The sequence below is a fragment of the Catharus ustulatus genome, chromosome 27 (assembly GCF_009819885.2).
Source record: "Catharus ustulatus isolate bCatUst1 chromosome 27, bCatUst1.pri.v2, whole genome shotgun sequence".
Taxonomy (NCBI): domain Eukaryota; kingdom Metazoa; phylum Chordata; class Aves; order Passeriformes; family Turdidae; genus Catharus; species Catharus ustulatus.
Window position 1 is genome coordinate 2,810,732 of NC_046247.1, and position 71,844 is coordinate 2,882,575.

The following is a 71,844-nucleotide window of genomic DNA, read 5'->3' on the forward strand; positions in this document are numbered from 1 at the left end:
AGAACACTGCCCCAGCTGGTTTATAAACCATGGCCATGAACAGGAGATATCCCATGAGATAAAGAACACTGCCCCAGCTGGTTTATAAACCATGGCCATGAACAGAAGATATCCCATGAGATAAAGAACACTGCCCCAGCTGGTTTATAAACCATGGCCATGAACAGGAGATATCCCATGAGATAAAGAACACTGCCCCAGCTGGTTTATAAACCATGGCCATGAACAGGAGATATCCCATGGAGATAAAGAACACTGCCCCAGCTGGTTTCAATGGATGCCCATTAGCAGAATATCTCCCAGGGAGATCAGGATCACTGCCCCACCCTCAGCAGATGGTGATAGAACAGAAACCTTTGATCACACTCTGTATTGTAACCCAAGACAGTGATAAAAAAAGGATTTTTAGTGGCACAAAACTCTGAGCCAGCAAAACACCAACTTTTCATATCACACAGCCCTAAGTGGGCTGGATATTGTGGGTTCCATTGAGTTCAAGTTGAACTGCACCAGGTTTCACTCCTGAGGAGCTGGTGAAAAACTCAGGAGTATTTCAGGGGTGTTGGATGGGAGGGAAATACTGCACTAAGCAAAGAATCTGTATTTGTGCCCAAATGTACATAATAAATCAATGTACATGTATAAATCAATGCTCTGGGAAGGTTTAGCAGGAAAACTGGAAGGGAGGTGGGCTCAGCAGTGGGTTGTTACTGACTGGCTGGCTGCTGCCCTTCCCTCCTACAGCTCAGGACTAATTTTAGCAGTATTATTTAGAATTAAGGATGTCTAGCCCAGGATGCTTTCCTGGGAAACCCAGTTTTCTGTGAGCTTAAGCCTGAGGAGAATACTGAGATGTGAGAGTTCTGTCTCCTGGGTGGCACCTGATGGAGAACTCGTCCCTCAGAAGGGATGTAGCTGCAGAAAACTCCACTTCCCACAGCTCCACCAGGAAAAGAAGGGAAATGTGAGAGTAGGGCTGTCCATAGGGAGGAAACAACAACAAATGAAAAATGTATTTAATGAAGCCTCCAACACTCTCTTCTCTTTGCTTTGAGGGAGTGAAAGAACTCACCAGGAATGTGCAGGGTGAGGTGGATGCTCTCAGCCAGCAAATGCAGGGTAGGTTTGTCAGTTTGAAAATTAATCTCATACCCAACTCCATTTTCTAAAATAACCCTTTGGCTCAACTGAGAGATTCCCACTTCTTGCAGGCTGCATTTTTGCCCCAAATTTTTCCAGTCTCAGCAATGCAAACCCCTTCAGACACTGAGCTGGGCTCTGGGTGTGACACAAAGGAAAATGTGATGCTGAGTTGGCTTCACTCTGTCTACTTTACCACTGAAATGGTTTTCTAATTGCTGGTAATTGTTTTTTTTAAGGTTGTGTTTGACATTCATCAGGAATTCTCCATTTTCACGTGGAGGAGCCAGAGGTAATTCAGTGTAAAACTTTCCTTGTGAGTGACTGCTCAGTATGGAGAAGGAATCTGGATCTGCTTCAATATGTATTTTTAATTGGGTTGAGGGGAAACAGAATCAGCCCTTCATTCTCTTGGCTATGGGAGGCATTAATTCTTTTTTTTTCTTTCCCTTTTTTTTTTTTTGCCAAAATATGTCAGGAATAAAGTGCAAAAGAAAAAGAAAACATACTCAGAAAGCTTCTATCCATCATGCACTGTGTTCTCCTGCAAACACACCAGAGCACTTCAGTTATAACAAACTGTAAAAGCTAAAAGATGTGGTGTGGAAGTGGATTTGGGAGCAAGCCTCAGCTGAAATCCAATCCCACTCCTTATTTTTTACCTCTCTTTTCACTAGTTCAATTAAACTCTTAGAAATGTTTATGCAAAATTTCTTTCCCCTCCTTACTCCCTGATGCAAATTGTGCAGGTTCTCCTTGCTTTGGGGGTGGATTTTTAGATTAAAGGTGTATTTTTAATTGTACCTGGGAATCTGATCCTGACAGTGAGAAACCAAACCAGCAGTGCCACATCACTGCTCCAAACCCATTTATTTCATAAAAAATCTCAGCTGCATTCCCAGGCCAAAACTGGGGAATCTTGGTGTTGATGTGCTGTTAATGTTGATATCAAGGAGAAATAAAATATTTTTCCACAGTTACTCTGACAATTCTAAAGATCCTGATAAAAATCAAGGTCCATGATAAAAACTGTCATAGAATTTCTCTTCAGGTCTGAATCTTGGTGAAAAAACTCTCAAAAGTCCAACAGCATTGAGAGCAGAATCTGTCCTGGAAATGAAGCAGTGCCCTGATCATGGGTGGACAAAATATCAAAGAAATCTGATGAGTCAGAAATAGGTAAATTAATTTTATCCCACAAAGGGGTAAATTAATGCCAAAAAAAGCACAAGGAGAATTTGAAGAATTCATGTCCTTGTAGTGAAATTAAATAAATGCACCAACATGTTTTATTTTTTCTCTGTTTTATACCAGTTTTTCAAAATCCCTGAAGGTGTTCTGTGAGACTCAGCATCACTGGGACAGTTGGGATGAATGACACCCAGAGAGGAGCTGGGACAGTGAAAAAGTGCTCAAAAGCAAAAATTCACTGCCCTGGGATGGTGATGAGGATGATGATGAGGAGGATGATGATGATGATGAGGAGGATGATTGTGGATGACACAATTCCTCCAAAGCCATCTTCTCCTGGCCCCTGGAACTTGCTATAATAGATAAGGTATCCTAGATACCAAGGTTGAGCCAAATTCCTTAAGAATTTGGTCACTCTCTAACACTTTGGAAGATAATTGGTTAGAAATTAGTTTGTGTAATTGGTCAGTTCACCTTTAGAGCTTTTGACTTAGATTGGATGCTGTTCTTTGTATAAACTTTTATTGGCTGTAGTTTGAATCCCCCCTGAACCTATAAATGTGACTGTCTCAAATTTGTCTCTGACAGAATCCTGCTTGACGACCCTTGGCATGAAATAAAGATTCTTGTGGAACACAAGGAAGGGCTCAGGTCTTTCTCTGCTGGCTGATGTGAGCTCCTGAGAGATGGATTATAAAATATCCTGATCCATATCAGCACTCTCAGGTCCTGCTAAAACAACTACCAGGGACAAAAGGAAAGCTTACAGATGATGATGATGATGATGATGATGATGATTCTGTGTCATCTCAGCTGGATTTAAATTATAAAACCAACCAAAACTGGACATTTTTAAAAAAAATTCTTCTTTTATCTGACAGCAGCTCTGGTCATTCTGACACTTCAAGCTATTCCTTAGGATTGCACCAGGTTTTGTGGTCATCTGTAAATTCAAGAGGGAATTTTTTAGAGCAAGGTCTGTGTCTGTTAAAAGCCAAATCCCAGTCCTTTGCTGAAGCTCCCAGACTCTATTGCAGCACAGAATTATTCAGGATAAATGCACATTTTAATCCAGGAGGAGAACAGACCTGTGGAAGAAGCCAACTGAGGTTTGATTTTGTTGGTTTTGTTTGTTTTTTTTTTCATTTAAAGTTTTCTCCAGAGTTTCCCTGGATGAAATTTCCCAGGGTTTTTCACTAGAGGCAGCCACAGCCAAGGCTTTGCAGGTTCCTGGTGCATCAGCTGCTTTTGAAATCTGTCTTTTCCTTCCCTGTGTCTCAGTTCTCCCTTCATAAATCAGGAAATAATAACTCAGCACTTGTCTTTCCCATTTACATTCTTGGGTGGACGAGGATTGTTCTCCTGGTGTTTGTTTATAAGGAATTCAGCAAAATGGGCTGGATTTCATCTGGGACCTGATGTTTTACTGTAAGCAAACTGAAGGAGCAGAGTGAGGACCTGGGGCCCAAATGAAATTGTTCAAAGGTTTGTTTTTTTTTTAAGAACTTAAACTTTTTTATATTAGAAATCTAATCCCTCCATTCACTTTGCACCTTGCTCCTACTAAGATCAAAAATATTGGGAAGAATCTCTACCTGATCCTCTAAACTAAACTAAACTAAACTAAAATGTTTGTTGGAAGGGAGAAGACAAATCTGTGTGAAGAATTTGGAGAAAAAAAACCAAGCAACCAGACTTGCAGCTCACATATCCCAAAGTACACATCCCCCCCAATAATTTATTTATCTTTAGCAAGATTTCATATACATTCAGTATTTTGTTCAGGGCAATGACCAGCATGGACTGTTCAAACATGATACAGCTGAAAAACAGAACATAGAGAATTCAATGACACATTCAGAAAAGGCAGTGCCTGTTTCAGGAGAAATCTTTTAAAACCAGCCAAACTTGTACAACATGCAGGCAAAAAGAAAAAAACAAACCAAAAACTTTTTTGCAAACAAAGACTGGCAAAGCAGAAAAAAAAAAAAAATTAAAAAAAAGCCCAAACCAGCTTCTTGTATACAATTCCCACATTTGTACTGTCAGGAAGAATTGAATATTCAGTGAAATTCAGGGAGGTTTTCTATTATTGGCTGAATGGACTCGATTTGAAAGTGGAAATCTGAAATTCTGGGCAGGTTTGAGTTTTCCTGCTTCAGAAAATGGTTTATTAGGGCTGATAAAAGAAATTTGGATTAATGTGAGAAAATTTAATCCATGTAAAATCATGTTTATTTTCACTATTAACACGTGGAGGTTTTTGACTCTGAAAAAGATCTTGGTGTCACCCTGATGCTGAAGGAGAGGCTGTGCCTGGTGCTGGGTTTTGAGCTCAGAGCTGGGACAGAAATGTGAATTACTGGAGCTCTGAGCCCCTGTGGGACTGACACATGTGCTGTTTGCTGTCCAGAGCTCTCCTCCTCAGCAATTCATTCCCTTTAGCTCACATTTGCTATTTTCTCCTTCTCTGTCTCCATGAGAATCATGCAGCGTGCTCAGCAGAGGAGGAATGACATTTCACTGCAACCCCTGAGACAAATGCTCCATCTCCTCTCAGGAAATCAGAGATTCCATCCCATCTCCCAGGCTGGGGGGGAGATCTCTATTTTAATTCTCTATTTTAATTCTCTATTTTAATTCTCTATTTTAATTCTCTATTTTAATTCACCACGAGCTACTTCTGTAGCATCTTGAGATTTTTGTAACACAAAATACCTTCACAAATATTTGAGTGTGTGAGGAGTGCAGGCAGAGAGCAGGTGCAGCTCTCTCACAACCTGTTGGATTTTTTCCTTCTGACAAAGAGCACTGGTGCAGATCCCAAATTTGCCTGGAGCTAAGTGCAACACTTTGAAGACCAACTGGTTTTTCTCTGTGTCGGAAGAGATCATCCAGGAATAATTGGTGTCAACAGCCTGTCCTCCTGAATTTCAACATTGTCTTATCCAAAGCACACCAAGACAGGAAAGAGGATCAAGGTATGTCTGGGTAGGATGTGCAGTTAATTATCCATCTGAAGCCCTGCTGGATGAATCACTGAGCTGCTCTGTGCCTCAGGAGTTTTATTTTAAAATGAAGTTCCCAATAAAACCCCCTGAGACAGGAGCAGCAGTGGCTCAAGGCTCACCTAGAACTGGGCACTTCCACTTCAGCAAACAATCAGACCTTTTTAACTAACTTCAATCACTACAAGGTGCTGCAGCCTGTCACTGTTACCTTTCAAAAAATTGAGAAAGTCAGGCAGGGAAATTTTGTAAAATTTTGTGAAATCCATTTGCTTACTCCAAGTAGAGAAGCAAGAAATATTCCTGGCTGAATCTTCCTTCTTTTCAGTGCTATGGATTTTCAGGACATTAAGGCCTGGCAAAGGAGAATATTCTTTTACACAATGTACAATTTATCCTTGGAGTTGGCACAAAGAAAGAATATAAAAATGTGAAGACATTTATTTGGATAGTGGGCAGAACTTAAATATTTGGGATTTGAATAATCTTGCAAAGTACACAAAGCCTCAAAACCATCAGATAGTAGATCTGAGCTGTCTGTGGAAACTGGACTACTGAACTTTCCCTGCCCTGGGATGAAGAGGGGTCAGGGATCTGCTTCACCTCAGGCTGTGCAAATTAAGAATCATCTCTGTGATGCTCCAGCTCTCAATTCTGCAGCAGAGACTACTCCCAACAGGGAAATCTTGGTGTCACTCCAGCAGAAGCCCCTGATGTGAGGGGATGTTGGAGGTTTTGGGCAGGACACATCCCATGCCAGGTGTGCTCTGGGTGTGGCTCTGAGGGAGCTCCTGGCACTGCCCTGCTCCCATTCCCACCCTCTGACCTCTGCTCCGTGCTCCTGCCAGCTTTCACACCACAGAATCCTGAGGCTGGGGAGGTTTTACAAGTGTTGATTGATGTCCAGCCTCTGGGAAAACCTCTTGTGCTGTTTGTGCTTTTAGACAGACAGATCCATTCAGCCTCTGTGGCTGCAGCTCTTTCACCAGTGCCAAGTTCACTTTAAATAACAGAAAAAAATGGGCTGCTTAAAACTGAACTCTTGTTTTTTTCCTGTTTCCTAGAGCTCCTTCTATGGTTTTTGAGACTTTTCAGTCCAAATATCCACCGAGATGACAAGTGCCAATGACCCCTGTTGCAACCAGGGCAGTTTTGCTGCAGAAATTCTCTGGGGGAGCCAAACAAATGCTGTGTTTGTTTTTGCTGGCAAACCTGGCAGCAGCAGAGGTGTGGCTGGGACCAGGCTCACCTGATGCTGAGGGCTGGCACTTTTCAGAGTCACTGCACACAGAGAGCTCCTTCATCCTAAAAAAAAGGATGAAGATGAGACCAAGACTTCATTATTCCATCTCTCTGCTATTAGAACTGTGCTACATCCACATCCATCCTGACACTGCCAGCAGCAGGTTGACTTATTTATCTTTGCCTCACAGGGTCAGATTATATTGCTGCATCAGGATTGCTCTGGAGTTCAATTAATCCAGTTGTGGCAGCTTCCATGTGCAGCTCCACAACAACTCCTTGCCTGACACCATGAAACCTCAATAAATCTGAAATTACTGCAGCAGCCCTGTGTAAACGTCCCAGCTCCAAAGGAGAGTTGGCAAAAAGGACCTTGCTGGTTATAAAACAGGGATTGGTTGCAGAATAAGACAGGGTTGGGCACCAAGGGTGTGCAGTAAAGACTTTAAATCTTGCTAGTCTTGCTCAATTTAAGGGGTGTTTTTTTTCAAAATGTTTCAGAGTTCAGGTTTTGTTGAAATACACGTCCCACGTATCTGAACCCTGTGAGACTGGAAACCTCAGCCACGAGTGCCACGTGACTTTCTTATGACATTTCCAGCTTTTCTCCTTCTGCTCTTGGCTTGAAGCACCATGAGAATATTTTCTTACATGGTATTTCCACACTTTTAACTTCAAATTCTAGGCTTGAAGAACCTTAGGAGCGAGATGGATTTCTTACTCAAGTTAAAACTGGGATCATGCTACAGATTTGTGCTCTGTGAGTGCACAAATAAAATACACAGGAGACAAATCCTCTTGGCATTGGGGACTTAATGCTAAGTGAGAGATAAATAAACAATGTTTCTCACCAACATCACTAAGGTGGTGTTTAAGGTCCTCTCTTGTGATAAGGACCCTTATCTCTGCCCTTTCTCTTTTCAGGGCAGTGGATCCTCAGCACAGCTGACACAGACAAGGGTAGGGGCTCGTGTGTTGTTTCAAGGAGCTGAATTCTTACTTGGCAGGCTCAGGAGGAGTTATGTCAAGAGCTGCCTATTTCTAATATTGTACAGAGAATTCCTCCCACTGTTTCTTCCAGATGCTGGGCCATTTCATTAATTTTTTTATTTGGATTAGCTGTATTAAAATATGACATGCTTCCAAAGGCTTTGCTCCCCTATTCCCAAGGGATGGCCCTTTCTCATGGGGATGGATGTCCTTAAGCCTTTTAACATGCTTAACTCCCCCTGCTCAGAACAAGGGGAAAGTTCCTGACTCCAGAGTACCCAGGATCTCACAGAAAGCTTTGAGCACTTGGTATTGAAGGAGTCAGGAAAAGGAATGTAGCAAAACACTGGGCAGGGAGACAGGAAAAATCTGCAGCTTTTCCAGTGACTGTGGCACTGGTCTGGCTATGGAGCACCTGAGCAAGGAATCACTGAGCCTTTCAGCAGGGTCCTGATGGACTCAGAAGATAAAAACCAAAAGGATGAATGCAAGTGAGCTCTTTGAACCCTGTTTGATGAGGACTTACCCAGTTTTGAGTTTTATTAGACCCGTATCAAGGCACAGGGATGGTCTGAACAAACCAGGGGCACATGCAAATTTTCGTTTGGTTTGGTGTGGAGGTTAGGGAGGCTGATTGTACAAAAAGGAAAAGTTCTCCTTGGTCTCTGAAGCTCGGTGGAGTGCAGTCAGTTGGATCAAGTTTTCCTTGGCAATGGAGCTGAAATCCACAGCTGAGGTTTGCTTTTATGGGGAGGGGTGGAATCACAAAGTGGCTCTGAAGGTGGAGCTGTCAGTGTCGAGGCTGAAATCAGCACAGGGTCTTTGTGGCTCTCTCTTTCTCCTCCACTGCCCCTGAATGAGAGCAGTGGAAACTCTAGCAGAGGAGAATGGAGGGATGAATGCCCTTTAAATACCCTGCACGGTGCTGGACCCTCAGAACCCACTGCACTGTCTTTGAGGGGCTCCATTCGTGCTCCTAGCACTCAGACACCCCTCCTGGGCAGATCTGGCCCACCTTGATCCTTCCAACCACAGCTCCTCCTGCTCCCCATGGAACACCGACATCGCGCGACGCCCCGGCGGTGCCAGCCGCCTACACGTCCTCCCCGCCCTCGCTCAGGGACATGGAGTGGATTTTGATGGCTGGCACTTTGCAGTTCTCGTGCACGAGGCTCCCTGCAGCGCCTGCACAGCAGCATTCCTGCAGGAACCCCTTGCTCTTGGCTTTGGCAGCCGTGCAGTCTTTGGGAGCGGCGCTTTTGGTGGGCGCGGCGGAGAAGATCTTCCACTCGCACACCCCGTCCGACTTGGAAATCTTGTAGAAGGTTTCTCCCGACCCCACGGGGATCCTGACCACCCCTTTGGCACTCCCCACGCTCTGGCCAGCAGGATGGTTGAGGTTGAAGCTGGGGGTTTGCTTCTTTGCTGGCTGCTTCCTCAGGAGGCACTGAGCTTTCAGGACGTTCTGGAACGCTTTCTTGAACTCTTGACTTGAGCATGGATAGATGATGGGGTTGATGCAGCTGTTTAAATATCCCAGCCAGAATGTTATTTTAAAAAGTGTGTCCGGGGGTTTGATTGCAGGAAAGAAAGAACCTAAAATGGAAAATACGCAGAGTGTTAGGGCAGAGGCAGTGAGGAATTGCAGGTAACCAAAGAAACTAAAACACTGGAAAAAATAAATAGGATTCTGTTCCGTCTTGAAAAAATTATAACTGGAAACACAATTCCTGCAGGAACAAGTGTTTCAGGATCTATGGTGTCATAGAACTACATGGATGTTCCATCAGAAATCAATTCAAGAGAGCTGGTTTTTAATTACAAGCATTATGTTCCCACTTAGAGCTAGAGAGGCAGCCAGAGGCTGAGTCCACGATAGATGAAAATTCCTTCCTCAGGGACTCTTAATTCAAGATTAATTCTCCAAATGACAGCAATATCTTGGAGGTCATCACCAGGGGCTTCAGATGGCAAGAAAATCACACCATTTCAGAACCATGTCATCATTTTAGAGAAAGGAGAAATTAGAGCTGACTGTTACAGCTCAAAGTCTTTGCTGAAGTATTGGGTACTGATATTCCCTAAAACCTTCAGAAAGTCCAACTGTCCACATTCTGCCTCATGGAATGCAGCTAAAATTGAGAGAAGTTAAAGGAAAAGTTCCTTCCCTTATTAAGGAGCACTGGAGAGGGTCTCAAAGGCAGCCATGAGATGTGTACATATTTCTATTTCTATTTCTATTTCTATTTCTATTTCTATTTCTATTTCTATTTCTATTTCTATTTCTATTTCTATTTCTATTTCTATTTCTATTTCTATTTCTATTTCTATTTCTATTTCTATTTCTATTATATTTATACTTATATTTTTTCTTCTATTATATTATTTATATCTATATCTATCTATCTATATCTATATCATCTATATCTTTATCTATATTTATTTATACCTATTCTGATATATACGTGCAATGTTGCCTTCCAAAGATGATTCAAAGAGCAAGAACTTCAATGGTTCCTTAGTAAGGAAAGTACTCTGACATTTCTTTTTCTATAGAATTATGAGTTATCTGCTGATGTAAAATCTTGGGAATGCTTTTCCTGATGCCAAACCTTTGGTTTCATTTTTTAAAAAAATTCCCAGAAACAAAATTGACTTGTTCTGGAAATTATACTCAAATTTATAATAAACAGGACTTTAATGCTTGGATTCCTGCTTCCCATGGAAAAACCATCAGCACATGGAAGGAAATACTGTGGAAGGAAATGCTGTGGAAGGAAATAATGTGGAAGGAAATGCTATGGGAGGAAATAATGTGGAAGGAAATGTTGTGGAAGGAAATGCTGTCAGAGGAAATGCTGTGGGAGGTTTGGGCATTGATGCATCCTCTGCAGTTGAGCCATGCCTGGGAGCAGCTTTAAGCTTCACAGGGACTGATTTGTTCCCTGGAGCTCTCCTGGCTGAGGAAAAGCTGATCATGGCTTCTGAGGGTGTTCTGAATGAAACCTGGGAGTGTCAACTGCTCGAACCTTTCTGCTCAGTCCCTGTCAAACAGAGAGCAGCGCTTCAGCAAACGCTTTTGTGTGGCCAAAGCAATTCTGGGGTGGCTTTGTCTGTGTGGGAATGCATCCAAATCCTGCCAGGCCAGAGGCACTGCTGCAGGGTGGTGAATGACTGCTCACCCTGTTGGGAACTGGGACTGATCTGGTGGTGGTGGCAGAGCCCATGGCCCTGGGACTCCCTGCCAGGAGGGGACAGGACGTGGGGCAGGGTGAGAAGCCTGGCAGGGCTCTCTGAGCTGGGACCAGGGGGTTTGTGTGTGCTACAGCAGCAGAGCTGACACCCAGGATCATCACAGGATCATCACAGCATCATCACAGGATCATCACAGGATCATCACAGGATCATCACAGGATCCTCACAGGATCATCACAGGATCATCACAGGACCATCACAGGATGGTTTGGGTTGGAAAGGACCTTAAATCCCACCCAGTGCCACCCCTGCCATGGCAGGGACACCTCCCACTGTCCCAGATTATCCCATCCTGGCCTTGGACATTGCCAGGGATCCAGGGGCAGCCACAGCAAATCTGGGAATTCCATCCCAGCCCCTCCTCACCCTCCCAGCCAGGAATTCCTTCCCAATATCCCACCCATCTCTGCCCTCTGTCCCTCTGCAGCCATTCCCCTTTGCCCTGTCCCTCCAAGCCTTGTCCCAAGCCCCTCTCCATCTCTCTTGGATCCCCTTTAGGGGCACTAAGCCCTTCCCAAAGCAGTGCAGAACATGCCACAGGAGCTCTGTCTGGAGCAGCTGAACCCCTGACTGCACCCTTGGCTATGACCTGGACACCAAACACAGGTCTCATTGCCTCTCTGGCAGCTTCTGGTTGCCCCAAGCTGGCCCAGGTAGAACAGTTTCATTATTACTTTCAATATTTAACCAGATTTTAAGACCAAAAATGTCTCAAACGCTGTTTTGCAGAGAAGCACAAGCAAGCACGCGTATCCACAACCTAAAATTTTTCTCAGCAAATTAATGCTTCTCTCCTTTAGTGAAAAACAACTAAATAACATTCTCAAAGAACTTTCTGGCTGAAGTCATTGGCACATGAAAAATAATGAAAGGCTTCTAAATGCCCAAATCATGCTCCATTTTTTTTTTTGGTTTGTTTCCTCATTTAAATGCAGTGTATCTGCTGTTTGCCCATTTTGTGGTGAGACAAAAGGTGAACCAAATCCTGGTTTAGGGAATCAGCTGTGTGAGGCCAAGTGTAAAAATGAGTAAACAATAACAATTCCTGTTTGCTGCAACTCCTCGCTCTCCCCAGATGGAATGCAAGGGCTGTGCCAAAGTCCGATAAAAATAGAAAACAGCCAGTGTCAGAGTCTGTCCCTTGCTCTTTTTTTGGGGTGGGATCTGCATGTTAATTTATTAATGTAGCCTTTTTTGGTTCATCAGTGGAGAGACTCGTTGTTGCCTTGGAATAACACACAGTGAAAGAAAAGGAAGGAGCTTGAACAGCTCAGAGACTTTGCTATCTGGCTGTCAGGGAATCATGGAATGGTTTGGGTTGGAAGGGAAATGAAAAATCATCTAATTCCAACCCTCTGTCGTGGGCAGGGGCACCTTCCACTGTCCCAGAGTGCTCCAAGCTGGCCCTGGACACTTCCAGGGATGGAGCAGCCACAGCTTCTCTGGGAAATCCATCCCAGCCTCTCACCACCCTTACAGGGAGGAATTTTTCCCAATGTCTAATCCAAGTGTGCCCTCCTTCACCTCAAAGCCATTCCCCCCGTGGTATCAGTGACAAACATTCCCTCTGCAGCCTCCCTGCAGGGTGTGCTTGACACTCAGGGGCCACAGAAATCTCTGTCCTATTGCAGTCACACAGTTACTTCTACAGCTCAGAAATATTCCCTAATCTTTCCTGTTGGCTGCCTGAGTATCTAGGAAAAGGGAAAAAAATATCTTATTTTCCAAATCCTCAAAGAATGGTGTTCCTCTCCACAGAATCCTAAGAACATGTCCCTTCTTCCAAACCTTTAATATTTAATTGTGGATGATACAAATCCCCTAAAGCCATCTTCCCCTGGCTCCTGGCATGCAGTTTAATAGATAAAGTCTTCTAGATACCAAGGCTGAGCCAAACTCCTTAAGAATTTGGTCACTCTCCTAACACCTGGGAAGATAATTGGTTAGAAATTAGTTTGTGTAATTGGTCAGTTCACCTTTAGAACTTTTGACTTAGATTGGATGCTGTTCTTTGTATAAACTTTTATTGGCTGTAGTTTTAATCCCCCTTGAACCTATAAATGTGACTGTCTCAAATTTGTCTCTGGGGATCCCTTCTCGACCACCCTTGGCATGAAATAAAATTCTTGTGGAATGCCTCATTAAGGACCTCAGGTCTTTCTCTGCTGGCTAAATGTAAATTCTGAGAAGTCACTGATTAATATCAGCACTCTCAGGTCCACCAGAGACAAAATAAAGCTTTCCTTCAGTGGTGGTGTTGAGCCCTCACAATGGACAGCTCAGGTCCAAGGAACTCAAAGGAGAAATAAAACAAAGATTTTGTGTTGGTTTTTTTTTGAAACAATGACCATAATTCATTATGAGATTCAACAAGAGTGGTGAATTATCTCTTTTTTAGAGCAGGGAGAGCAGGTGAAGCATTTCCCTGCAATCCTTGACCATTTGGTGGCTGCCACTTTGTGCCAGTTCACCTTTGGACACTTGGCCACACAATCAGCCAGGGCTGAGAAAACACAATTATTGCACCTAATTCTCAGAGGAAATTTTTCCAATCCTCTCATTCCAGACCAGTTGGAATCACAGGCACCATCCAGGCGTCCTCCAGCAGAGCTGGAGGCTGAACAGCACCTAAGATATTAAGTTTTCACCCTTGAAATTAATTCTCTGTGCTATTCATTGGCCTCAATATCTTCCTTTGCACACTATCAGGAATTAAGTGGTAAATAGTGACAAAGCTGATTAAAGTTTAAAGGCTTCACCTTACTCTGTCTCCCTGCAGTCTGTGCTGGAGGAACAGCAAAGAAACCTCAAGAGGTTTTCTTTTAATACCTTCTGAATCATGGATTGAGTAAATGATGCTGAAATTCCTGCTTTGTTTTCAAAAGGTTGAGCACACTCAAGTGCCAGCAGCACAATACAATTGCTTCTTGTAAAATTAAATAAAATAAAATGTACCACGAGCCTCCCGAGATCTTGTGCCATTAAGTATTTCATCGCTCATCCCTGGAAATGTCAGGATTGCATTTTCTCCCCTCATCATTTATTTCCCTGTTTGTCAGTTGGAAGTTGCTTCAGCTCTGAGAGATAAGTTTGCCACGTCCCTCCTGGTGAGTAAGTGCCAATTCACTCTCGAAGGTGTAATTTGACTTTGTCATTTGTCACAAGAGCTGCCTGATTATGGGTTGTTTAAAAACCAGCATCGTTTCACTGATGGACAGCAGAGAGGCTTTTGGAACCTGCCAGACTGAAAAAACTTGTGTTGTTTACTCTGCATCATTGCTGCCAGCACCATGGGAATCAGATCCTGTGCGTTTGTGTGACCCATGAACCCTTTGTGGTGTTGAAAACCATCTCAGCTACAAACCCCTCTTTGCTACAAATCCATCTCAGCCATAAATCCATCTCTACTACAAATCCATCTCAGCTATAAATCCATCTCTACTACAAACCCATGTCTGCTACTGAATCTGCAGCTCAGTTTAGTTTTGCTGGGGTTTTTCCTGTTTTTATTTTTGTGTAACTGAGATGCAGTGACAGGCAGAGCACAGGTCAGGTAGGGGTGATGCTGTTTCAGTGCATGGGGCAGATCAGGGTTGTGTCCATACAGAGCCCCAGATTGGTTTGGGTTGGAAAAGACCTTAAATTTTTATCCAGCGCCACCCCCTTCACTATCCCAGGCTGCTCCAAGCCCCATCCAACCTGGCCTTGGGCACTTCCAGGGATCTGGGGCAGCCACAGCCCCTCCTCACCCTCCCCAATATCTCATCCATCCCTGCCCTCTGGCAGTGGGAAATCAGATTTTACATTTGTTCTGGAATTCCCTTGTCCCTCTCCTGCTCTTGGAGCCCCTTCAGGCTGGGAACAGGAAGGGTGCTCTGGTTACAAAGCTCAAAACTCAGCTCTTGGGATCTGCTCAGTCTAGAGGGCAGCAGCTCTTCCATAAAGACCCAGAGGAGCACTGACATCCCAAAGGGAATTAACTGTGTCCCAGGGCCTCCCCACATCTCTCATAGCTCTACAAACATTGATAAATATGCTCAAAGATTGATAAATATGCTACATTTTGTGTTCCCAAGCCCAGTGTTCACTGCAAACTTTATTCCCCAAGACAAGTGTTCTGCATCTCAGGTCGTGACACAATCCACCCTCTGGAAAGTGTATTTATAAATGTAAGTATATATATACTTGTATTTATAAGTGTGCAGACATTCAACAGATGCCCCCTGTACACACATGACCTCTCCCATATGCTCTCACTGCTCCCTTATGGGAATTATTTTTTGTGGAATGAAAAATGGCACCAAGGAACCCTTGGACAGTAGGAAACGCTCCTGGACTCGGCACAACCCAATTAACACAACCAGAGCAGAAAAAGAGGTGATGTGGGGAAGTCCTGCACTTCCCAGCTGTGGCCTGGAATATTGTGGCCATTCCAGAGGGAAAATGAGAGGGACTTTGTGCTTGGCTATCCCTGATCCCTAACAACAGACACAGGAGGAGGAGTGAGTTTGTTTTCCCTTGCAGACCCCTGAATTCAGCTCTGTGCAGCACCAGGAGGGTGGCTGGGCACAGGTGAGAGGTGAGAAGGTCAGGCAGCAGGAATGGCTCAGTCTGGGAACACTGCTCTGATGATTTGGATTATTTCAGACCTAATTTATGCTCTGTTTCATATTGTACCCACTTAGGATGGATGATATTTCTGGCAAATGTCTCAGCAAGCAACTATTTCCAGATTCGCTGCGGGCAGCTGCAGATTTAGAAAGTTGATAAAAAACCATGGGAAGGTAAACTGAGGTTTTGTTACCCTTGTAAACCCAAGTAATAGCATTGTTTCACAAATCAATGCAATTGTCACTCCAGTTCCAGTTCCCAAGCTGTTACTGCAGTGGAATGGGTCCCATTAATAACATTTTGGAGATATTTGATATTTATCCTGAAGCCTTCCCTCTTGAAGTCATTCACTTACAAAAAAATAATAATTTTCCTTTAAAAATTAAAAAAAAAAACCAACCAGAGAATAGTTTGAGAAGCTGGGTCTGTCTCAGACTGTCTCATGAGTTTGTGGTCTGTCATGATTTTGGAATCCTTGGAGTTAGAAACAAGGAATTATCTCCTTCAGCAAGAGCCAAGTGTCTCTCCCGTTATCCAAACTGCAGACAAATCCTGACATTTGCTCAGTGGGGTGGGAGAATCACTCAGCACAGCCTTTCCATCACTGCCCAGCCCTCAGCTGTGCTGTGGCATTTGAGAGAGAGTGAAAAATGACAATTCTGCTTCCTTTACTGTGGGGATTTGAAAGGGGCTGCATGAGGAGGGAAATTCTGAGACAAGGATGAGGTTCCTGTGACAGGATGATCCACCTTCCCTGTCTTGTTTTTGGTATAAATGGTTTCTAACGTGGATTCCTCCCCTCCTTTGCTGTGTTTGGAGTCACTGGGACACATTTCAGGATTTGAGAAATGTTGGCCCAGGGATGTCCGTGGGATCTCTGTCATTAGCTGAGTTATCAACTCAGACCAGCAATGCCTTTCCAGTCTGGGACTGTGAAAAATGCCCCTTGTGATCAGCAAAAAAACTAAAAAAAACCCTTGACATGGAAATGTCTTGGCTGTTTATCTTCATGGCTGAAGTTTTCCCCATTCAGTGATTTAACTCACACACACACACTTGTGCTCCATGACTCAAACATCCCTCCTCTCCCCGAGCTGGGCTCCAGACAAAGAGTTTTTTTTTTTTTTTTCTGGGGTTTCCCCCCCACCTTTTATATCTTTTTTCCTCTCTTTCTCACTGAGAGAACACTGAAATATTAATGTGGGAGTCTGTGTTGGTGTGTGTTGTACTCTGAGCCTTGTGACCCTCTGAGAGGTCATGTGTCAACAGAAGATATGGAAAAAATTATTTTTCTGGTCTATGTCTAATGAAAGTAGAGTGGTTCTCCTTGAATCCAGCTAAAAAATTACCACAAAATAGCAAATAGAAACCAGCTGCAGACAGGATTAGAGGATTCCCTTGACAGTGTTTTTGTCAGTTCACAAAACCAATTTATTCCTCAACCACAAACACCAACACCCTCCAGCAGATCCCTTTTTTGCTTCCTTAATCACAAGGATGATTGACAAATGCTCAAACCCTTCCACTCCCTTGCACAGTTTTGGATTTTTTCCCCTGTGGCCTCCTAGCTCGGACTTTCCCTTTTTATTTCTTTCAGCTTTGGAAAGCAACACCTGCAGCCACAGAAAACAGACCACAAGCAAAGCTCTGGGAACTTTTTCTCTTCTGAGGGTTTAAGATAAATCAGCAGTCTCAGGACAGGACCATTTTTGGAACACCCCCAACCCTTTTTTCCATCAGTTCTGGGCATGTTTCACCTAAAACAACCTCCACACACTGTCTTCTATGTTCCTGATATGGAACCTTTTGAAGATTTCTCAGAACAACACATAAATGTCTTCAGGTCACAGGACAAGGTCTGTTCTGTCACTTGTAACATGAAAACTTCTAATCACTGGGGGCTTTCATTGATTTCTGGGCTCTTCCAGCTCTGAATCTTTCTGTATCTGTCTGTCTATCTATCTGTATCTATATCTATCTATCTATCTATCTATCTATCTATCTATCTATCTATCTATCTGCATCTATCTAATCTATCTATCTATATTCTATCTATAATCTATATCTATATCTGTAATATATCTATATCTATATCTATATCTATATCTATATCTATATCTATATCTATCTATATTTTTCTCTATATCTATCTATATCTATCTATAATCTGTCTATATATTTATCTGTCATCTATCATCTGTCTATATCTATATCTATCTATCATCTATATATCTATATCTATCTATCTATATCTACCTTATCTATCTGTCTATCTATCTATCTATCTATCTACCTATCTATCATCTATCTATATCTATATCTACATCTACATCTTTATCTATATCTGTATCTCTGTAACATTTTATCTGTATTATACCAATATCATGTCTATTTATATTTAATACCTAGTTTTTTATCTGTATTATATCTCTGTATCTATATCTATCTATATCTCTGTAACATTTTTATCTGTATTATACCAATATCTATATAATGTCTATTTATATTTTATACCTAGTTTTATATCTATATCTATCTATCTATATCTATATCTATATCTATATCTATATCTATATCTATATCTATATCTATATCTATATCTATATATCTCTATCTCTATCTATCTATCTATCTATCTATCTATCTATCTATCTATCTATCTATCTATCTATCTATCTATCATCTCCTATATCCCTTTCCAGGAATTGCAAGAGGAGAACAAAAAGCCAGACCTGCAGGTTGAGGTTGGGAATGCCAGAGCCCAACATTTGATTGCCCAGATGAAGCCACATCTGAGCCTCCCCCCACAAACCCCACAAACCCCACAAACCCCACAAGCCCCTTGGAGCTGCAGAAAAGTTCAGGCTCTTCTCCTGAGCCCTCTCTGAGAGATGCAGACAGGCTCCAAGCTGCTCTTTCCTGGCTCTGTTGTGTTTTGTGTTTGCCTGGTGGTCACTGAGCTGTCAGTGGAAGCTGTCATTCCTGCCAGCTCTGCTTGGTTCTGCTCACAGGAATGAAAACCTGACTTCTTCCAGGGGAAACCAAAGTTCTGACAGCCTTGTGTGCTGCAGAACTTTTGTGAGCAGTGAGTTCACACTCCAGCATGCAGAGGAAAAGCAAATAATAACCTCACTTATTTTCCTGTTTTTCTGCACAAACATCAAGCCAAGTAAGAAGAAGGTGTGGGATTATTGGGCTGAAGGATTTTGCACAGAACCTTTGGAAAAAAACTTAATCCAAGACAGTTAGAATAAAACCAATTTCTTACACAGACTGCAACTGGTACTTTACACCCCATTTCAATTAATTTTATTCCTTATGGCAGGCATACTCCAGGTGTTTCTCCAATTATTTTCAGCAGCATCAGCCAACATGGATATTGTGCCTTTCTCCACATCCTCCTATGCCTCTTGCCCTTCCCATACCTCAGAGGTTTCTACTCAGCTTTTGCCCAGTGTTCCTTGCTTGGATGCAGTTCTTGGCTGGTAGAGTGGATGTTAATGGATGTGAGGAATGGCTGAGGGAGCTGGGGGTGTTTATCCTGGAGAAAAGGAGACTCAGGAGTGACCTTGTCACCTCTACAGCTCCTGAGAGGTGTTTGTGCTCAGCTGGGGTTGGTCTCTGTCAGGCAGCACTGACAGAACCAGAGGATACACCTTAATCTGCACCAAGGGAAAATTAGGTTGGACATTAGGAAGAAGTTTTTTACTGAAAGAGTGATAAAATACTGGAATGTTCTGCATGGGGAGGTGGTGGAGTCACCATCCCTGGGTGTGTTTAATAAAGCCTGGATGTGGTACTGGGTGCCATGGGTCAGTTCAGGTGTTAGGGCTGGGCTGGACTCGATGATCCCAAAGGTCTCTTCCAACCCAGTGATTCTGTGAACTCTGTGAATTCTGTGTGGAAATCTTGAAGGTGTTGCAGACCACAGTGAAGAGAACCTAGGTTTGGGGAAGTGCTGCATGGAATGAGAGCACAGCTGCCTGAAGAGCTTTGTGTAGCAGTTTAACAGTGTCTGTCTCGTGGGAGATCTGCATTGGGAGTGCTCTGGCTGATGGAACCATGGAATTATTGGCATTTAGGTTGGGAAAGATCTCTTGGATCGTTGAGTCCAACCATCCAAGTCCCCCTATAAATGATGTCCCTGCATGGCCCCTCCACCTCTGTCAAATCCCTCCAGAACTGATTGATGGGGAGATGTTCAGCTCTGTCCCATGGCCCCAAAGCTGCAGAGCTGCTCAAAGCTCTGGTTGCCCAGCCATGCCTGTTGTGAGCTCCACCAGGGTTTCAAAAGGAGGATTTTACACCTCTGGAAATTCAGATCCCTACTACAAGGTCCTGTCAGGATCATTTCCCTGCATGACAGCCTGGAAGTGGTTGTTGTTTTTTGGAAAGTGCTCTGCATCGAGATGTGAGTCATTGGCTTTTTTGAGGATGTTTTTACTGCCACTTGTCTGTTTAATCAGGTTCTTTGTCCTTAAACAAAAGCAGCAAATATGTTTTGAAAGCCCTATAATATATGCTTTAAAAATAACCCAGTAACCCCCCAAAACAGAGGGAAAAAACCTCCAGAGTTTCCTTACAAGGGATCAAAGATCCAAAGCCATTCTGGTGCCCAGAAGATTTCTTAAACCCAAAGCAAATTAATCAACAACAGCTCTGTGTGGCAACCACATTTGCAGATGAAAAGTGTGTTGAATGCATTCTCCCAAACCCTTTTTGAGTTTGTTTCAGTGCTCTTGGCAAGCAGCATTCCAACGTGCTGACATCCCAGCCAGCACCAGCCAGGCCCTCGGGGGCTCCTCCTTAGGAAACAGCTCCAACCCAGCACTTCCCACTATTGACCAAGAGGAAAAAATTCTGAATTTTTGGGTTTTTCACCTTAGCAACATTTTTTTGTGTGTATTGATAAATCTCGGTAAAACCAGAAGGGGTTAATTGAAAAAGAACTGTTATTTATAAGTTTAAAAAAACAGAATTAAAAAAAAAAAATCGTTCTTTTCATGTTGAGGTAAGGTTGTTTTTCCTTTTCTTAACTGCCCATATTGTTGTCTCACTAACTAAAGCTTCCATAAAAATCTTTATTTTTCTTGTACAGCTTAAGCCCTTTCCATAAGAAGAGCCCTGAAATTGAGCAAGTCACAGATTTTCATTTCCATGTTTGAAAAACCCAATATTTAATGGCAGAACCCAGCTCAGTGTGATGAGCCATGTCCCTCACCCTCAGCTATAGGTATGAAATTAGTATTCTGCTTTTACCTCCTGCAACTGCATCAAAGGTAACTGAGCAAAGTTTAATTAAAATTCTAATTACTTCTTTATATTTCAGCAAAGCAGAACAAATCCCCAGCTTTGCTCCTCTTTGGAATGACAACTGGAAAATAAATATTCATCTCCAGCATGGTGGCTGAGCCAGTGTTTGGCCAGTGGGCTCAACGGGTTCCCAGAAAAGATGCAAACCAGAGCAGTATAAAATTAGTTGGAAGGACCCTCCTGAGTGGTGATATGAAAAATGGGATTAAAAGATTAAATTTGTTCGTAGTTATGGTATCTCACAGCATGGATTCCTGACAGGAAGATGATAATTTTTTCCTTAGAGTGGGAATCATCAGTGCTGAGCACAAATCTGTGAATGTATTTATATCCTGACCTTTTATAGGTTTAAGTCACCTGGCTGCAAACATAAACACACAAACCCCTGAAGATCCTGTTCCTATAGCACAGATGGTCACAAATACCTGCTCTAGCTCACAAAGAGGATTTTCTATTGGAAAAAGTGTAAGATTGCTTCCCTGGTTTTCAAAATCGTGTTTCTCATCACTAGACACATTTGGTCTCAATTGAGACCGGCGTTTTTTTCACGCTCCCTGCTTTGCAGTGGCGAGTGTTTTGTTTTTTTGACAGCTTTGCAGGAAGAAATTGCTCCCTCCGAGCTTTCCTGCATTACCACACCCACCCCACTCAACCCTCCCTGCCCAGACAGCGAAGACCCACAGGGCTTGGCTCTACTCACCAAGAGGCATGACCACAAAAAACGGGAGCCAGCACAGAACGAAGCATCCTACAACTATCCCCAGGGTCTTGGCAGCTTTCTTTTCCCTGGAGAACTTGAGCAGGCGCACGGAGAAGTGGTGCTTGCTCTTGGGGTTGGGCGCGGAGCCGCCGGCACCGGGCGCGTTCTTGCGGTGGATGCGGAGCGTCACCTCCTCAGAATGGGATTTCTCTGTCTTCAGCCCGGAGCTCAGCCCTTTGTTTTCCCTCTTGGCCACCACGTAGACGCGGCAGTACATCACCAGGATGATGATCAGGGGCAGGTAGAAGGAGCCCAGCGCCGAGAACAAGACGTAGCCGGGCTCCTCGGTGATCTGGCAGATGGTCTCGTCCTCCGGGGCCGGCTCCTTCCAGCCAAAAAGGGGCCCGATGGAGATGACCAGGGACAGTGCCCAGACACACAGCAGGGCCAGCAGCCCCCTCCTCTCTGTCACTATGCTGGGGTACCTCAGCGGATAGCTCACCCCGATGTACCGGTCGATGGAGATGATGCAGAGGCTCATGATGGAAGCAGTGCAGCAAAGCACGTCAACAGCTGCCCAGATGTTGCAGAAGATCCTCCCAAACACCCAGTAGCCCAAAATCTCCATGGTAGCTGAGAAGGGCAGGACGGTAGAAGTCAGGAGAAGATCAGCTACGGCCAGGTTGATGATGTAATAGTGGGTGACACTCTGGAGGTGTCTGTGGCAGGCTACGGACAGGATCACCAGGATGTTACCCAAAACCCCAAAAACAATCAGCCCCCCCAGAATAATACCCAGTAAGATGGCCTTGGAAATGTTCACGGGCTCCACAAAGTGGGTGCAGTTGGAGCACTCGGAGGAGTTTCCAGGGAGGAAAGCCATGGCTGGGAATGTCCATGTGAGGCTGCTGGACTTCACTTCCAGGCAGGAACAAAATCACTTCTTGGAAGGTCTGATTGGCAACATTTGCCTGGCCTTGCTGGGGAAATAAGTTTTGAAGAATGTCTTAGAACTGCAGCACCAGCAGCAATGAGAAAGATCCAGAAACATATTAGAAAACCTACCTTGGCTCCCAAGCTCTCACCAGAACAGCACAGTTGATACTCACCAGCTCCCAGTCAAATTTAACTCCTTCTGCGTGTTCCTTGGGGTGCACAAGTGGGAAACACAAACCTGAGGCTGTTTACCCCACTTTCCAGGGTTATGCAATGAGAAATACTGGAGTTGCAGGTTAAAGTCATTTCTGTCTTTTGGGGAAGGTTCTGTATTTAAGGAAAGCAAATATTCCAAAAGGTCTCCAATTTAGCTTCTCCTGAGAGGAAATCACTGATGCTCTTAATTGCCTGGTGTTAGTCCTGATTCTGCCTTAAAATTGGCTTAGAAACCTGCCAGGGTGGAGGCTGCTGCTGTGTCTGCTCAGCAGTTTTGTGTGAGGAACCCATCACTCCCCATCCTCAGGTCCAGGCTGTCAGTCAGAGCTTTCCACATGTGGAGCCCTCATCAGTCGAGGTCCTGGGCTGCGAGTTAAAGCTCATTCACATCAGCTCCTGGCTTGCTCTGAGGGGAAGAGTGGAGTTTGCTCTCTGCAGATCCTCACCCCCTGCAGAAGACAAAAACACGAACAATGCGATTCCCAGAAGCCACGCTTGCTGCTAGGGCTCCCATATAAGAATAGAGCAGGCTATTTTAGGGTGCTTTCCTCAGGCTGGCTCCAGCCAGTGGAACCAACCTTTTCCAGCTCAGCATTGTTTAACAGCAACTGAGAGATCCAGGTGGGTTTTCCTGCCTGAATTTTCCTTCTTTATGGGGATAGGCATCAATCCTAATTACCAGCTCACCTGCAGAGACCAGTTCTAGGAGAGACAGAAACCTGCAGGACACAATTCAGGACTACACAAACCCTGCAGCAGATTTAGAAGCCCAGGACTTAATCTCAGGTTTCTTTATTAAGTGAGACCTTTCCCCAGTGAATTTTTAGTCCAGCTGAGCTGCCCATTTTTGAAAATCTATAGGGAAAAGCAAGTCCAAAGCCAAGCAGAAGACGTTGCAAGGAGCAAGCCTCCTAGTGAGTGACACAACATTTCAGAGTGTCTGGAAGCCAAGCTCAGCCTTTGCTGACTAAATATGGAGAAAAGGTATCTCGGATGGAAAAGTGAGGATTAGCCTGGGAACTGAGACCTGGGGGGCACGGAGAGGAGAGCTGCAAGTGGGAGCTGCAAAACCTTCCCCAGCACCTCCATGTGGATATAGAATTCCCATCCCAAATATTAATCAGGGGTGAAAAGCCACCGCTAGGACCCCCAGATGAGGAAGGATTCTTTCAGTGATTCTTTGGGATGAGTCTCTCAGCACTTTAAGCAGCAACAACTGTCCTGTTTCCAAACCTCCACGCTGAACTTTTCCTGCAGGCAAAAGCATTTCAAAGCCTGAAACCCGAAATTCCCATTTCAGAGGCAGGGAGGAGGGGGGAATGGGGACATGGATAGGTATCACACTGTGGGAATTTTACTAAAATGAAACTGGATCTTTTATTTTCATTCCCACCAGACGGAACAAGCTGAGGAATAATCCCAAGGAAGAAAAGGACAGATTATCTAAGCACATGCATGAAAAGTGAGTGTCACATCGAGCATCTATGAGCTTTATAATTGTGGTCGTTACAGGGTACAAAATGAGATCATTATAGGGCTGAGAGAAAATTAAGGAATTATTAATTTTACTTTTAAGCACATGAAGAAAAACTTCCCAGCAAATCAAGGAGATGCAGCAAGAAAGGACAGGCAGAGATTTCCATGCTCAAACCCAAATAATGCCCAGCCTGTGGAGAGAGCTGATGCTGGCAAGGACAGACCCCAAGCTCCTGTGCCTGCCCCACACTCACCTCCTCAGTCTCCAGAAGGCAGCACAGCCCCTCTGAGCATCTGGGAAGGAGATCCTGAGCACAGCAGCCTCCTGTGCCACGCAGGGATGGGACTCAGAGCCTGGAATCCTGCCTTTATTTCCCCAGAGGTATTTCAGCACGGGCAGTGGGGCTGATTCCCTGCATCCCGGGGCTGTGGGGGGCTCCCTGGGGGGATCCTGCCCCGTTCAGGCTCAGATCCACACGGGGAAGGAGCAGCAGGAACTTTGCTGCTGTGCTGATGGAGCAGGAGCAGGAGCTTGCCATTACCGTAATGCACTGCCACTCCCGTATTGCTCAGAGAGAAAGAGCACTCTCAACTCTGCCTCTAAATTTTTTTTTTTTTTTTCATTCTAACTCCGCGTTCCTGCAGAGACCAGAGAGTGGAAGGTAGATAATAAGCTCGTTTTTATAAGATAACACGGAATTTTTGGGATCTGAAAAGAGAATTTCCTGCAGGATTATTAAATAGAACAAGGAGATGAAGGCAGGGCACGCTGCCTGGGAATTCTGCATGGTGGGACAAAGCCCAGCTTCGAGATGGGGTTTAAGGAGGAAATTCCTCCAGAATGTGCTGTTGAAGGGAGGCTGATTTTTCACCTGGCTCTTAATTGCAGTTTAAAAAAAAATTTAAAAAAAATTAAAAAAAAGAAAAAAAGAAAGTGTCCAAAGTCTCTAATGAAGAACAGAAACAAAAGTGATGTCCTGAAGTGAAGGGTACACAGAGTGGGATTTCAGAGCCAAGGCCAGCAAACTCTATTGCCACAAAGAAATGGATAAACCATGTGTCTGCTCTTCACCTCCTCCTCCTGAATAGTAACTTTGAGAGGGAAATTTGGGGTTTTGGGTTCAAGAGTTTCACAGACAGAGACGAATGTGAGTGATGCTCAGATTCCCCCAGGAGGGGACTGGAAGCAGATCTGGGCTTGTCAGCACCCTGATCAATGCTCCAACAAATTCAGAGCTCCTACTGGCTTTTGGGATAGCCATTGCTACTGGAGGAAAAATTATAAAAGCAGCTCCCAGGAAATGTGCAATTTGTGCAGGGTGGGTCAAGAGTTTGGGACAGTGGAGAGAACCTTGTGGCAGCCCCAGCTACACCATCATTTGCTGTCTGTTTGAGAGTAAAAAAAACCTATGAGAAAAAATGGCAAAGTGAGGGGGCAAAAAAAATTAAAAAAAAAATACTAAAACCCAAAAGCATTCAAACCAATTTTGAGGAACTTGCAAACTGAAAATTGAGGTGATTTTTAAATGCTCAGCTGCTGTTTCTGCAGTTTTCTTGGCACGTGCAGTCCCTGTTCTGTTGCACATCTACAGAATGCATTACACTGGGTTTTGGAGGCTGTTTTGAGTCTCATCCTCCCCTGAGTAACAGGGGATGGTGGGAGAGAGCAAACCCTGCACGGATGAAGGGAATTTTGAGTTACTAAAGGCTGTGATTCAGCAGGTTTATTTTAGATGCCCGTCTTCAGATGAGTCAACTCTGTTTCCATCGATTGGGAAATGTGTTTAAATGACTGGGGGGAGGGAGAGGAGCTGAACCCTACTCTGGGTTTTGTTTCTACTGCTCCATACACCTCACCATACTGGTGGCTTGTTCCAGGCTCTTAAATGCACCATAGAAATAAATACATTTATATTCATGGTTTTAGTAATTAATATACTCAATATATCAGCTCATCTGTGAGTAATAACCTGGTTAGGGGACATCTCTCCAGAGTGGAGGGAAGCAGGAGGAAGTGACAGCAGATTTTGCCCTAAAATCCTGAAAGAAAAATGAATTTATTTTGAATTTATGGTTGAATTTATGGCAGTGAAGAGCCTGTACATGTGGAGAGCACCAAGAGCCTGAGGTCACTGGGCACAGTGAGATGTCCCCAGGCAGGGAGGGACAGGGCAGGAGCAGTGTCAGGGCTGGAATTGTCTGTGTCCAGTTCAAAAGTTTGGGATTAATCAAAATTTGGGAGAAAGCAGCGAGAGGGATGCAATCTAGAAAACAAAATGAGGAGTTGTTTAACCTCAAACTTTGCACTTCTAGAGACAGATGAAAGCCTGTCCATGGGGGTTCTGAGTATTCACCACTGGAATTCTGTATGGATCCATCAGAGGGTTTTACTCCACTTTTATCCTCTGCTGAGAAAGGATGAATTGTCCCCTCGTGGTCATTGAATGGTTTGGGTTGGAAGGGACATTTAAAATCATCAAATTCCAACCCAAAGTACAATGATTTTCTAGACTGAGAAAAATCTGAGTCGTGTAAGGAAGGAACAAGTCCTGGATGAGCTCCCTTTCCATCTTTGACTTTTTCTGATCCATTTCTGGGTGTATCTTTGACATGTAGGAAATAATGTTTTTATCTCTTTTCTCCTGTTCATTTGGATTTGAATCCTTCTGAGTGAGGTTTGTACCTGACTCTGCCCAGGTCACATCACACACCAGATCCTGTGCTCTCTGTGCTGTTAATTATTCTCATTAGCATGAGAGGATCCCTAGGGAGAGCTCCAGGCAATCCACAGCTGCTCGGCTCTTTCTGAGCTAAAAAGTGGCAAAATCAGAGCCTTAAATCCTGACTTTTGGGCAGCAATTGTGTTTTCATTACAAATATCTCATCAAAAGGCGCTGATCCAATTGTTTGTGTGTCTGATGGCATTTGATGGAGTGCCTTTGGTAATCTGCTCACTCGGTGCCAGACCATGCAGGCAGCTGCACCACGACTGGAGGAACTTCTCTGAAGTGCTCCAGGCTTTGAAATCATTGTTTACTCGCCTAGAAAGAAGTGAAAAAGGTTGTTTTGATGAATCATCCCTCAGATTTTAGCGAGGGTTCGACTCCTGCTCGATAAGAAAGACCCACCCAAAGGCAAGAGATGTTAAATGTTGTCTATTAAACTCAAAGCTGGACTCATTCCACTGTCTTTTAGGACTAGGACAGCCTGAAGCTTTTAGCACAGCTTAGTTGAAGATAAACTGGAAAATTCTGAGTGTTTAGAAAGGAAAAAACCCAACCCAGCTTAGGGACTCAGAGTGAGCATTCAAAATGTGGATTTTAAAAAGTGTTGGGCATAAAAAAACGCTGGAATTTTCCAACCAGGTAGATCTGTCTGTGATCTCATACTTAGTTATAAGATGTCCAAGTATCAGAAATTTGTCCATCTTGGGATTCATAGCGACTTTTCACCATGTTCCTAAATCACTTAAGCACAGGCTGGCTAAACAAGATCCATGCTTTTGCACAAACCAAGGCAGCCTCATTAAAACTCATTAAAACTTCTTAATTCTCCACAGATGAAGATTTGGGCCACTGGATTTTGTGTCTAGCTGGTCTAAAAGGTCTAAAAGCTGCCTAATTACTGAGAGGAGCTTTAAATGTTTATTTCTATGTAACTCAAAATGGATTCCCTGGTTTGATTTATTACCTGGATGATCTGATAAAATCTGACCACACATGGAGGACAGGGCTCTTTTGTAGCCTCAGAAAGACTGGTTCAACCTGGTGCTGAAATAAATCTCCCCAGAGATGAGTGCTTGCCTCAGTTTTCATCCCTCCTATGTCTTGCTGCATCCTTTCCCATCCTGGCACTGCTGCTTCCCTCAGGTGAGAGTTCACACTTTGCTGAGCTTTAGCTCAACATTCATCTTTAATATGTAAAATTGTTGGGGAAAACTGAAGATGTGTCTAAACCATGCTTTTCTTGGACTCATTTAAATCCTTCCCTCTCTCTTTTATCTGCTGCCTGCCCATCTGTGAGATCCTGGGACACCTCCTTCATCCCACTGACTGGATTTAATCACCAAAGCATCTCCATCTTCCAACTTTTGTAAGACAAAACTCCCCTCAAGGCCAGAGCTCTGACCATGTGTCCTGTGTGGCACATCCAGCTCTTTGTGCAGTGGAGATCACAATCCATACAACAGAAATAAACCCAGAGTTCTGCTTTATCTTTCCTGGATCTGAGCTGGATTTAGGTCTGGTCCTGTGCCTCAGCACTCACCACTGGCCTGTAAGATTTCCCTGCCAGCCAGGGCACACAGTGAAGTAAATCTCTTAGGGAAACATGGCTCTGAAAAATCCCAGGGATGAAATTCTGTCTTTATTCTTATTCCAGAGGGGCTGGAAGCTGCTGTGAATGTGTTGTCCCCTGTTTTGGCTGATTGTCCAGCCTCAGACCTCTCTTGCCACATGACTTTGTGAATAATTCTGTCATCTCTGCTGAGCCTTCACCTCCCTGCTGTGCCCCAACTGCAGTTTGTGTTTAAATAATCCTCCAAGCAGCTCAGCCCATGGTGATGCTATGTTTGATAGGTGGAGCCTCTCATCTCCAAGGAGCTTGGGGACAGTAAATGCAGAGCTTGTGTCACCCACTGCCATCCCCGGGCAGCAACAACAACAAAAAAAAATTGTTTAGGGAAAGTGCTTTTAGTGATGTATCAGTCTTTCCATAGGCACATATTTCCCCATCACTTGCTTATCACCACATCTTGTCTGAGATCCCTCTGGAAGGAGAGGGGCCCGAGCTGATGACAGCAGGAGTCAGCAGCTTGGAAAGGAATGTGCAGCAGAGTCCTCTGGGCTGTGTGTGCCAGGGAGCACATCCAGAGCCCCCCAAAGGCAGAGTCAGCAGCTGGAGCTCCAGAAATGTGTCTGAGCTCACTGGGCCCCTTCTCTCATGGATAGCCACTGCCATGCCAGGACAAACCAGGCTAATTTAGGAGCCTGTCACACAGCGGGCAGCACAGGATGTTCCAGATGAAGAGACATTTGTAGAACAAGCCCACAAATCTACACAAGAGCAGAGAATTGACATCACACCTGCACATGACCTCTGGAGCTGCTGCTTTAACCTTTCCCTGGCCAACCTGCTGCCCTGGCAGCCTCCTGTCCCAGGTTATAATGTAAAGATGTGCCCAAAAGTCTGGATCTGTTAAACCAGCTGTGGCAGTGATCCTGATCTCTGTGGGATATCTCCTGTTCATGGCCAGCTGTTAAACCAGCTGGGGCAGTGTTCTTTATCTTCCCACAGCCCATCCTCCCTCCAGGAGATCTCTCCTGTTCATGGCCACTGAGTCCCAGGGCATGGCTGATAAAATTCCATCATCCCATGGGGAGATGCTCCAGCCAGGGGAGGAGCCAAGCATTTCCTACCCTGATCAAATCTGAGATTTGGAACATCAGAGCAGCCTTTCCCACTGGATCCCAGAGGAAAACCAGACCTTTCTACAGGATCACCACTTCAACAAGAGCACTTCATCCAGACTGCTACCACCACCCTGACTAGAGGGGTGTCAGCTTGTATTCTGACTCTGTCAGTGGTTTTTCTTTTGTACCATTGAATGTATTTTAATTTTCTCTTTTTTTCCTATTAAATTGTATTGCTGACTTGGAGTCTCTCACTGGTTTTGCTTTCAAAACCATTACACCTCCTGCTCAGCTGATGGGTTTGGCCAGACAGAGGATGAGCCATATCATTCCTGTCTCCTGCTGCAGCCTTTGCTGCTTCCCCCATCTGCTCTGTCCTGTCTTAAGCACAGCCCCTTTAAGCCCAGCCCTGAACAGAACAGAGCACTCTTTGTCCCTAATTAAGATATTAAGGTATTGCCATAACACCCACAAAGAGCTGGGCTTTATTCTTTCTCTCCTGATGGGTCTTTCCCCCAAGAACCTCAAATCATGAAAGGAGTTAAGAGCTTCCATGCACCTTGTTCTGCAACCAAAACCATTATCCATTTCTTCTTTAATTTGCACTAATTGCTCTGAATTAAGGCTGTCTGTAGAAATGTACTCAGTTTGTATATTTGATGGGATGCCAGCAGACATAGGTGCTTGGGAGACACCAGACAGATTTTTATTCCCTTAAAGGAGCAAGCTGGAGCTTTCTTCCGAGGGACGTGAGCATTTTAATGATATGTTTTCTTCTGTCTCTCTCTTTTTTTTAAGGTTTTTTTTTTCCCTGGCTGTCTGATGGTTATTACTAAAATACACACACCAATAATTCCTTCCTCTGAGCCAGGCTCTCATGGCTGCAGAATGCAATTACCACAAATTAGTGTCTCATGGAAAAAACAAAGAGACAACAAAAAGCTCAAAAAACCCAAACAAACCCTAAACAAACCCTCCCAACTGCTTGGCATTTAAAACTCTACTTAAAACACCCAACAGGCAAGGGTGGTAATGAGATCTGCAAAGCAAAATGGTTTTACATGGGAAAAACTTTAAGTGAACACCACAGGGAAGGGATTTGCCTGCTTTGCCCTGTTGAGGTTCTGATTTCCTGGCCATGGAGACTCAGCCTCAGGAGTTGCCTCCTGGGTTCTGTTCCCAGCTCCCCAGCTGACATTTATGTCACCTGAGTTTTAAGATAATCAGAATTTATTGTCAATGAAAACACCATTTCTTAGCATTGCATGGTTGTTATGGTTCAATAAATGCCTCCTTATTTCAGAGCTGTAAGACTCAACAATTCCTCTGATACCTTTTACCCTCTCCCCATGGCCTGTGGTATTTTTCACAGCCCTTATATATGCATACAGATAAATAGATATATAGAGATATATAGATGCATAGGTATATAGATACATGGATAAATAGATATATAGTTATATAGATATATAGATTTTTTTATTTATTCAAGTGTTCTCTGAATTTTAGTGCAGTGAGGAACTGGCTTGGGCATGTGGCAAAAGGATTTATAGAGATGTTCTGTGGTCCTTTGTGAGCTGACACAAGGTTGTTGATGTTCACACAGGACTGGGATTTGATTTAGGTGCTCTTGATCACTCTTGGAAAGATGACCAGAATACCTAGAGTCTTTATAGCTGTTGGGTTGGAGCCTTTTCCCTGTTTGTGCTGCTCACTAGAGAAGGTCACTTCAAAGGTAGATGAGCTCTAATCATATCCCTGTGACAGAAATCCTCCTTCCCTGGAGCTTCAAAACCCACACATGTGGAAATTCGGATTTCTCAGGCTCTTCTCTACCTTGGAACTGGTCACTCTTGCCTAATATTTGAGCCTGGTTTGCTCAGGATTAATATTATTATTGCTGCTACTACTACTACTACTACTACTGCTACTATTGTTACAGAGTTCCCAGGATCCAGGGACACACATTTTCTCAACCTTATCTCCAAAAACTGGGGCTCAAACACTGACTTATTTTAGCAAAGAGCTACAGGGGAGAAAAGAGATTCAGCTAAATAAATGAATGAATGAGTCAATGAATGAATGAATAATTTAATAAGTCTGTTCATTAATTCACTTAATCAGATAAAGAACCAGTGATATCTCACCATGTGCTTTGCTGCATCTGAATTTCCTTACAAAACCAATACTCAGAATAATAAGAAAGGCCATGCTGATTTCCCAGTGTGAGCACTGACCAAGTAGTGCTCACAAAAACTCATGTTAAATAATTTGATTTCAAATGAAAAGAGCTGCATAACTGCATTTTCCTCCTTTTGTTCAGCATGATAGGGGAGACTGTCTCAGTGAAGCGAGTTTTAAATGTTTTGGTGATGGAGGAACCAGAAATTAATTGTTGTTCAGTGCATTTTTCCTTCCCACTGAGCATGCCAGGATAGAAAAGTCATAAGTCATCAAAGCTGGCCAGAAGTGCAGCAATCCTCTCAGAAATTGGGTGTCTGCAGTGATGCATGGTCTGCAAGAAAAATTATTTAAAAAATCAAATAATGGAACACCAGGCATCAAATACAATTTTATTTTGCAATTCCAAGCCTGCATGAAGGGTGATGTAAGACACCAGAGATGAGCAAGAGAAGCAGGAAGCCCTTAAGAAAGGAATCAGTCTTTGAACTGGGATTGTGGGCAGCATCCTTATGCCCATGCAGGGAAATTCAGCTAAAAGCTCTCACTGGAGCAAAATTCACACCTCAGGGCATCAGTGGCAGAGAAACCTCCCTGTTTCCATTAGTGCAGAGTCATCTCTCACAGGGGGGAATTACCCACCACTTCCAGCAGCTTCTTTTGTCCTGAAGGAATGCTCTGAATTACTGGAAGCTTTGTGTTGGCAGCTGGCCAATGCTATGGAGCAGAGAAGAAGCAGGAATTCTCTCTTTGGAGACCTCAGATTGGCTTGTGTGCCCTTTCTGATAAAAATATTCTTATCAAAATCATTGAGGGTTGAAAAAACCTCTGGGAGTCCAAGCTGTGCCCAATCCCCAGCCCAGAGCTCCCAGTGCCACCTCCAGGAATTCCTTGGACACCTCCAGGGATGGGGATCCAAACCTCCCTTCCAAGAGCCTTTTCCTGCTCAGGGAGGGTAAATCCCCTTTGGTGCAACCACTGAACCTCCAGATCTCATCCTCACCCCACATCAGAGCAAAAGGAAAACCTTTCTCCAAAAGAGAAGCACATCAATCCTGCAACTTTGGGATGGCACCAATGTTCCCAGCCAGGCCCTGCTCCTCTCCTCTGCTCTGGGTGCAGAAATACAGACCCAAAAAGCTTCTGCTTGACAAAAACTCTTCAAACAAGCACATCACTGCCTAGGAATTCACTTCCCAAATTTCATTGAGCTGAAAGCGTTCTGAGAGCCAGAATTCACTCCCTGCTTCCATTCCTCTTTGTAGCATCACTGCCACACAGTGCACTGCCTGAACCCAGGACTAATTCTAAGCAGATGGACCTGATTTCAGCTTGCTTTTTTTTTTTTTTTTTTTAAATAAATTTAATTTTATTTTTATTCTGGCAAGAAAGCCAGCCACACTGGGAAACATTCTCCTTTCACTTCTATACAAGGTAAACCAAAGCATTTCTGCTGGGGCATTTCTTTTTTGGCCCATGTCAACTAAATGGATGCTTTCAACCAGCAGCACAGCCTTCACTTTAGGTCAGTGTTTAACTGGTTCCCAAGCTTTTCTGCTGTCTCTCATTGAGCAAACAGTGGATTCCTATTTCCATGCTGCAAAGAGGTTTCCTGGCACTCACTGCTTTCTGTAGGATTAAGCTCTTAAGGGCAGACAAGTCTGGGAAGTTCCTACTACCCTGGGCTGAGAGGTCAAAGCACAGGCAGCAGCCTGGGTCCAAACATTTGTGTTGGAAAGGAGGTTCTCTAGGGAAATTGCCAGGTTGGGCACATTAAAACAATAACAGTGATGCCAGCAGAATCAATAGAATGCAAAGTGGAGAAGAACAAGGTTATTTCCAACTGCAGAGACGTTAACGCGGCTGAAATAAAAAGGAAACTTTTTAGCACAATGAAAGGAAATGTTTTAGCTTATACTGCTTATTTTCTTCTGTAATTGAGTCCATAAAACTCTTTGAAATTGGGTTTTTTTTTGGCCACCTAGCTCTGGGGTTTGTGATGTGCAAGTTCCAGACCCTGAGGAAGAGCAAACACCTGCACTGAGGGCAGGAGTGGGGACAGCTGCCACCAGAGTATTGCATCCTTGATTTTCATCTTTTCTTTTCCCTCCTTGAGGTGTCTGTATTGAGCACTCCTCTGCTGTGCCATGGTTTGAATTACTTTAAGTTTCTGAGTGTGGTGTAAGCACAGAAATCAACCTCTTTAGCCCAGAAAATGTATCCTGCTTTTTGAGCTGTAACTTTCCATTTGTGCCCCAGCACCAGGATAGGAGTGAGCATCATCCCAAACCTGCTGGGCTTTCACTGCTCACTTGTTTATACTAAAATAAAAATAAAAATAAAAATAAAAATAAAAATAAAAATAAAAATATAAATTCACTTGCTTATACTTAAATATAACTATAACTATAACTATAAATATAAATACTATAACTATAACTATAACTATAACTATAACTATAACTATAACTATAACTATAACTATAACTATAACTATAAATATAAATATAAATATAAATATAAATATAAATATAAATATAAATTCAGTGCAAGAATTGCAGTTTCTGGAATGAAATCTTGGAAGCCTCTGATTTATAACCAGATGTCCAATTTTGGGGGTTAAAGATCCAGGGACCTGATGCTGAAATGCACAGTTGCCTTAATTTTGGCTTGTATTTGGAAACTGTAAAAATCCCACCCATCACTCATCTCTCTTGTGCCTTGCAGGAAAATAACAAATGTCATAAAATGCTGGAGACTGCTCCAGCTTTGGAGTATCAGAGACTCCTCAATATTAAACTAAGCAGCCCCTGTGAAATAAAATTTGCCAGGGGAATGAGGGGAACCTGAGACACAGAGATTAAATATCTTCCATGAGCAAAGCACTGACCCCAGACATCCCAAATAACCTCCTGCTCTGCTCTCTTGGCTTTTCCCTTCTTGGTGGTGCCACAGGTCTGAGCCAGCTGTAAAACTTTGGGTTCTCATCAGGACTCAGAGCTGGTCTGTGCAGAATAATGACCCTGTCACAGCCCAACGTGGAGCCTTTAAATTCAGTGCTGGTGGCCTCTGGCAGGGCACAAGGGACACTTGCTGCTGGAATTACTCCTTGGATATATTCCTGTATTTATTTTCTCCCCATATGCTACAGCATATTTCACAAATGTGACATTTATTTGAGATGGAGGTAACAAACAGTTATGGGAAGAAAAGGATGAATCATAAAATGAAGGGTGGAGTGGTTTGGGTAGGAAATTACCTTCAGGATGAACTGTTCCAACCCCCTGCAATGGCAGGGACAACTTTCACTGTCCCAGGGTGCTCAAACCTGGCCTTGGGCACTGCCAGGGATCCAGGGGCAGCCACAGCTCCTCTGGGAATTCCATCCCAATATCCCATCCATCCCTGCCCTCTGGCAGTGGGAATTCATTCCCCCTTGTTCTGTAATTCCCCAGCCCCTCTCCAGCTCTCCTGGAGCCCCTTTAAACCCTGGAAGGGGCAGTTTCTGTGAGTGCTCACTCAGGCTGAGGATTTGCTGGATTATTCCGTGTAATGTGGTATATTGGGAAAGTCTTTGCTTTTAACGAAGTTGCTGCCTTGCATTTAGCTCCGTTCCAAGTCTTTAAAAGCAGCTGCTTATTTGTGGTCAGCTTAATTTTCACTGTAACTTCATTAGAAAAAAGAAAAAAAAGCACAGAATGAGAAATAATTCAAACCCTTCTAATGTGTTAAAGGAGGGTGTGTGGGGGCGGGTGGAATATCAGTGCAAGCTCTTCCAGGTTTCAGATTAACTTTATTATTGCAAAATGGGAAGCCTGTCTTTAACAAATTCATTAGAGGTTTGGTGATCCCTGAATTTCCTGGTGTGACTGCAGTGCTTGGCTGTGGGGAACAAAGAGCTCTGACCCCTCAGGTGTTCCCCATGCCTGTAAACCATCCAAAACCATGAAAAGCAGCAGCAGCAGCATAAGAAAATCAGGGTTTTTTTGGTCCAAAATACAATTCCAATGGCTGCATCATCAAAAGCAGGACAGCTGCTGTTTTGTTCATAAAAACCCCAGATGGAGAACATCTCCCAGCTCTGCTTGCAGCATTATTCCCTTTGGTTCAATCTTGATTTTGCTGATGTTTGTAAAGCACTGTGAGATGCAGGAGTTCAACAACTCCCATCTGAAATTTGGACATTTCTCTTTATTTTCAGCTAGGAATATTCCCAACATTCTGGGAATGCAGCCTGCACACTAAGGCAGATCTGAGAACAAATCCCCTTCTCAGGAAGGCTGCCTCCTTTCCTGGAGCTCCAGGAGATTGCATTTCATCTGCAGGAGTTCTGGAAACACATTTGGATATTACAGTAAATATCTCTGTGGGTAGAAAACAATCCAAGCAAAATTCTTCCCTCTCTGCAGTCAGGCAGGGACTGGATGCATTCATTTACCTGGAATTGCTCTGGTTTTGTAATGCAGGAAACAGGTAAAAGATATCAATGAGGCACATAGGAGATGCACCCATTTTCATGGATTTATTGCCAGTTAAATGTGGGAAGCCAGGACATCCCTCTGGGTGCCCTGGATGGTTCCAGACCCAGGCAGGGGCTCAGGAGCCTGGGCACAGAGCCCAAACCCCTGTGCCTTGGATTTCAACCCCTGGGAAAAATTACCATCCTTACAAGAAGAATTACAAGTCACAAAAAATAAGCAGAGTGTAGGTTAGATTATTATAAGGTGAAAAAGTAGGTTTTTAAGATTGTTTATAATAAGGGTCTGGGGTCAGGATGGAGGAACCTGGGCGTGTTCTGTCCTTCTTTCTCCTTCTTCCTGCATCCATCTTCTGGGTGATGTTGGCACTTTTGGATTGGTTTAGAGCAGAACCAGACTGTGCAATAGAAGTGATAGGTATTGGAAGATAACTGTAAATAATGTTGATGTAGTTTATAGTATAAAAAGATAATGCCAGCCCAGGGTGGGCAGTGTGCCTGGGGCTGAGCTGGGAACGGATCTGGGCTGGGCAGGGAAAGAACTTTGAGATGAGATAAAATAAACACCTCTGGAAACTACAGAAGAGTCTCCTGACTCTCTCTGGTGCTGGGGCTGGGACACAGAGACTCTAAAACACACACAGGTGCTCAGCTCAGGCTCCAGAGACACCACTGGCCACAGTTAAAGATGATCCCAGGGCCTGGTGTGGACAGGAATTCTGGTTTTTCTGGTTGGCAGCCAGGCACAGCAGTGAGTTTGGATCAGCCTGGCTTACAGGGAGGCAGACTTTTCTGATTATCCCAACTTTTCATTCTGCATTCACAGATATTTCCTGACACCGACTCATCAGGCTGGGAAGATGTCCAGGACTCCAAACATCAGGGTCAGGAAAGCAGATGCTGAAGATGCTTGTCAAGACCTCCTGCCTGAGCTGGATTTGGCCAGGAACTCCCAAAATAAAGCAGCAAGATCTGATGAAACCAGGATCATCTCTCCTGGCTCGCACCTTGTGCAGTCAATTGGCAAAGTGAGAGGGGATGGGCAAAGCAAAACGTGGTCACTGCAGTTATGGATCTTTAGACCTGACTTAAAATTAGACCTAGACCAAAATTAAGTGAGAGATCCATCCCTGACCTGAGTTTCTCTCACCCCAAGGACTCGGAGCAGGAGTGGCTCAGTTTTTATGAAAGTGGAACAGTAGGAAGGGATAACAGGGCTCAGGGGGCAGCAGGCACTGTTCAGTTGGCAGCTTGAGGAGTTTTGACAAGCCTGTGGTTTAACCCCGGATGAATTCACATTTTCTGAGTAATCTTCACGAGCAAAGCTCCCAAATCCAGCCTGCCACAAGCACCAGTGAGTGCTCAGCTCTGCCTCCAGCCAGAGCCCCCAGGCTGCCCCAAGGCAAGGAGCAGAGCTTTGTTTTGGGAGAAAATCTGGAAATACAGCCTTGAAAATCCTGGGGGGAGAGGATCAAGCTCCATTGCAACAAAAAGAACAATTTGCAGAAAATAAGTACGGATATTTTTTATTTTTTTGCTGATTCTTCTTGTTCAAATCCACGGGTTTAAGAGCTGCTGTGAAGGGAAAGTGAGCTGTGAAAAAAAATGCTTTTTGCCTGCAGCAAATTTATCCAGAGGGTACATTATATCCAGGGCTTCTTCCTTCAGATAATTTGTTGGCAAAGCAAATGCAGCTTCAGCAACGTTGGACTTTTGTTCTCAGTAAAATAACTTGGCTGGTGGATCAGCCTTTGACTGTAAGCGTTCCTGTCATCCCACAAAATATTTGAAATAAAAGGATGCTGGACTGTGCTTTTAGAGTTGGGTCCAAGAACCAGCTCCAAACCTGAGCTCCCAAGGGAACGCCTGGCTTGGTCACAGCTCAAATCTTTAAATCTTTCTGGAGCTCACTTGGTTTTTCCCTGGTTGCCCCATGTCCTGCTGCCAGCCAGGGAATTGTATTTCTGTGAATGTGCTTTTGGTTGGAGACCCCAGTCCAGGGGAGTTTTTAATGCAATGTCCTGGTTTGGAGGACAGGTGTCTGCTAAGAAAGGCAGGAGCCTCTTTGAAACCCAGAATGGAAACCCCTTCCCTCCAAATTATTACAATTTTGAAATCACAGGGCTCTCAGGCAAAGATATGGGAATAGGAATAACAGTTCTTTACTAGGGAAATTAAAATAGAAATACAGAATTCCAAAGAACAACCCCAAGCCCTGGCAGAGTCAGAATCCAAGCTGACAGCCGTCAGTCAGGCAGGGTGTTGGCAGCAGTCCCATCCCATGGTGGCTGCATCCTCCTGCAGTGACAGATGTGGCTCAGCTGGAGCAGTGCTCCTGGACAAGGTGCAGTTTCCCTCCGGAGCTCCAGTGGTGATGTGGAGCAATCCCGTTTCCCTCTGGAGTCCAGTGGAGAAAGGGTTCCCTTAGTGTCCCAAACCCTCTGTTTTTATCTTGGTAAGAAATGTTGGGCTCTTCCCCTGGCTGGAGCAACTCCCAATGGGATGCAGTAATTTTATCAGTGCCACAGTGGGACTCAATGGCCATGAGCAGAAAATGACTGGCTGGAGGAAGGATGGGTTGTGAAAAGATAAAGAACACTGCCCCAGCTGGTTTATAAACCATGGCCATGAGCAGGAGATATCCCATGAGATAAAGAACACTGCCCCAGCTGGTTTATAAACCATGGCCATGAACAGGAGATATCCCATGAGATAAAGAACACTGCCCCAGCTGGTTTATAAACCATGGCCATGAACAGGAGATATCCCATGAGAACACTGCCCCAGCTGGTTTCAATGGATGCCCATTAGCAGAATATCTCCCACAGAGATCAGGATCACTGTCCCACCCTTAACAGATGGTGATAGAACAGATACCTTTGATCACATCCTGAATTGGAACCCAAGACATGCAACAAAACCCATTTCCACAATTCCGTTTGCTCAGGGAAAGGAAAATCATCTTGAGCTCCCTGTTAGGGAAATGACCAGTCAGTAACATGGACAAAGCCTGGAAAAGTTGAAACCACGCAGTGTTAACATGAGTTGACATTTCATGTCAATTTTGAAGTATTTTAAAGAGGAAGATAGGGAAGAATTATCTATTTAGATGAAGAAATTATTAAAATACCTGGAAAAAAAGAGAGAAAGTGTTTAATTGTATGTGTATGTATGCAAATGTGCACGTGAGACCAGAAATCAGGTGAAACTGTTTGTTCTTGAATTCCTGCTCTTGGTTTGTTCCCAATTCCTGGGAATCCTGCTCTTGGAACCTCCCTGATGCACCTGGACATGGTCTGGGCTTGGAGGGGCACAGGAGAGAGCAAGGACAGCACCCACTGGAGTTCTGTGTCACTGATTTCTGGCAGGCTTTGAAATGTGCCTGATCCACCACACCCAGGAAAAAGAACTGACAACAATTGAAAACAAAACCCAGTCATTTTGTGTTTTGCTTAATAAAAGGATTTCTAGAATGGGCAGCCTGGAGAGGGGCAGGATTAGGAACTAGCTCTAAATTTGTATTATTTTGTCAGGAGTTTATTTAATATTTAAATTTATTATTATGTCCAAATCAAGTTGCACTCAGATCCTCTACAGCTCCTCCCTCCCTGTCCCATCCTGTTGGGATCTGATCCCAAAATCCCATTTGCTGCTGGGGTAAATCTTTATGTCCTTTACATTGAAACCAAGACCTTTACAATCTTTACATTTTTACACTGTCAAATAATTAAATTAATTTGTGCTCCTCATCCTCCCACCCCCTGTGCCTGGCAGATTTCCAGCAATCCTTTCATTGTGTATTGAAGTAAAAAATGCAGCTCTGACACAGAACAAGTCCTGCTGTGCACAGATTGCATTTGCTGTAGATTTTTCTTTCCCAAACTGTCAGATCTCAATAAACTGTTCATATTCAGGTTTTAATGAATAGCAGAGCTCAGCTCCTAAAAAAGGCTGTGTGATGATTTCAACCAACCTACTTAAGGTGGGATCCCACTTAAAAATTGGCCAAAGTTTCTAATTATTTCTAAGAGCAACTTCTTTTTTATATGCAAAGAGAACAATTTTTCTTCCCAACTCTTTCCATCAGTAGATATTGATCACTTAACCAAGCCAACCTTTCAGCTGTGAAAGGCCTTTGATTAAAATTTCCCTTGGCAGTGCTTTGGGTTAGATATTTTATCATCATCATGAATACTAAACCCCCATAATGTACAAAAAGGAAATGAAATGAGGAGCAGTAACCTGATGGAAGAAGTGGAAAATTGTGTATTAAATGCCAAACACACTCTTAGGCACTCCTGGCCCACTTCACATATTGTACAGTCAGTTAAAAGAAAATCTTAGGGCTAAAAAAATTCTATTTAATTTAAGCATTCTGAGTAGCACCTCTAAATCTTACTGGGTTTAAGAGGCTGCAGATTTTCTGCTGTGTTCTTGGGATAATTGGAATTCTCTCTCTGCCTCAAAAAACTGGGAGTGTTTGAATAACAAACAACCTGTCCACCACAAAATCTGCTCTGATACAGCTGAAGTGTTGGATTTCTCCTTGTTTTTACCAGAAAACTGCCCACCACATGGGTAGAGAGCTGATATTCTGGATAAATGCCACTGCAGATGAGTCAGCTGCAGAGGGGAGCACTGCTGAGGTAGAAAGAAAAAAAATCTCTTTCAGGATTCAAGAAAAAAGGCAGAAAGCAGCATTTTATTTAGCAGGGAGGCAGCAGTGATGATCAGAGCTGATATTTAGTGGTGAGGCAGCAGTGATGATCAGACATGACAAAGGATGATGGGGTTTTTTGTGTAATAACCAGGAAAAAATTGTTATTTACTGCAAGGAATCCATTCTGGCCCTGTTCAAGTCTAACAGTGGCTGCTTTAACCCTTTCTTATGTTTTTCTTTATTTCAGCAAGGAACTCTTTGGAAGACAATCCCACTAATGCCACAGAGGGTTTGATTGGGTGTTTCTCCAAAACAACACCCACTTCTGAGTTAATGATGCAGAGTTGCAGCCACAGTCATACAGAAAATGGAAGAGGAAGAGCAGCAGTGCTAAGACCAGGTGGTTTCCAACCCAGAATATTTAATGTTGATTTATATGTCCCCCTGGGCAGCAATAAGAAGCCAACAGCTGACTCAGAGTGTCTTGTTAAGCAGGATTTGAGTGCCTAATTCTCATATCTGAGGATAAAACTTTGTTGTCAAAGAAAAGGAATGCACAAGCCAGAATTTTCTATTTAACTCCACTGTAAGGTGAGCTTTAATTAGAATTGTGTCTGCAGAATGGCTGTGGCTAGGGGCAGGGAATTTTTGAATCCCACTCTTGGCAAAATTACTCTCAGTGGGTTTTCAGGGCAGATGGATGGAGAGCTGTGCTGGCAGAATTACACCCCTGAAAGGTTAAACCTGTCAGAACGCGACCTGACACACAGAGCAGTGACTCTGCCATTTATTGAGGTAAATTTTTATTGGTCCCTGCAACAGCAACCTGCCCAAGGGCTCAAAAATTCTGCAGAAGATGTGGAAGCAGCAACAGCTGCAGGAGCAGAAGCTGCCCAGACTTTCATTGGTTCCCATCCCCATTTCAGCTCCCAGCTCACAACGTGCTGATGATAGCCCAGCCACAAACAAGCTGGCTGTTCATCCAGCGTGAAATGATTTCTGGAATTTGTATCCATTATCTGAGGCAGAAAGAAAACAACTCTCCCTGTTTACTGTGCCAGCACAGAGCTTCAGTGGCACCAGGATGATTGGGAAGGAAAGCTGGGTCTGGCTTTGTTCTAACTCTGTGGAGCTTCTTCAGGATGTTCCTTGGCCTCTTTGCTCACAGCTAATTACTTGGATGTCGTGGTCCTGCCTAAAGATAGAAGAGTTTAGAACTGTTAACAACTGACATTCAACTGGATCGTGATTCCTTAGCAGGAAAACCAGAGGTGCTGTAGGAAAGAGCCAGGGGGGTTCCACACCTTTCAGACCTCTTTGAGGCAGCAGGAGATGCAAATTCCAGCTGCAGACACAACTGGCAGGTGCTTCCAGGCACTTCCACGTGTCAGGAAAATGAATCCACAAACAGCCAGAGGAGCCCTTTTGGTTTATTCCAATAAAGGGAGAGGCCATGGGGCATCCCCTGGGCTCTCTCTGATTTTTGGAGGCTCAGCCTCCTTTTTATCCCAATTTCCCTCTCTCTGTCCCCATTGCTGAGGTTCTTGAGAGGCTCAGACTTCCCAAACACTGATACCTGAGATTCCCCTCTCATGCACAACCCTCCCTTGGAATTTTTAATTCTTACAGAATTCATGGTTTTCCCTCATTGCTTCTTTCATCTTCCAATACCCAATTTCATTTCTCACCAAACACACAGTTTGTAAAGACAAATATCTTTTCCCATTCATCAATCAGTGGAACCCATCCCATTGTTTCTTTGCAGTAGATATTTTAGCAATGTGTGATAAGAGCTCCTTGTTCTGGTGAGATTGAAACCTAAAGGAGAAGCCAGATGCTCGTGCAGATTCTTTATTTTATTATTATATTATTATTATTTTGTAGTATTCTCATCCCAGTCTCTGGATGCTTTGCAATAGGAGGAGCTGCACCTTCTTCTTTCTACATTTTGTTCATAATATTTGTAAAACAGAAAAAACCCAAAGATTTAACTAAGTCACTTCCATCTGTATCTCTGTACAGCTCCTCAAGGATATGCAATTTAAGTTTCCATTTCTCCCTTTCTGCAAATTATTTGGCAAGTCTGAATGTAAACATACAAAAATGCTTTAATTCTCTTCTCTGAGGCATCCTAGAGCTTGTCCTATTCCAGAGAGGTGGAGGGAGCCCATTTGGAGAACAGCAATAGAACCAATTAATTTGCAGTTTATTCTCGTTGATCTTTGGGAACTGCAGTGTCTGGAAAATCCAGGGTCTCATACAGAAAATTGGCAGGGAGGATTTTTCTTGTTATTTAGAGCAAATTGTCAACGGGATGAATACAAAGAAATCCATTAAAGGATTCAAGACTAGTTTGTTGTCTCAGTTTTACCTCTGCACTTTGGTATGAGGCTAAAAAAAATCTGGCATCATTTAGGAGTCATGGCTTAATTGGAGGAAGACTGAAATTGAAAAAGGGAATTATTTATCTGCAGACTTCGACTGGACAATGTGGAGGAATCCTTTGAGGGGCAAGGAGAAGAAAAATGGAAACAATTCCCTGCCAAAAAAGAGCAAATTTCGAGGCAGGGAGGGAGGGCAGGCAGAAATCCTTCCCAATGGTGATTGAGGAGGGATGTGCTTCTGGCAAAGTAACTTCACAAAGGACAATCACAGGAGCTATTTTGCTATCTCCTGTTTCAGAATCTCCAGCAGAGCATCAGGCATTGATGGATCTGGGGGTGAAGTGCTCTCAAACCCCTCTTGTTTCCCTGAAGTGCCTGAGGAGAGGAGATGAGGATGAAGAGGATGAAGAGGATCAAGGCTCTGCTCTGGGGGCTGGGAGAGATGAAAGGATGAGCTGGACCTCACTTGAGAAAGTAAAGAAAGAGCTCCTCAGCAGATATTTATGGCACACTTTAGTGGGAAGAGGTTTAAGTAAACATAAATGCACTTTATGATTCCTTAATGCTGCCAGTGTAAGAACCAATCCCTCTTTGTTGCAAAGTGTCTCAAAGATTTTAATAGAAAACGTGGAAGAGCAGGTAGAGATTGAATTGGAATATTCAATTGAATATGTTCAAACAGGGAGAAAAATGAGACCATTTTTTCCTCCTACTCCACCAGACAAAGGTCACTCACCCATTCTGATCCAATTTATCATTTTGCTCTTAGACTGCAGCGTGTTCCTCCTCTGGCCTCCAACCCACCCTCAACCCCTTCTAGGGAGAGCCAATTTGGGGTTTTTGAGTCTGACCTGAAACAAGCACATGCTCAAATCTTCTCTCTTTGACTTGAGTTCCTCCTCTGGCCACATCCAGCCCCTTATAGGGAGGCCTAATTTGGTTTTTTGCAGTCTGACCCAAAACAAGCCCAAGCTCAAATCTTTTCCCTTTGACTTCAGTATCTGCTCCATGAGATCCTTCAGACCCAGCCCTGCTCCCAGTCCTGCTGCACTGATGGAAATTCATTGACTGCAGTGGGCTTGGGATAATGATGCTGTTGTAGAACAAGAACTAAATCAAGACATCGGCGATGAACCTGAAAAAATAAACTTTGGCGTCAAAGTCCACTTCAGCCAGGGGTTGTGCAAACATTCTCATGAAAAGCAAAGCATGAAGGGAACAAGGAAAATAAACTCTAGCAGTTGTCCCAGCATTTTCAGGCACTGGGTTCTGTGATTCCCTGAACGACAGAGAGCTGAAAATATTTGCCAATCTCGTTTTGAAGCATTTAATTATGTTCAGCTGCGATTTAAAGAGAACACACTGGCATGTCATTTCTCATGGAGAGAAAATCTACTCTTCATGTCACCAGCAGGTATTTTATTTTACTCCATGAACCCCGTGTCAGCAGCACGAAGGAATTGTGATGCACAGCAATTCCCAGGAGGAGCTGGTGCCACAGGCAGCCGCAGGAGCAGGGCAGCAGCGTGCTCTTCCCACGTTCCACTGGTGACTCTGCTGACAAGTCCTTGGCATCCTGGGACACCCACTGGAGCCAAGAGACCATGGGCAAACTTCACAGTTTCTATTTCTGTGATCTGTAGTTTTTTGGGGGCTTTTTGAAAATAATTTATAATTTCATGCTCTCTTTTTTTTTTTTTTTTTTTTTTTTTTTTTTTTTTTTTTTATGGAGTAAAGCTTTGTTTTTTTGGAGTCAGATTTTCCTTGGCAGTTTTCTGGAACCCAAGTGCTTATGATGTGAGCTCCACTATTTACCATAAAACAAGAGGGAAAGCACATGTGACACCCCCAGTCCCATGGCTGTTCTAGCATTGAGATTAATTATCAGCCCTCCTGACAGTAAAGTCCTCAAGAATTACCTCCTTCAATAAATTATTGAGATGTGAAATTCATTTGCTATAATCTCAGAATGCCTAAAATAAAATTTAATAGTAATCCCTTGCACTTTGTGTTCTATGGATGAGAGATGCTTTGTAAATACAAAAGGACATTTATTTCCAAAGATCTCCATGTGATGAGTGCAAGGCACCTCTCAGGCTGGAGGGCCCTAGCTGCACGTTGCTTTTCCTTCTGTGGCAAATGTATTTTCAGATTGCCCTGTGTCTTTATTTAAAAGCTTAGTTTCAGTGATTTTAATGATTTTCCCCTGTGTGCTCCCACCTCTTCCTCCTGGCAGCTTGCTGTGTGCTGCTTTTAAAAGTTTTGTAGCGTGTGCCCCATGAAGAAAATTAATCCAATAATACAAACCCATAATGAAAAACTGACAGAGCAAAATGCCAGTGCTGGGTAGCACTGGAAGCAGCTTTGATTTGCTTTCCAAACATCTTTGCACAAAAGTGTTTTGCCAAGGAAGACAGCAAAAAGGAAGAAAAATGAGTGTTAAATATATAAATATAGAATGTGTTTGTACATTGTGCTGTTACCCCTGAGGACATGGGACATCCAGGCAACAGGAACAGCCCAGACAGATCTCAGAGCTGAAATTTGGGATAGGAACAGCAAATGTTTAAAGGAATGGCTTAGAAAATAGGTGGTGAACAGCTGATGGCCAGGGATGACTTATCCAAGGATGGGCTCTGAACATAGAAATTCAAAGTGGGTGCATTCTTAAAAATCCAAGGCCATACTGAGTCATTTGAGAAGAGCTGGGGGAGCTGCACAGACCCACAAGGAGCTCACCCTGTGCTCCAGGAGTGTAGCATTCCCATATTTTGCAGCTGGACAAAGGGAGAGTATGAAGATTGAAGGATTTCTCTGTGTTTTGTCAGCAGAGGACTGAGAGAACACACCAAGAACAAGCTAAACCAGCATGTCCCTCTCCCTAGGCAGAATTATTTTCCTGTGATTGATTTGCCTGTTCATTTCCAGGTAATTTGACCCTTGAATCCTTTGGGAATTGTGAATACAGGGAACCTGACAACTAATTTATTTCCTTATGATGGAAGAGTTCTGGTATTCCTTTAACAGGTGTACAGATTTCCTTGTCTCTGTGCAGCAGATTTTTTGTAGCAGGGATTTAATGTTGGACCTCTTAATATGAAGAACAAGGTTTTATATCTACAATAAAGACATTTTACAGCATCTCAAAGATTTCAGTCACTAGAGGGTAACAGAATCAGGTGAGGGAAGCACAGACTGCTGCCCTACTCCTGGTCCTCACCTGACTGAGCATTAGTGGGTGTCTGGGGTGACAATACAGGATGTGATCAAAGGTTTCTGTTCTGTCACCATCTGCTGAGGGTGGGGCAGTGATCCTGATCTCTGTGGGAGATATTCTGCTAATGGGCATCCATTGAAACCAGCTGGGGCAGTGTTCTTTATCTCATGGGATATCTCCTGTTCATGGCCATGGTTTATAAACCAGCTGGGGCAGTGTTCTTTATCTCCATGGGATATCTCCTGTTCATGGCCATGGTTTATAAACCAGCTGGGGCAGTGTTCTTTATCTTTTCACAGCCCATCCTTCCTCCAGCCAGTCATTTTCTGCTCATGGCCATTGAGTCCCACTGTGGCACTGATAAAATTACTGCATCCCATTGGGAGTTGCTCCAGCCAGGGGGAAGAGCCCAACATTTCTTACCAAGATAAAAACAGAGGTTTTGGGACACTAAGGGAGCCCTTTCTCCACTGGACTCCAGAGGGAAACGGGATTGCTCCACATCACCACTGGAGCTCCAGAGGGAAACTGCACCTTGTCCAGGAGCACTGCTCCAGCTGAGCCACATCTGTCACTGCAGGAGGATGCAGCCACCATGGGATGGGACTGCTGCCAACACCCTGCCTGACTGACGGCTGTCAGCTTGGATTCTGACTCTGGCAGGGCTTGGGGTTGTTCTTTGGAATTCTGTATTTCTATTTTAATTTCCCTAGTAAAGAACTGTTATTCCTATTCCCATATCTTTGCTTGAGAGCCCCTTGATTTCAAAATGATAATAATTTGGAGGGAGGGGGTTTCCATTCTCCATTTCAAAGAGAGGCTCCTGCCTTTCTCAGCAGACACCTGTCCTCCAAACCAGGACAATGGGAAATGTTCATATCTTTATATTAACAGAGCAACTCCAGTGACAGTGACTGAGCCAATCTGTTCAGCCCTGACTGAGAAACCTCTCCTCTGCCTCTAAGGGCAATTAGGGTAATTATACACACACCAATTAAAAGGGAGAAATGATAATTCAGTGTCAGTACCCTAAAACACAGCCCCTTTCTTCCATCATTATGATACTTTTTGTATCAACATCCTTTGTACTTTTTGATAATTTTCAGTCCTCAGATCTCCTGCTTTGACCAGACAGGGTTCAAATTCTTGGTTTTGGAAGAAAACACCACCAAGAGCTGTGAGAGTTTGTTCATTACCTGCTCAGGTGCCACTTCATGCCAAAAAACAGATTTTCTAGGATCCTCTTAAAAACTGTGTCCTAAACTGGGGGGTTAGGATAAATAAATCCTCAATTTTCTCATGTTTGTCTCTGTTTGTACTGTTCTAGTAGGTGTGAGGAAGTGCTGGCAGAGTTTGGAGGCTGCAAAAGCTCTGAGTGCCTGAAAAGGAGGCAGAGTGTGGAATTCACAGGTCTTAAATAAAACCCTGAGATGGTGACACTGAGAGCATTTCACCAAACGAGTCAGTCACAGCTCAGAGACCTCCAAAGCGCCAAACACCTCCAAATCTGTGCAAATCAGGAAAGAATTATTTTTTCTTTATTATTACTCCTTTTACTGAGTGTCTGAGTGTGTGACATATCACAGTCTTTAATGTCTCAAGTTCAAAATGAGTGAAAAAAATTTTTTTTTGGCTGGTGCATTGTGGAAACCACTTTGGACACACAAAGCTGGTTCTTACTGGGCTGAGACTTAGGGGATCTCATGAAATTTGCTAAAATAAATCAGGAATCTTCAGAATTGCTGGAAAAGCAACCTTGCTTAAGGAAACAAAAGAAACACAGAGTTTAGCATGGAAAAAAATGGGCCAGATTCTAAAGAACCTGGATTGATTGGAATATATGCAACTGATTCCAGTGATTTAATGAATGTGGATTGATTGAAATGTGTGCAACTGATTTCAGTGATTTAATGAATGTGGATTGATTGAAATGTGTGCAACTGATTTCAGTGATTTAATGAATGTGGATTGATTGAAATGTGTGCAGCTGATTTCAGTGGGAGCAGGAGCTGGCTCGGAGTAGCCCTGATTCATTAACAATAATGATGTTTTGGCAGACTCCTGCAAGGTCCCAGAGGAGCAGTCCATGCAATTACCATTGCAAACCCCTCATAAATATGTGGCTGCATTTGGTCTATAAAATAAAAAGGCTGTAGAGGGCTAATGGATTGGGGGAGTCCTTTATGCACAAGAGGGCTCATGATTGAGCACCAGAGTGCTGTGAACAAAGAATGTGACTTCACAGAAATCCATGGCAAAATTCCATCCATTTCTGTAGGACAAAATCCTGTCCAATTTTTGGTTTTTTGTGCCAGCACCTGATCAGGAAACACATCTGTTCCAGCTTGTGCAGACCTGGAGCTGGAAGCACCTGCTGCCTTGTGAGCTGAATTCACAAATCCATCCTGCCTTGGATTCTGATTGAAGTTCTGTGAGTGCTTTAACTTGTAGCCTGGAGAAACAACAAAACAAAAGGGAAAACAAACATGAGTAATGGAACTGAAGTGATGGAAGAGGGAAAAACTTCTGGCTACTTCAAGGAAGTTTTTGGTTTTTGTTTTTTTTTTAACAGGCTGATAAGGGTTAGTCACTGGCACTACTGACTACAGGTGGAAAACACAAATTATTACCTTTATTACATAAATTATTACCTATTAGACTTTTTAATAGTATAAACCACTTCTAGGCTTGGAAGTCCATTTAGGAGTAGCTGGTTAAGTGTGTAACTTGTGATCTGTGCTCCCTAAAATGAACACACTGCTGTTATTTCATTGACCCTTTTATCCTGGATAAATCAGAGCATCTCTGCCTCACCCCAGCCCAACTCCTGAGAGAATGAGATCCAAACCATCCTGGACACAGGGAGCAGTGGCAGAGGAATGGCCAGGAATTGCTCTTTCCCCAAAACCAGGTTTCCTCCCCTGCTTCAGGCTGTGACCATTCAGTGTCTGGCCCATTTTTGCAGCAGTAATTTGGGATGGATAATGCTGCTGCTCTGCATTGCTCAGATAAAGCCTCATTTATTTCCCATCTCATTGGCTCTGAGGGATAATTGGAGCACAGTCCTACAGTTTGGCTCTCTATAAACACCAGCAAGAGTGGAGAATTTTGCCTTTTGAACTGTACTTATGCTCATGTCTGAATTATATTTTATTAAACATGTTTTGATGCCTTCCCAGTGTGTTGTGTCTGCACCAGCAGGGAGCTGCCAACTCTGATGATTGATATCTGATTTTCTACTGTGGCATTAGATCAGGAAAAATCAGAGAACCCAAAATATCCAAGATTAACACCTTCAAAATGGTCCTGGCATTCCTTTTAGGTAACCACAAATATCCTTACTGATAATTTAACTGACTTTCAGGAGCAATGTAATATTAATTAATATTTTGCTTAATGAGTTTGGAACATTTGATGCCTTGACTTGTTCACCTCTGGATCATGACAAAGTAAGGAAGAGGATCCTGTGACAGGACAAAAATTCTCATCCTCTCAGGAGGGAAAGCAAAAAAACCAAGGGGGTAAGAAATTAAAGAAATTTAGAGGCTGCTAATGCAGAAAATCAGGGAGCCTCTTTGGAGGCTGTAAAGAGCTGTAAACCAAGGAAGAATATTGGAGAGATTATTGATATCATTTTTGTCTGCGTTTTGAGAGTCTTGTGCTCTTGTTGCTGTGCCATATCATAAAAACTCCATCTCATGCTTCAGCACAGTTCCCTGTCCAGCACAAATTATACCCAAACATGCTGAGACAGGCAGCAGAGAAGAAGAGGAAGGGAAGCAGAGTGATACTATAAAAAAACCATTTGTTAACAGTGGTATTGATCCTCTCCCTCTGAATTCCTACACACAACTGGCTCAGGCTCCCTCTGCAAATGTTTATCCCATTAATGCATCTGCCTGGAACGTTTACTGCCAGTTTGTGACAGCTCAAGGCAGTGAAAGCCATGAGCAATGTGGTGTGGTCCAGACCTCAGAACAAACTAACCACTTGTGACTGCCAGGCAAGCCAGGGTGTTAATTACCCCCAGTATTAATTTTTGGCCTCTGTTATGGGGAAGATTGCAATAAACCCTGCTGTGACCTTGCTGTCTTTGGAGAGGAAAGGCTTTTAGAGGCTGATTCTTCAGCTGCAAAACTTTCTGAGTGCTTCAAGCATCAGCACATCCTCGCTGGTACCCACTGGGGTAAAGGAAGTTGATTTATTGATTAAATCTTGCTAATAGTGCTCTGAGACCTCCCAAAAATGCATATTGAAGAGGAGAACTTCATCAAGATAATCTCTGATACTGCATTTAATCTGTTCTCTCTGCCCAGGATGACAAAGATCTCCCAACAAACCCTGCAGGGATGGTGAGGATTTGATATTTGTCATTTCTGCAGCTCAGCCATCTCTCAGTATTTACCTTGGTGTGTATGTGCTCGTCATGGTGACACGAGGAGCCTAAAATGAGCAGGATCCTATTAGCAGTGGGGAGAGAACTGGAGGTGTTCCAGTCACACTGATGCTTTCTGCTTGGAGATAATAACAGTGCAGTTATGTTCATTTTCTTTTGCTGGGCACATCCAGTGTGCCACTGACAAGGATGGCCCCAAAGTGTTTTTATGAGGGCTTAATGCACCCTCTGGGGCTCTGCAGAGCAATGGTCAGAGGTAAATGCAGGACAAATCAGATGGTTAATCAGCATGTGAGTGCATGAGGAGCCATGCCTGCACACCAGGCACTGCTATTTTTAAACCCCTGAGGAGCTCTGCCACCAGATGTTTGTTTTTTGTTTTGGTTTTGGGGGGTTTTTTTGTTTGTTTGGGTTTTTACGTTGTTTTTTGGTTTGTTTTTTTGGGTTTTTTTGGGTTTTGTTTTGTTTGATGTTTTTTGTTTGTTTTTTTTGAGCTATGAGTACTCCTCAGAACACTTTGGTTTGGGTCTTACACAAGCTCCACTCATTTTGTGAGTACCCTCCTCCAACTGCTCATTTTTTAGGTAGGGATCAGTCAATAGTAAGGAAGTTAAGGCAAATCCTGTAAGTTTGCCAGGTTGGATGGAGCTCGGGCCTGATGAGGATATTTGGATTTGTTTCACCTGTCCTGACCTTGGGGATACATTAGGAATGTTCAGATGTCCCAGCCCTGGAGGTGTCCAAGGTCGGGTTGGATGGGGCTGGGGGAACCTGGGAGAGTGGAATGAGATGATCCTCAAACTCCCTTCCAACCCAAACCAGTCCATGATTCCAAGTATTTAAAGACACAAACTCACTGATTTGGGGAGTTAAACACCTGGATATGAATGCAGTTTCTACATCCCTTTATAAACCTGGATTTTTAACCTCCAGTTAATTCTGGGAGTAAAGAAACCACAGCTTGAGGATATTTGGAAACTGTTAAGTGGGGTTTTGTCATATTTAATTTAAACTTGACCAAAACATATACAAACTCAAGAGTAGGATGTTAGAAGGAAGTTTAAGGTGTTATTCAGTAATTTTTCTTTCTGTGTCTCTAAATTGTTAATTTTTCTTCCTGCTCCCTTATAAATAAGGGAGGCAATTTCCATTAAAAGTGGATGAGCTGTAAGGGTGAGTGGAGGGTTTTCTACTCTGAAATCGAAATTCTTTAGTCCTCAAAATCCCTTCCCAAGTGCTCAGTTGTCTCATGTCCCACCTGCATGACAACATCATCTGCTAAAACATCTGCAGTGACTTTATTATTAATTGGCAATGCCATGATTTTCCTCTAGCAAACTTCCCCAGGGCTTCATCTCTACGCTGAGCAAGATAATTATATTTACTCACACTAAAAAAATACCTTGTCAAGAATTTTGACGTTTCTTCTGACCATTAATTAAGCTTGGAAAGCACTTTCCAGCACTCATTACCACTTCATGCCTGGCTAAACCTACGGAGAAAGAAGCAAAGAGAGCAATTTGATATCTTGTGAAATAAAAGAAGATGATGCAGAAACATAAATCCAACCAACAGAAAACTCATTTTTCCACTTTGATCAAGAACTAGAGGCTTCTGGTAAATGCTCAGAATATATCTTGCTGTATATTATATATAATTTTTTATATACTCACAGTTCACCACAGCATTCTTCCAGTTATTCCTTTTTCCATTGAAATAATTACTGGAGCAGGACTTCAGCACCTCACATAATCATCATTAACACTCATTCTTTTTGAAGGATTTCCCCCCTCTTTTCTTTGTTTTTTCTCTGTCCCCTTTCTCCCAGGAAAACCATTTCTCTTTGATGTGCTCTGTTTGTTCCCACAAAGAGTTTGGGTTCTGGGAATCTGACATTTTCCAACAGAAACCCATTCCATGAGAAAATCTCCAAGCCAGTCGTTTCTCTAACTACAACCAGTTTGCCTCCCATGGGCCCAGATCCAGCAGCAATCACACAAAGATCAACAAAACTTCACAAGCTCTTCCAGCCCAGCCCACTCCTGTAGCCATGGTTTATAGAAAATTTAATATAGAGAGACAATTCTACCTTTTTCTGGGGTGCTACAATCCCTCTGTGGCCACCAGTGGCTGCCTGATAGATTTAAATCTAAAACTAAATTTAAAATTAAATTTAAAATGAAACTCAAAATTCAATTTCAAATCAAATTTCAAATCTAATCTAAAAATACATTTATTATAAAGTTCTCTTCCAATGGATGCAGGTATAGAGAAATCTCTCTGCAAACTCAATATGGAAAATATATATTTTTTTACTGATAGTTCCTGCCAACTTTCTCCCAGGTTTAAGCTCATTTGGTGGTTTTGAGAAAAGACAAGGATTTGAGGAGTGCAGGTGTCTCTGGCTCATCCCAAATGACAAAAAGGACAGAAGGAAGAGAATGTTTGGCAGTAAAAATTATTTATGAAGGATTTAAAATAAGTGGGATGAAATTCAAAAGGATTCTTGTGGCAAAACTTCTGACTTTATTGGAAGCAGTTTGTTTTATAGCTTGCATTGATTCTTGAGTGTCCTGAAACATTCTTTGTTTTCTCATTGTCAGTGTGCACTGTAGCAAAACCCACGCTGCAGTTTGCTCTTCCCCAGCAGAAATCCCCACTGCAGGGAGAAAATGGAAAAAAAAAAGGCAGAAATTCCATCAGTCCAGAGCAAATGCTTTCCTCTGTATTTGCAAAACAAAAGCATTGTCTGTAAATTTTCAGCACGAGGTTCTGAGAATGAAAAATGATGTATTATGCATGCAAAAGTCTGCCAAAATGACAGCAGCTCTTGTTAAATTTCTTTTGTCAGGGAGAAAAACTTGTCTAAATTGCCTCACAATTTTATTAGGAAATGAAAAACAAATACCAAAGTGGGATTTCTTTTAGAGTTGTGTTGTAAATGGAGTTAAATAGATTGAAAAGGTAACCAGGGTTTGATTGATGTGTATTGTATCTCCCTATTTCTCTGTGTTTCCTTATTCACATCACATTTTGTTCTGATTTTGACCTGAGTTCTTTTCTTAATCCTCAGTATTTTTATTGGGAAAAGAAATCCTCCTTCCCAAGCTGTCCTCTGCACATCCAGAGCAGAGCTGTCTGCTGACCACCCTGACCACTCCACTGCTCTCCACCTGGGCTGCAGCTCTGGCAGACATTCAGCTCTGAAGTGCAATGGAAGCATTTGACATTCTCAGACAAAAACAAGCACAAGCACTTTGCTAGACAAAGCCAGCTTAGGTACAGGCAGAATTTTAGCAAAGACTAAAATTAGGAGTGGCTGCACACTCCTGTGCTAAAAATAGAAATCCTTCTTCAAACCTTTATTTAGTTTTCCTGGTGCAGAAGAGGAGCAGGAAAGGAGACGTGTTATCAATCAGTGCTAGGGCTGGGACAGGACATGGTGTGCACTGTACATTTCTATTTGTGTACTTTATATTTGTATTTGTGCACTATATATTTATGTTTATGTGCTGTACATTTATATTTGTGAATGTACATTTATATTTGTGCACTATATATTTATATGTGTGCACTATACATTTATATTGGTACACTTTATATTTCTGCACTATACATTTATATTTGTGCACTTTATATTTATATTTCTGCACTACACATTTATATTTGTGCAATGTACATTTATATTTCTGCACTATACATTTATATTTGTGACTTTATATTTATATTTCCGCACTATACATTTATATTTGTACAATGTACATTTATATTTGTGCCCTATACATTTATATTTGTGCACTATATATTTATATTTCTGCACTATACATTTATATTTGTGCACTATGTATTTGTGCCCTACACATTTTTATTTGTGCCCTATACATTTCTATTTGTTCACTATACATTTATATGTATACACTATACATTTATATTTGTGCACTGTATATTTATATTTGTGCATTATGTATTTGTGCACTATACATTTATATTTGTGCACTATATATTTATATTTACTCATTTCCAAAGGCTGTAAATTCATTTTTTTCCCCTGACATGAGAAATGTTGGTGGGAGCACTGAAGGTTTAGAGAGTGGCTGTGATTTTTCTGCTAAAGTAAACATGAGCCAGTGCTGTAACCAGATCACATTCTTGTGGTGGGGTGAAGAGATTTTAATTCTCAGCCACACTGGGAAGAAGCAGAAAGTGCACAGGGAAACAGGCTGAGCTTTCTTTAGTGTGGGAATGAAAACGTGGGATAAAAACTGGGGATATTTGGCCTGGTTTTACCTGCCTTGATCCTTGGGATACACCAGGAACAGCTCAGGCTGAGATGCCCCATCCCTGGAAATGTCCAGGCTCCAAGGTCCTTGCTCCAAGGTCCTTCCTAGCCCAACCATCCTGGGATTTCAGGGATTCTGCAGTCAGGAAATCCAACTGATATCTGCAGTTTGGAGAGAGCAGCGCTGTCCTGAGTGTGTGTGCTGGCACTGCCAGGCAGCGCTGGCACCCCAAAAACGAGCAAAAAACACCCTCCCACTCCAAAAACTCTTCACCAGGGCGAGTTCAGGCAGGGAGGGAGGAGAAGAGCCTATGATACAAGTTATAAAATAATTCGTGTTTTGTGAAAGATAAATAATGTTTGTAGAAATAAAGAATTTAGTAAAGTAACTTTAGGTATGCTGAGCCACAGAGAGGAGAAAAGTTTTTTCACCAAATTCCAGCGCTGCAGATACTAACAAAGCCACAATTAGCAAATTAATAGAACCAGCCCCAATGGACGTAACTCGTTATGGGACAGTCCAGGAAACTCCCCGGCCATGGGGAATTGATAATCCCCACCAATCAAGATAACCAGGGTCTCAGGAAAACCTACATTTCAATATCCAGTTCCAGTAACCTAAAATCTGCACACATCAACATTCATCACTGCACCAAAACTGTTTTTGTCCAGTCCACGGTGGAGAAAGGAAACTACATGAATATGGGAATCCATGGCAGAAACAAAGGGACTTTTGCCCCAAGGCCAGAAAAACTGTATAAAAACAGAGTGCCCAGGATGGCATTTGTGAGCACAGGGGGATCTGATGTGACAGAGGTCAGATCAGTGTGTGTGCTCACCCAGCACCAAACCCCGGGCTCGGTGTTGTCTTCTTGGTTGTGGCTTCCCAGGACTGTATTTTCAGTTGCAAAAATAAAAATTGCTATTTTAATATTTTAATTCAACTTAATTTGTTTATTACCTATAACAAGCCTGTCAGTTCCTGTGATGGCTACAGTGTGAGCAGCAGGAATGTCCCAGAGCCGGGCTGAGCTCACCCAGGCACTGCCAGCCATGTCCCTGGAGCCCAACCCTTCCTACAAGGCTTGGCAGGTCAAGTTATAACTCAGAAGCTCGAGAAAACCACCTGGGTATGTTAAAAGTCTCTGTAGACCAGCCCAAGAACAGAAGAAGGAGTCAGGAGACTCTTCTGTTGTTTCCAGAGTTGTTTATTTTATCTCATCTCAAAGTTCTTTCCCTGCCCAGCCCAGGTCCGTTCCCAGCTCAGCCCCAGGCACACTGCCCACCCTGGGCTGGCATTATCTTTTTATACTATAAACTACATCAACATTATTTACAGTTATCTTCCAATACCTATCACTTCTATTGCACAGTCTGGTTCTGCTCTAAACCAATCCAAAAGTGCCAACATCACCCAGAAGATGGATGCAGGAAGAAGGAGAAAGAAGGACAGAACACGCCCAGGTTCCTCCATCCTGACCCCAGACCCTCATTATAAACAATCTTAAAAACCTACTTTTTCACCTTATAATAATCTAACTTATACTCTACTTATTTTTGGAACTTGTAACTCTTCATGCAAAGGTGGTAATTTTTCCCAGGGGTTGAAATTGAGTTCTGGGCTCTGTGCCCAGGCTCCTGAGCCCCTGCCTGGGTCTGGAACCGTCCAGGGAATCCAGAGGGATGTCCTGGGCTCCCACACTTTTCCTCCCCAGCATCCTTCCCTTCCTTTGAGTGCATTTCTGTGCATGCACCAGAGAGGATTTCTCTGGAAAGGGCAGAAAAGTTTGATAACCACGAGGAATGAGAGCTGAACTTGCCATACCCTGTCTAAAAGCACAACACCAAATAAATGGGGTTAAAAATATTTTTTTAAGATCACACAGATGGAAGATGAAGTTTTCTTCTTTTTACAACTCCAAACACCAAGTAATATACTGCAAAATAAATTCATTTTCTCGCTTTGTTATTGTGAAGAAAGTACCTGGTGCAATGGAAGATGATTCTCCAGGTAATTGTTGGACATCATTCTGTTTTCACAATGCAAAATTCTACATACATTGGGTGGGAGCTGGATGAGTCACCCAATATTTGCTGTGATTTTAATGCCATGTTATTTTAATGTCTAAGGGAAAGCATAAATGAGAAGTTTTCAAAGCACAGGCACATTTCTGGAGCAATGTTGCAAACCCACGTGGCTGAGTTACAGCTGAGTTCTTTTCTTTGAGTGCTGTGCAAAGCCAGCCCTGCTCTGCATCCAGCCAAGGGAAAGGGAGAAGGAACAAAATTCATATAACTCACAGGAATCCCTGGATTTCTGGTGTGAATTTCTCTCTTAATGTATCACAGTGACTTTTTGGGGAAAATTTCTGCTTTCCACCTGATATAAATAATAACAATGATAATAAAACCAAGCAGTTTGCATTAAGGTCTTATTTTCCCACAAGGATTTTTGAGAAGCTGAACAGGGAAAGTTCTCCAGAAGAAAAACAACTTCTGCCCAGCCAAGCAGTTCTGTCCTGCTGCAAAAAAAAAAGGGGCAATTCCAGTGACTTCAGCACAGCTCTGTGACCTACAGAAACTGATGCAAGAGGGAAAAATATTGCTGTGGCTCACATAAAGAACCAGCACATTCTGTTCCACAGTGGTTATGTGGCCCCTGCTGAGCTGAATTTCCCCTGGATAATTTTCTTTATGTCTTGGAATTCAACCTCCAGCCAGACTAAGGCTTTATGTGCTGCTTCAATTCGATGGAAAAATCATTCTGGGAGTCTTGGTGATGTCCTGTGCTCAGCAAATTTCCTGTTCAAGCTTTGATGTTATTTTTGAAAGTTCTTGGGGACTCCTTGAGTTTGGGGGTCAAGCAGGACAGACAATGTGGGGACATGGAGACACAGATATTTTCTGATTTATTTCCTCCCTTCACACCAGTTCACTCTGGTCAAAATATGGAAATTTGTAGTTTCTCCCCCTATTTTTGTTTCTCATGCAGAGAAGACATTTTGAACATTTTTTGTTGCTACTTTTTTTTTTCTTGCTACTAACAATTTCATTTGGATCAGGTTTGCCACTTGTATTTTGCCCTGATATAACTTTATTTCAGGTGTAAGGGAGTTCTTGATTTTTAAGACCTCTCACATCTTATGGTCTTTTGTTAGAGAAAGTTTGTTCCACTGAGTTACCCCAATAATTAATTCAACTCTTGACATCTGATAATTTACATTTTTACTGAAGAAATGGAAACTATGGTAGGTGAAAGTAAAACCAGACTGTCTGAGATCTGGGACAACACAGAGCAAATCTGAGATTTCTGGATTAATGAAAGTTCAGGCTTGTCCATGAGTCCTTGACTTGAATTTTTTGTGATCAAAAAATTGGGGAAAACAGGTTTGGATTTAAACTCCATTTCAATGCAGGGATATTCCTTGTTGATTTTGCTGTGGATGAATCCATCCCAAATCCCTGCTCTCATGGAAGGAGAATCCTGGGCTCCTTTAAAGACTTCCCAGGGGTGGAATCACCCATTGCATTCTGATCTCCCTGTGCACAGAGGCTTCCCCTGACAGAAGGATGTCATTTAATTGGCTTTAAATTAACAGGAGAAAAGCTCATTTATTGCAGTCATGTCAGATGAAGAGCTACAAGAAATTAACTATGTAACTGGGACAGAAAACAATTGAAAACGAATCTTATTTATGTGAAATTCGTCATGGTGAGCTGCTTTAAAAAAACATGGCTCAATCATCATTCCAGGACTTTCTATTCTTGCTCTTAACTGCATAAACTTTGTTCCAAGTCTGAAGTAATGCTGAGGAGCTTCTGATTTGACTTGAAAATGCCATTAATTATTCTGAAAACGCCACCAATTACTCTCCTGAGGGCTGGATGGGGATAAATCAAAGCCTGGGGATGCTGTTGCTGCAACAAAACACATCTGGTGTTTTTCACTGTAACAACATCAACATTCAGGAGAACTTTGAGGTGCTTCAAGAATTCCTTGCCCATATTACCTCACAAACGGTAAGAATTAGATTTTTAGAAAAAAATATTTTTCCTTAAAATGCAAGTTGCAGAGAATTAGATTGAATTAAAAGGATTAAGGTTAGGGATCAATTGGATTCTTATTTGAACTGCAGATGTCTGGGTCAGGAATAACACCATGGAAATTGCTGGTATTTTGGAGGTAAGAATTGTTTTCTATTGAAACCTTTAAAAGAAAAAAAATTAAAAATTCCCAAACTCTAAAATGAAATCCTGATGAGGCAAACATTCATCTGCTCCAAGGATAACTGAGAATCTAAAAGTGACCAAAGGAAATGTGGTGCCAAACTGAGACCTAAAGCACCTAAACCCAAAGTAGAGCACTGAGACACCAGAACTTTTATATTAATTCCCCCAGGCAGGGAAATATCTCCCCAGGAGCTCTGTGGGTGTAATACATATTTATTATTGCACTTAGACTTGGCCTTTCTGGCTGTTGTCCCCTTTTCTGGTGGAAAATCAGGCACCTTTAGGAGAGGAAATGTGGAATTTGGGAGGATGCTGCACTCAGTGGTCCCTGGGCTCCCTCTCCTGGCTGTCCCTGCAAAACCATAATAATTTCTTTAATTTCTCTCTGCTAAGAGTCAATAAACAGCAGCCAGAAGATTTTTTTTTCCCCTAAAACATCTCTTTGCTCTGTAGGATAAAAGAAATCCTCTAGGAATGAGATGTTTGTTTGTCCTGCTGTAACTGCCTTACTCACTCTTTACACCCTCTATTAAATTGCACAGTATTTACTCCCAGAGATCCACAACTGGGATATCTCCCCCTTTTCCCAGTATAAACCATTGTCATTTTTACAAAGACACCCTGATTGCACACAAAAATCCAGGTGTTAAATGCTCAGTCTATTTTGTTCTATTTTAGAAAAAAAAAAAACTTTCCCCAAACCTATGAATTGGCTGAATTGCTCCACATTTCTCCTCTTCACATTCTGAATTTAAAAGTGTTAATTGGCTCACAGTTAACCTGCCAAAAATATCATAAATGTCAGTGTCATGTTGAAAAATACACACTGTGTAGCTTTAATTAATTGTGTAATCACAGTTTTTTGTAATAATTTTAGTTTTGTGCTCACACAACGAGACCTGGATCATCACCCAGAATTATTAAATCTAAAAAAATCCTGCCTGCAACAGCAATTAACATCCAGCCAATCCATTTTATAGATTTAGCCTTTCCAAAGGTGACCTTGGAAATGGAGTCTCTGGGGTGTGCTCCTAAAACTTCCATCATTCCCCGAGGAAGGTGTAAAACAAAGCAACATTCCAGCTGTTCCTGTGTGTCTGCAGATTACAGATATTATTCTCTTATGCTTATTTGAACACCAAGTAAATTTTAATTAGGCTCCTGTGCCTAATTGCTCGGGAAAACACCTCCTAGTGACAAATGTTGCTGCTTGCTACTTAAAAGAAGCTGAATCACAGCCCCATGTTGCATTCTATAAATATCTGTGTTATAGCTCATTAGGCTATATTTTTAAGTTGTTTTAAATGATGTGGTTCTCCCTTTAAAGCAGAGCAGAATGAAGTATTTGCTTTAAAAGAGGAAATTAAATCATGGAAAATAATAATTTATTGCTCTCGCTCTGACAGGCAAGACATCAATTTGATGTTGTTCAGCTTCCATTGCCATGGTGCTCAGAGCTGCCTTCTCCTCCCAAAACAACAAATGAGTTTTGATTTCTCTTCATTAAATGCATCATTAATTCCTCCTCCTGGTTTCTGTTTGTTTTCCTTTCCTGCTTTCTGGTGCCCGAGTTGGAGAATGGGAGAGTTTTCCCCTGTGGGAATTTCTGTTCCAAATTCAATATTATATCCCAAAAAATCAGTATTATTCCCCAATGCATGCTGACAAGTCCATGCCCAGGAAACATTGGAGTTGCAAATATTCAACTGTGGAAATAACCACAGGCTGAGTGCTGCTTGTATTCTGTCCCCTACCTATAAGGACATTGTAAATTAATAATTTTTACTATTTATTTTTTTGTTTTCTCTGGCATTTTTTTGAATCCCCTTGGTCTGATGTGTGGTCAGAATGAATCACAGGTTTTTTTGGAGTTGAGGTGTTTTGTGTTTGAACCGGACATTTTTGGAAAGGCATCAGATTTGTACATCACATTTGGGGAACTGCAGGTGGACATGAGAAGGAATTGAGGAGGACATGAGAAGGTTAATGAGGAACAAACAGGGCAGAGCCTGCACAGACAAAATCATGATTTTAAGTGGGAGCCTTCACTGTTTGAGAGGCACATCTGGGAATTTGTATGCAATAAGAAGTTTTGATAAATGTTATTTTACAACAGGACTGAGGTTCCATCCTGCTGCAAGGTCGAGTGTGTCTGCAGGAGGTTCAGGAGAGTCTCCTCAGCCATGGGGATTTTTCTTCATCTACCCAGGACTCCCCTGTGTGCTCTGACCCTGGAACAAACCTTTGCTTTTGTGTCCCTCTCAGATTGCTCTCATTCTCTCTAATGCCTGTAAATCACTGGGTTTGATGGCTAGTTTATCTTCCCCAAATGTAACACCCCTGCCTGCATCCAATTCCCTCCTTAATCCCCTTGGCATCTCTGATCACTGAAGACTGGAGTTGGATGAACTCTCCCAGGTAGCCTTTGACGATGAATGCCACAAAAGATCCATCATGCTTTCCTTGATGTCAGAAAGGTTTTGCTATTAAAGGTTAGGGAGGCTGGAGGTCACTCCAAATCACAATGTTGCTCACTTTATCAGCCCATTTTATCCTGTCAGCCGGTGTTTTGTGTTCCAGTTGTTTCAGAGAGGTCCACAGCATCCAGGCTCCTCATCCTTCAGCCCCTTTGCACACTGGGGTTTAAGCACTGAGTGATTTGGTAAATGTCTCCAAAGTCACACCATTTATCTTTTTCACTGTATTTTATTGTCACTGTTTTCCCTGACTTACAAACCTCCAGCACAACACCGAGTTCTGCTTACTTGAAGAGCTGGTGCCTCACGACGGGATCCTGAAGAAAGAAATCCTTGGGTAGTGAAACTCCTCTATTGAAATTCTATTTTTTAAAAAAGGGAACAAGAAGAAAAAAAAAAGGAAAAAAGAAAAAAAAAGGAAAACATAGACCCCAAGCCACAGTTTCAAGGTCCAAAAGATTGTTGTTGATTATTTCCCAGACTCAACACTGAGTTTTCCAAACCCAAATCCTTACTTATATAATGCAAGCCTCAAAAGTGGGGAGAAGAGCATCACTTTTAAATCCCCAAAGCCCACATTTGGGAGACCAAAGAGTTGATTTGAGGTGCAAACCCACTCTCTTGGGCTACAAACCTACACATAAAAGCTCCAAGGGTTATGATTTTAAAGCTCAAAGCCTCATTTAAAGGCTCTGAGGATCATTTTTCAAAAGGAATACCGGTGGGGCTGTGATGTCACACAAAGCCTGTGACACAGTGGGATGGAAGGGGCTGCAGGGGGGTGGGTTCCACATTCTGGGGAGAGCCCTGAGCCTCCTCAGCACTGAGGCCATGCCTGGCAGCAGTGCTGGGAGCCGGATCCAGATGGGTTTTTGGGATGGGATGGAGTCTGTGTACACGAGGCACAGCCTCACCCCCAGAGGTACGGCAGGAGCATCCCTGTCCCAGGGATGTGGGGACAAAAACCACATATGGGGCTGGGGACAGCAGTGGCACACAGCCCAGGGGTGCTGGAAGGCTGAGAGGCAGCAGAAGCACAGCTGAAACTGGGATTTCCTTCTTTTCCAGAGAGAAAAACTGTCTGGGATGCAGTGGCTGGCTACATCCAAAAACAGTTGATGCTGCACAAGGTGGGAAAACAGCCTGGGACAGGACCCTGGGACAACACCCTGAGACAACACCCTGGGACAGGACCCTGGGAAAAGAGCCTGGGACAGAACCCTGGGACAACATCCAGGGGCAGGACCTTGGGACAGGACCCTGGGACAGGACCCTGGGACAGGACCCTGGGAAAACATCCTGGGACAGGACTCTGGGACAGGACCCTGGGACAACACCCACGCTCTTCTTTGCCCACCCAGAGCAATGAGGAGTTTCCATGGCCCTGGATGCAGGAAACCCACCCCAAAATGCCCAGCTGAGGGACAAAAGGAGCTTGTGCAAGGGTGGTGTCACCTCTGGGATGTGGTTTTACCACAGGGCTGATTCTGTCACTGGGGTGCCTTTGAGCTGCCCTGATTCCAGGATGGGTTTTGTGCTGGGAGAACAAAAAGGAGAGGCCCCAGGATCTCCTCCCCACTGTGCTGACTTTTGAACAGTGGGATCTGGCAGTGGGAGTTGGTCAAAGGCACTGTCCCTTGATGGAACCATCCTCAGCTCTTCCCTGTGTCCAATTCTCACCCTTTGGGCCTTTCCCTTCTGCTCCAGGGTGTCCGAATTCCCACCCTTGGATCCTTTGATGTGGTCCAGACAGAGATCCTGGTGGGGGACAAGACTGTGATCCTGCAGAGGCCAGTGTTCCACCTGGCCAGGAACATTGGAGAAGGCCAGAACCTGGAAAATAAGGATGACCTGGCTGGTAAGACAGAGATTTAACCCTGCAGGCCTGGGGTGGAGTAGGGAATCACACCACATTTCTGAGAGCACCTCCTGGGAAACACCTTTGGGGAAGTGCATCCATCCGTGGTTTTCCAGGGGATAAGCAGCAGGAGCCTCTGAAATACGCCAGGGTGGCCGTGGAGGCCTCTGTGTCCCGGAGGAAAGTGGAGTCCTGCATCCTTGGCACCACGTCCCTGCTGCACCACTGCCTGGAGAACGGCATGAGCGTGGCCTTTGTCCTGAGCGACGTGGGTGTGCTCCTCATCAAAGGCAGCAAGGTGCAGATGAGATTCTACCTGGACTTGCTGGAGAAAGTGATGGGGCACAGGATCCAGGACAGGGCTACGCTCAAGGTGAGCCTTTTGTTTCTCCCTGCAGCAGCTCCCCAGCACTGCTGGATGGGGACACGGGGATAGGGCCAAGCAGGAGCATGGCTCCACCTGCTCTGCCTTCCCTGAGCTCCTCTCCTGCGAGCCTGGGCCACACTGAGGGTGTGCTGGCACCTTTCTGTGCTGCAGGCTCTGCAGCAGCTGGACATGGTGGTGTCCCGGGAGACGCCCATCACTTCCCTGAGCTTCGCCGGCCGTGTTGTCATCTTCCCCAAGTGAGTCAAACACCCTGCAGGTCTCTGCAGAGGTCTGGGAGCAGTTTCTCCTCATCCTCACAACAGTCCTGCAGAGCACTGGTTGTGTCTGCCTGCTCATCATCCCTGTGAGCAGACCTGAGGGGACAGAGGGAGTATTTGAGGCAACCTTGCTTCCCCATCGTGGCCAGGAATCCTCTCCTGGGTGACCCTATTTCCCAGGACAGTCCTTGGGGCTGAACAATGGGAAAACATTTGCCTTTACCTGACTGCCAAACTCACCTGTGAGCAGGTGTGGTGGCAGGGGGCCAGGGCTGGTGGGGATGTGGGTCAGGACTGTGCTGTCTCTTTGTCCCCAGCTTTGAACAGACATTTCCGACCACGTCACTGTCCAGGGATCATCTCAAGGGCTTTGGATTTGTTCCTGGGAAGGACAAGAGGGACAAAACAGGTTTGCCCCCCATCAGGCAAGGTAGGGAAGGTAAAGCAGCTCGTTTCCATAGCACAGGCAACTGGGGGCTGTGATCTGATGGGAGAATCCCCAGCTGTGACTGTCACAAGGATCTGACTGTACCAAAGCTTGGAGCCAGCTTGGTGCCAGCCTTTTCTCCTAAGGCTGGACCACAAGAGCTGAGCCCTGAGCTGGGAGGTGCCTAAGTGCTCATCTCTGGTTCTGCAGGAGATCTGAGGGCCCATACTTGCTCCTGGAAATTACCTCTGCTTTCAGAAGAGACTCTGTCCCAACCCTGGCACTATGGATGGGAGGGGAGTGGGAATTCCCTCTTGGATGTGCTGGGAAGAGGCCTGAGCATCACCAGGTGTCACTTGTGGCCAGCAGCATCCCAGCTGTGCTGTTCTGACCAGCTCTGTCCTTCCTGATTGCAGGGACACTTCCCATGCCTGCTTGCCAGGGCTCCGCTGCCCAGGCAGGGGAGCAGCCCAGGGATGGGGAGGAGATGGAGACAAGGCAAAGCTCTCGGGCCAGGTGAGTCTGGAGCTCAGGGCATGGGGGTTTCTCCTCATCCAGCCAGAGCTTGTTGCCCAGTATCTCCACCAGACTGCTGGAGTCCCCCATGCCACGGGGCTGGCTCCTGTCCATCCCTCCAGGAGCCCCTGAGACAGCTGGAGCCGTGCTTGGGGACAGACAAGTGCCAGCCAAGGGTTCCAGCCCAGGGGTTCCTTTCCTGAGCTGGGCACTGAGGGCAGCTCCTGTGGGCAGAATGTGACCCCAGACCCCTCCCAGGCTCACTCAGACCCCTCCTCTGTGTCCCTCCAGCAAGCTGCCAGTGATGCCAGGGGCTGCTGCTGCTGGAGGAAAGCAGCCAGTGCCTGACCAAGCCAAGGGCAAAGCTGTGCCCATGCACCAAGCGTCAAAGCAGAGTGACAAAGAGGCAGCACAAACCCAGAGGGGCAGAGGAGGAAGAGGAGAAAGAGAAGACTCGACAGAGAGAGAGGGAGAAAAGAAAGTTCAGCTTGGAAAAGAAGGAGAAAGAAGGGAAACTCTTGGAAGAGAAGGAGAAAAAACTCGTCTTGGAAGAGAAGGAGAAAGAAAGGAACCTCTTGGTGGAGAAAAAGAAAAAGCTTGTCTTGGCAGAGATGGAGGAAAAAAAGTTCAGCTTGGAAAAGAAGGAGAAAAAAGGGAAACTCTTGGAAGAGAAGGAGAAAACACTCGTCTTGAGAGAGATGGAGAAAAGAAAGTTCAGCTTGGAATAAAAAAAGGAGAAAGAAGGGAATCTCTTGGAAGAGAAGGAGAAAAAACTCATCTTGGGAGAGGCGCAGAAAAGAAAGTTCAACTTGGAAAAGAAGGAGACAAAAGGGAAACTCTTGGAAGAGAAGGAGAAAAAACTCATCTTGAAAGAGATGGAGAAAACAAAGTTCAGCTTGGAAAAAAAGGAGAAAGAAGAGAATCTCTTGGAGGAGAAGAAAAAGCTCGTCTTGGGAGAAATGGAGAAAAGAAAGTTCAACTCAAGAAAGAAGGAGAAAGAAGGGAATCTCTTGGAGGAGAAAAAGAAAAAGCTCGTCTTGGGAGAAATGGAGAAAAGAAAGTTCCGCTTGGAAAAGGAGGAGAAGAAAGAAGGGAATCTCTTGGAAGAGAAGGAGAAAAAACTCGTCTTGGAAGAGAAGGAGAAAAGAAAGTTCCGCTTGGAAAAGGAGGAGAAAGAAGGGAATCTCTTGGAGGAGAGAAACAAAAAGCTAGTCTTGGGAGAAACGGAGAAAAAGTTCAACTCAGGAAAGAAGGAGAAAGAAGGGAATCTCTTGGAAGAAAAGGAGAAAGAAGAGATTCTTTACGAGAAGGAGAAAGAAGAGATTCTTCTAGAGGAGAAGGAGAAAGCAGAGATTCTTCTAGAAGAGAAGGAGAAAGCAGATATTCTCTCAGAAGAGAAGAAAGCAGAGATTCTCTCAGAGTAGAAGGAGAAAAAGTTCTACTAGGAAAAGAAGCAAAAGATGCTGTTGGAAGGGAAGGAGAAAAGAAAGCTCACCCCAAAAGAGGAGAAAATAAAGTTTCCCCCAGAAGAAAAGGAGAAAAGAAAGTTCCTCTTGGAAAAGGAGAAAAGAAAATTCTTCTTGGAAGAGAAAAATTAAAGAAGTTCTGTCTCAACAGAGAAGACATGAATTATCTCCTTGGGAGAGAAAGAGAGAAGAGACTTGTTTGTGGAGGAGAAGGAGGAAGGAAAATCCCTGCTGGGAGCCCTCCAGGGCCGTGGGGTGGCCAGGCCAGGAAGCCCCAGGACTTCAAGGTGTTCATCGTGCAGCAGCGCGGGGCTGAGGCAGCCCAGGGGCTCAGAGCCAGGCCTGAGGCGTTCTGGTCCGTGCTCAAGGAGCCCCAGAAGAGCATTCTGGCGGGATACAGGTTTGAGACCTCCCGCCTGCTGCCCCCCCTGACCCTGCAGGACACGCTGCCCATGCTGAAGAAGAGAGAAACGGTCTCCAGGGGCCCGTGGCCCTGGGTGGAGTGAGCAGGGATGAGCTGAGCAGCACCTGAGGTGGCCAGACAGGGACATGGCTGGGACAGGAGCTGCCATTCTGTGTTTCCTCCTGGGAGTGCAGAGTTAGAGAGGAGATCTTCCAAGATCCTTCAGATGGCCAAGGTTCCACCAGCCAACCATCTCCAGGGCTGAGATGATCCATCTCCTGCTCCAGCAAGGAGCTTCAGAACACACCTGTGTCTCTGGGGCAGAGACAGCCTGACCCAGCCCAAGGCTTCTCCTTAGATCCCCACTGGAAAGGCAAAGCCTCTCTGGAAAGGTCTGGCAAAGCTTGGGAGCAAAGTGCTGCTGCTGGGGAGGGAGAGGCAGAGCTGTCCTCGTATCAGTGCCTGTCCTGGAGCTACCAGGAGAGGCTGGAGGGCACTGCCAGGTCTGTCCCCTGCAGCAGGGAGCCTCCCACACTGAGAGATTCCCAGCTGAGACCAAACCCAGAGCTGCTCCTGACTCTGTGCATCCTTCCCCAGCAGGCACTAGGTGCCTACCACTACCACCCTGAGAGATTTTATTTAAAGAAAAATCCCAGAGTAGCAAATTAAACAGAATCTCACTGTTTAATTGTTTAATTGTTTCATTTATTGCACAACTCATCCCTTGCACACCTGCAATATCCATTTGTCCTGAAACTGATAGTTTCAATAAATGTCTCCAAAGTAAATGATTTATCTTTTCCACTGTATTTTATTATCTCTATTTTCCCAAAAAAACCTCCAGCACAACACTGAGTTCTGTTCACTTTAAGAGTCTCTGTAAATACGAGATATTTTTACAGAGAGGCACCTGTAAATGTTTTCATGCAGTATTCAAAATTGCCCTGTGTTTTATGAGAATTGTAGTGAGTTTCCATTTGGCTATTATAGTATTGTGTATTTCCAGGTAAGGTGTTCACCCTGTTCTTTTATTCAGAACTGGTTTTGTTTCATTTCACATTTTTAATTCAGTTCAAATATGGGATATGGCCACATAAATAAGATGTTAATGTGCCACAAAAGGAGAATATACAAATACACTTATTAAATGTTGGTAAAAAGCATCAAAGCTGCTCAATGCTTTAAAAATTTGCTTTAGAGCAAAGCTCCTGCACTAAATATCTGACATCACTTAGGGTCATGGAGTGGGTTGGGTTGGAAGGGATTTTAGGTCCCACCCAGTGCCATCCCTGCCATGGGCAGGGACACCTCCCATTGTCCCAGCTGCTCCAGCCTGGCCTTGGGCACTGCCAGGGATCCAGGGGCAGCAACAGCTCCTCTGGGAATTCCATTCTGGCACTCCAGCACCCTCAGAGGGAACAGCCCCTTCCCAATATCCCACCCAACCTTGTCCCCTGGCAGGGTAACACCCTCACCCCTGGGCCTGCCACTGCAGCCCCTGGTACAGAAATATCTCTGTGCCTTTCCCATGACCCCCTTCATCCACTGACAGGTCCCAACAAGGTCTCCTGGAGCCTTTTCTCCTCCAGGGTGAGGGGGACAAAACCCCCAAATCTCCCAGGGTTTCTGTTCCAGGACGCTGTTGCTGCCCTGGGATCATTTTCAAGATCTCCTCTGGATCTGCCCTAACAGGGCTGGGTCTTGCTTGTGATGGGGGAAACTGGACGTGGGAGCCTCAGAGAATGGAGCAGAGAGCAAGAATTCCTTCCAATCCAAAACTTTCACACAGACCACTGTGCTCCTTATCTTTATTTAGACTTCTATCGCTAATTGTTTGTCTCCTCTCTCATGGAGCTCAGATTTCTTGCGGCACCTGTGGAGAGAGAGGAAGCTGCTGAAGCCCTGCCATGGTTGGGTGTGAGGATGGGGAGCTGGACATCCCATGGGATGGGGACACCCAGGAGCTGTGGGCACAGAGAGCTCTGGGACAGAGCATGGGGCACCAGCTCCCAAATGTCTGCTGAGTTTGGCCAGTGACTGGCTGGGCATCCAGAACTCCATGTCTTGAAAGGCCACATGGCAGGTCCAGCTACCCTGTACCAACATTTGGCAACTTCAGAAATGTCTCATGGCAGGTTCAGCCACCCAGCACCAAATTTTGGCAATTCCAAAAATGTCTCATGGCAGGTCCAGCTACCCAGCACCAACATTTGGCAGCCCCAAAAATGTCTCAGCCACCCAACACCAACATTTGGGAATCCCAGAAATGCCTCATGGCAGGTTCTACCACCCAACACCAACATTTGGAAACCATGGAAATGCCTCATGGCAGGTTCAGCCACCCAGCACCAAATTTTGGCAACACTGGAAATGTCTCATGGCAGGTTCAGCCACCCAGCACCATATTTTGGCAATTCCAAAAATGCCTCATGGCAAGTTCAGCCACCCAGCACCAAATTTGGGAATCCCAGAAATGTCTCATAGCAGGTTCTGCCACCCAGCACCAAAATTTGGGAATCCCAGAAATGCCTCATGGCAGGTTCAGCCACCCAGCACCAAATTTGGGAATCCCAGAAATGCCTCATGGCAGGTTCAGCCACCCAACACCAAAATTTGGAAACCATGGAAATGCCTCATTGCAGGTTCAGCCACCCAGCACCAAATTTGGGAATCCCAGAAATGTCTCATGGCAGGTTCAGCCATCCAGCACCAAATCTGGGAATCCCAGAAATGTCTCATGGCAGATTCAGCCACTCAGCACCAAAATTTAGAAACCCTGGAAATGTCTCATGACAGGTTCAGCCACCGAGCACCATATTTTGGCAATTCCAAAAATGCCTCATGGCAAGTTCAGCCACCCAGCACCAAATTTGGGAATCCCAGAAATGTCTCATGGCAGGTTCAGCCACCCAGCACCAAATTTGGGAATCCCAGAAATGCCTCATGGCAGATTCAGCCACATTTGGGAACCCCAGAAATGTCTCTTGGCAGGTTCAGCCACATTTGGGAACCCCAGAAATGTCTCACGGCAGGTTCAGCCATCCAGTACCAAATTTGGGAATCCCAGAAATGTCTCTTGGCAGGTTCAGCCACCCAGCACCAAATTTGGCCACCCCCTGCACCCCAGAGCCACTCACTTTTCAGCGCACTTGGTCACTGCAGGGCCCATGCCCCAGACCAGCACGGCCAGCAGGGTGACGACCGTAGCAAACACCAGGGAGGCTTTTGCCAAGACACACAACTCGCTGCTGGCACCTCCTGTGCCTGTGACTGCCATGGCCCCCACAGGGTTTGGGTCTGCCTTGGTGTCTTCAGCACTGCTGAATCTCTTGTCCATTCCTGGAGGAAATGCCCAAAGCTCTGAGGTGCCTGGGAATGGGGTGTGAGGGGTGGTGAGGCTCTCACTGCACACACAGAGGGTTTGGGTGTGTGTCCGTGGCACAGAACGGCCACAAGTCCCCCCAAGGAGTGGCCAAGGGACAGGGATTCCCTGACTCACCTGTTGGCTCAAGAGCCTCACTGTTTTCCTCAGGGACTGGCTCTGCCTCATTGTATTCCTGAGAAACCTCCTCATCCTCATTTTCATCCTCATCCTCATTTTCATCCTCATCCTCATTTTCATCCTCATCCTCAGGCTCATCTTCATCCTCAGGCTCATCCTCAGGCTCAGGCTCATCCTCAGGCTCAGAATTCAGGACTTCTGAGAGAAAGTGTTCCAGTTTAATTCCAAGCCACCCTTCCTCATGGCATTCTGACAGCCCAGCTCTCCAACTCCTGTGGTTCAGAGTCACTTGTACCTGAAAGTCTTTCCCTCAGCGAAGTCAGGAGTGTAAATCGTTGTATTAATGGCCAGGAAATGTTTCCCAATCGAGTCTCATTCTTCACACCTTAAGGGAAAGAAGGAAAAATGTCCCCCCAAAAAAAATCTCTGGAATCACCTCTTGGGCTGTGGTCAGGACTGACCAGGGACCCTCGAGGTGCTTGGTGTGGCTGAGGAGCTGGGAAAGCTCAGGGACACCAGAGCTCCATGAGGAGCTGGGAAAGCTCAGGGACACCAGAGCTCCAGGAGGAGCTGGGAAAGCTCAGGGACAGCAGAGCCCCATGAGGAGCTGGGAAAGCTCAGGGACACCAGAGCCCCATGAGGAGCTGGGAAAGCTCAGGGACACCAGAGCCCCATGAGGAGCTGGGAAAGCTCAGGGACACCAGAGCCCCATGAGGAGCTGGGAAAGCTCAGGGACACCAGAGCCCCATGAGGAGCTGGGAAAGCTCAGGGACACCAGAGCTGAGCTGGGAAAGCTCAGGAACATCAGAGCCCAGCTGGAAAGCTCAGGGACACCAGAGCTCCACAAGGAGCTCCCATCACACTCTGGACATTCCCTGTCCTGACTGAGCACAGGGAGGGATGGTGGAGTGACCTGGCACACCCAGCCAAGGCTGCATTCTCATACCTGCAGGAGACGCCTCGCCCGACTTCGGGTCTTGAGCTGGCTGCTCACAAAACAGACCAAAACTCATGTAGGATCCAGAACAGTCTGACCCAGCTCCTGCTGGGAACAGAGAAACTCAAATGAAATATTTCCACGTGCATTCCGTGGCAGGAACTGTGTTTGGAACATGGAATGGCTCTGTGGATCTGTTTGCCTCTTCCCCTCTGGAGCACCATGTGCCAGGTCTGACCCATGGTGATCCCAAACAAAGTGTGCAGGAGCTGCCAGGAGCTAAACCCAGCCCCAGCAATC

The 71,844-nt window shown here is 44.2% G+C and overlaps 1 protein-coding gene across 2 annotated transcripts; it reads right to left on the reverse strand.

Moving 5' to 3' along the window:
• Nucleotides 1-4,027: 4,027 nt before the first annotated feature.
• On the reverse strand, nucleotides 4,028-24,607 carry ADRA1A (adrenoceptor alpha 1A). 2 transcript variants are annotated; one of them, XR_004420229.1, is made up of 4 exons: nucleotides 24,333-24,607; nucleotides 21,451-23,051; nucleotides 8,098-9,167; nucleotides 4,028-6,644 (listed from the first exon to the last, which is right to left on the reverse strand). XR_004420229.1 is itself a non-coding variant. In XM_033081442.1 (4 exons), the coding sequence occupies exons 3-4, from the start codon at nucleotides 22,331-22,333 to the stop codon at nucleotides 8,665-8,667; spliced, it is 1,386 nt and encodes a 461-aa protein (XP_032937333.1). In that variant the 5' UTR covers nucleotides 22,334-22,430; nucleotides 22,516-23,051; nucleotides 24,333-24,607; the 3' UTR covers nucleotides 4,028-8,664. The 2 variants fall into 2 exon arrangements, 1 of the variants encoding a protein (XP_032937333.1); XM_033081442.1 differs by having other exon boundaries at nucleotides 4,028-9,167; nucleotides 21,451-22,430; nucleotides 22,516-23,051.
• Between the last annotated feature and the right edge of the window lie 47,237 nt (nucleotides 24,608-71,844).

What these genes read in the sequence shown, in the direction of transcription:
- ADRA1A (XM_033081442.1), bottom strand. Translation starts at nt 22,333, where the DNA reads ATGGCTTTCCTCCCTGGAAACTCCTCCGAGTGCTCCAACTGCACCCAC. An exon ending in TTTTGTGGTCATGCCTCTTG is followed by an intron (nt 9,168 to 21,450) that starts GTGAGTAGAGCC and finishes TTTCCATTTTAG; the next exon opens with GTTCTTTCTTTCCTGCAATC.